The following is a 60,948-nucleotide window of genomic DNA, read 5'->3' as shown; positions in this document are numbered from 1 at the left end:
ATACATATTTGAGTGTTTGTGTTAGTATTTACAAGTCTCATCCTCGCCGGAGATCGCTTGATCGCCTCGGTTGTCCACCATGCTCGGAGGTATCAGATTTCCTCCAAACAATATATTATGAACACATTAAATGGTATTATGATAAACATAATGTAAATTTACAATAACTATACCAATAAATTCAATCCTAATGCTTAATACTTTTATCAGTTAACAAATCATATTTTTTTCCATCAAAAAGAAAAAACAAATGATATTTTTTAGTCATATTATCATTAGACCAATATTTTGAACACAAATTTCTATTGAAATTTAAACCCAATTTTGATATACGATGAAATGACATATTTCAATTTTGATGTACTGTAAATACAAAATAATTAATTCAATCTTATGTTTACATATTATTCAATGTCTTTTATTATGTTTAATAACAATGTTATTTTTATTTTATTTTATTTCTACACAATGAAATATCATATTTCAATTTTGATGCACTGTAAAAAAGAATTTTGACAAGTGATGCACAGTAAATGTAAAACCATTAATTCAATCTTTTGTTGACATATTATTTAATTTAATGGTTTTAATTATGTTTGATTAAATAATATACTAACACATATCATTAAATGTAAGAGTTTTTTTTTTTGTATTAATAGTGTATTAAAATAATGTACTTTTAAATTTTATAGTTAATAATATTCTAATAATCTTCTTAGTTATTAGATAAAAAGCATATTAAATATTTTTTATACTCCTAAGGCTTTTATTACCATTATTAGTTATTATTATCTATTATAATATTATAGTTATCTTAGTGGAAGAAATATTGAGTTCCAAGGCAATGTATCTTCAAAAATGTTAATTATCAATAGACATAAACAACAACAAAAATCTATTTAAATTTTGTATTAACAGTTTTTCTTTTTCTGAGTTACGTAGTTAAAATCAAAGTCGGAGGGGGCAACGCAATCAACAACTACTTAAAGATTTACATGAAGTTACTTTGGTAGTTTGGTTAATTTCAGCGATCAAATCATTTTCATTCTTTTATTATTTAGGGACAATCGTTATGTGGTGATCGGGAGGGAGAGTTCCCCATTTTCCATTTTCCTTTATTATTATCCAAATAAGTATTTGAGTGTGTTGAGAGAGAGAGAAGTCATTTATATTATAAATTTCAAAGTCAAGATTTCGTTTAAGAAAAATCAAATATATATTTCCTGAACTAACAATCCGTTTATACTTTGAATTTGGTTCTTGTCAGTAGCTCATTACAAAGATTGTGATTATCGAGCGATTATTCATTATATAAGTATTATAATCACTTATTTTTAGTGACATATTAAGACGAAAATAATGTATCACAACAATTCCATATGATTGTAAAAATCAGTAAAGTAGAATAATATGAAAGTGTTAAGAGCAAAAAAGGGGATATAGGTCCAGAATATAAAATGAGATATTTTAATTCATCCTTTCATTTGATAAAAAAATAAAAGTTAAGCAAGAATATACAAAAGAAAGGATGAAGAAGGCGCCCACTGCATCTTATCTGTCTATTAATTATAGAATATTGATGACAATAACACTTTGGTTTGTAAACTAAGGTAGATGCCGCTGAAACTATATTCTCGTGTTGTTGCTATAGTGAGGGTGGTGATGCTTATATGTGGAGGTAATTAGTTCCAGGGGTGGTTCGGAGATATAAGGTTAATTTAATAGTTGATGAAGGATGAAGGAAAAAGGGAGAGATCGCATTTTTAAATTCATCCAATTGATATTTCTAATAAAATTAACAGATTAATATTTATCGATAAAGAAAATCAGGCGTGATTCAATTTGGTTTTGTAAACTGTATATGTAGGAAGCCTAAGTTGGGAAACTCATCGGCAGGTTAGATTTTACTACCAACAAAGTGAGTTAACAATCATGTAATGCTATGGATGGTGCCTAGCACTCCTTGTGGTAGTTCCAATTCACTTGATTAATATATAAGAAAAATATTTCTTAGACAACCTTGAGTTGTTTAGAACTTGAGATAGAAAGGAAGAGAGAAAAGATAAGTAATTGATTATGTAATGTGATAAGAAAAAAAGATAAAAGAGAAAAGAGAATTGTTAAATGAGTGTTGAAAATTTTTTGTTGCCAAAACAAAATCACTCAATATATAATTCATTTTGCTGTTAAAAAGAAAGTATAGTTTCGTTTCTTTATTGTAATCTCATATATCGAACGTACAACAACATTTTCATTTTCACTTTGCTGCTTTTTCCCTAAAGGTTCTTGCTCTGTTCTATTCCCAGAATAGATCTAGTCAGATAGGGAAACAAGATGAGTAGTTCAGATACAATAAATATCTGTCATTGTAAATCCAAAAGATGGTCTATTAATTTCAGTTTTGAAAATAAGCTATGAATTAGTATGAGTCTAATTGCACACCAAAATTTATCTATTTCGTATACAAGAGTCGCATACTTGCTGATCTTTATAGGCAAGATATACCCATCCCCACATAACAACTGAAATAAACCAATGGTGGACCCTGGTGTGTCTTTTTCCAGTTCACCCCTACCTACACCAAGTCAGCACTGTTTCTGATATGAGACACATCATTTATTCTTTTGGTGCCCATAAAGAAAAGAGAACGAAAGCAAGCATACATTTTGCAATGCCATTTCTCTCTAATGGTTGCTGCAGATGCCCTATGCCCCTATCACATTCACATCTATTCATCTAACTAATTCTGTGGTGCGTCAAAAGACTCCTTGCTGTATATCAAACAAACAAACCAAAATCTCCTGGATGAGGAATGCACCTGCTATGTATAACTGATTGGAGGAATTAATTCTGCCTTGCAGTAAGTATTCGATGTTGATAAGAATGCCACCATGGCGTCATTAAACCTTCTATCAAATGTTACACCTTCAAAATGGGATATGGTTAACAAAAGTTACAAGATAATGATGCTGTTAGCTTTCTCATATCATTGTTTTTATTAAGAATATTACTTTTCTTACTGGCATTTGCTTTAGGGGGGAAACAGGCACACATTAAGTTATTCCAGATTATTAGCGAAATGAAGAATTACCAATGAAGTTCCAATTGATGAGCTAAAACAATGGGTTGTGTCATCATCAAGAGAACGTGGTGGGGACAGAATTAAGATGACTAGGTCATGTGTCTCCATCGAATACAATGGCGGAACAATTTATCAATATACTGAATTCATTTTAAAATACAAGTAAAAAATGAAAGAGATTGAAAAATAAAATAAAAAATGAAGGCAAACAACCATACTCGGAGAAATATGAAGGAGATAGCCCATTGCATCAAGAACTAATGAGACCTTTAGGCTTTGCATCAAATAATCTTTCCATTTCCAGTAGTCAAGTATAAATGTCCATAAGATTACTCCAAAATTTTGAGGCCGATCATGAATCATCCAAAAGTTAGCATTTAAGTTGCGGTCTCGCCAATCTTAATTTATTTGGCATCAATTATCAGTCTCTTCAAAAATCCCATTGCTTGGTAAACATTATTAAGTGTAGAATCTGCTATATCTGCTGCATTTCTAGCACCTTGTGCCAAAACTCCATCTAAATAACCTGAATCGGACATGATTTCCTCGTAGCGAACCTGCCAAAGTTGGGAAGAAAATAGAGTGATAATGAAGATCCCATGCTCACTAAGAAAAAAATATCAAGGACCAACCTTTATAAGAGACAAACAAAAATATCTATTTAGAAGCCTAGGATATAAGATGGATTCCAGCAGTAAACAAGGAGGAAAATGTAAATCTATACAGACTAGACAGTCATTATTGCTGAGTCATAAAATCTTACAGAAGGTAACATTTAGTGGGTGAAACCTGAATGGGATGCAAATGATCAATCAAGGCATCTGTTAAAAGAGGTTTGAAAGCGCCCCAATTCATGTTTTGGCATTCCTGCACAACTTCCTGCATATAAAAATGGGTATCAAGTAGAATCATAATTGCAATACACACACACACACATATAATATAGCATTTCTGACCTCTTTTGTCTTTCCTGAAATAAGCTGGTATATGGAAAGAAGATTGTTACATTCAGGCCTCTCAGAGTTGTCAAATTCCAAACTGTAAGATTTGTCATAAAGTGCACAAGTAATTTGAGAACTTACCAAACACCAAAAAGAAAGATTTATAGAAAACAAGAAAATTATGAAAAATGGAAGCATTTATAGACTAAACCTCTGAGGACTAAGATCATCAATCATACAGTAATATCACAAATACTAACCCTGGAAATGAATCAGTTTTGCATCGTTTGATCTTGTTTGCTATAAGCTACAAAACAAAATAAGCAAACTCAGCAAGAGCAAGCAAAGGAAAACGATCACAAAAGCATTGCAAATTAACCACACGTAGTAGAGCAGACTAGTGGATCACATTTTCAGTCCTCTAGTATATATGGTTATCTTTTCCCAATTTATTTATTTATTTATAAAACAAAAATGAGAGGAAATTGTAAAATTAGAGTAATAATTGTCAAAGAATTAGGGACTACAGTAGTATTCACATCCAGTGGGATATGAGGAGGATAGATACAGACTTTTCCCCCACAAGTTACAGGATTTGAATGCATGTCCTCTAGGTCACAAAGCAACAACTTCATTATCACGCCAAGGTTCATCCTCACAAATTAAATGTGTAATCATATAAAATGGAAGTCATGTCTGTAAGTGTAACTTCAAGTATGATAAACCTCTCGATTCTTCCCAAATCCCAACATATGCTAGTGTGCTAAAAATATGTCACTATCTCCATTTCTTTTTATCTGTCTTACAAGTGACCACGTTCATATTAAAATTAATTTTTCCTATTATGCTTAATCTTTTCTATTGCTATCTCTGTAATTAATTAATTCCTCTATCATTTATTTCTCTAACACTACCTCCATTTATTCTCTCATATATGATAAATACGTAAAATATTTAAAAATTAGGTGAAAACAAAGGCACAATAGATAGGATAGTAATTAATGTTATTTTGAACTTTTAAATGAACAGATAAATAAGAACAAAAAAGTTCTACTAAAAGGACAAAAAAAAAAAAAAGGGAGTAACAACATCTTGTTATGCAGACTAGCAGTTCAAATTTCTTCAAATGATGCACAATGCAAATTATGTTGTTAGACTTTGTAATTTCTTCAAATGATGCACATACAATTGCTGCCTCTAACATCATCCACATGAAATTCCCACATAGAATCATAGATTGCATGTAAACAGTTCAGAAAACAACCATACATATGCACTATGCAGTAAGGCCTACAAAAAATGAATTCTTTTTACTTACATCTTTAGGATCAAGAATATTGATTCTGGATTGATCAGAAGGTGCAGACTTTGACATCTACAAAATTGAATCCATAATAAATGTAAAAATAAATTTATAAGTTCAAACCAATAAATACTGTTCTTCAGTCCAGTTCCTAAAAAATGCCACTGATTGCAGATAACCTCCTTTAATTTCTATCATCTAACATTCTGCATTCTTTGATGGTAAAACACTAACATACCAGCTGAATTTTCAAGAGTTGATGATTTATAGAGCAAAATAACAGGCAGATTGTTAACACTTAAGAATAATTTCTGGCTTCGAGGGCCAGTACCTCCAGAAGAAATTAAGAGGAAGAAGAACTGTAATAGGTAATTTCTCATTCCTCTGCCTTATTACAACATGCCTACATTTATACTGATATTTGGAATAACAGAATTTGTAATTCTGTGCTACCAAATCCTAACGAAATGGAAAAGCAACAAGGAAATGGCAGACAAGGTCACGGTGGACCCGACAAAAGGTGCCAGCTCAGCCACAATTAGTTAACGAAATCCTTGAGGTAAGCAGGGGCAGTTATTTTCCTTTTGGGCCTTGCTTCTGGTGATGCTTGCATTGTAGTGTTGCTATCACAGATAGTATTTACTAAAGAATCAGATACAGAAGTGTTGTGTTTGTGTGTAATGTATGTACATATAAACAGGAAAAAATAGAGAACCTTGGACAGGCCATCAGTTAAGGACATTATCCGGGCTCCGGCTGGAGGTATAAGGGGCTCTGGAACCTACATCCCAGAAAGCGCTGTAAGAAAAAATGCATTTCCATTGCATTATGATTTGTTATCTCTTTTTAATGGGATGAAATATAACTTGCCTTAAATATGGTACCGCCTCGGCTGTCATAAATGTACAAAATAAAAGAAAAAAGTGTCAAGCCCAATGAAAAATCTATAAAAGAAGCTAAATATTCCAACCACATCTTATGGATGGTTTTTACGTCCAGTTTACAAACAATTACTCACCCGCCTAATTTCTTCCACTTTCTTCCTCCATATAAATTATTAACCCGTTCAGCCAAGTCACGGGTCAACTCCAAATGCTGCTTTTGATCTTCACCAACGGGGACAAAATCAGACTGCAGAAGCATGCTGCAATTTATAAGAATCGTTTTTATTCAAGGTAAATTTATTATAACATCAGAATGCATTTCAAATAAATTTTTCCAAAAAAATTGAGGTTGCAAAACTAATCAAGTAAAGCCACAATCATATTAAGTAACATTAGCTTATTCATTAGGTTTTTTTTACTTTCACTACTACATACAAGGACTTATAAAATTTTCACAAGGTAGTGTGTCAAAAATCACCTGATATAGAAGTATATCAGAAGCCATCAGAACAGGATAAGTCAAAAGGGCAACCCCAACTTCTTCATCTCCCTACAGATCCAATTCCAAAAGAATCTATTATTTGGATAAATGAAAACATACAAGCCAGCATGAGGAGCACTGAAGAAAAACATGGGCCTGATTTAGCAAACCTACATTGGCCAAAGACAAGCTACATAGTACAATCCAACAGGAAGGGACAGACATTAATAGCATATACAGTGTTGTTAAAACTGCATGTTAAACCATGGAATCAAAGGATTTTAAAATTTTCCTAAGGCCTTGCAATCCAAAAATGCAAGCAGAATCATACTCTGGTGGAATCGTGGTGAAATCATCAAGTTTGAGTGTGGAATCGTGAGCTCAGAGCAACTTACACAATTCCACCAGAAAGTGGATACCAGTTTGGGTTTCTCAACCCATAATGGAAAAAAATCAGCTTTCTAAACCTAATATAATCATGTACAAACCCCATCCCAAAACAGACACAGGTCTCTGCTATCTCTTTTGACTCTCTTTTCTTCCTCAAAGATCCCAATATACCCATTGCTCTGTAACTTTTGTTCTCTCCAGTTTCACCCTTGCACTTTGGCCTATTTCTGCCTTTGTTTTTTATCTGGAAAAAATTAGCGATTTGGTGCTAGTCTAAATATCAAGAATTCTAGATTCTATAATTGCACACTTGGACTATTTTCTTTTGTTTTAGTTGTGACTTGTGATATGTTATGAAAAACTTATGTGAATAATTATATACTTATGAGTTGTAATGGATGTTATGCTTATGAAAAACTAAAGTGTAATTTTGCATTTTTAGTCACTACCTTTTACCTCCCGAATCCCAATCTTACGTAAAATCTCAATTTTTTATAACATTGAACTTAAATGTTATTAACATATTAATTTACAATAGGCTTTACTGATTATCAAGGCCTAAATATCTGAACCAAAGCTTCTACCTTCCATTATTTAAAGAGCAGTAACCAAATGGGTAATAGTTTGTATTACTGAGAATTGAAGCACAACCAAAGCTCAAAAATGGTGTGTTGTGCACTAAAGTTCTTGACATTCTAAACAAATTCTTCTTTCCATTTTTGTGTATTTATTCATGAATAACTGCTGTCATCCGCAACTTGAAATGTGAGAGAGAAAGAGATCCTTTTTATTTTCCAATTGTTCCTAAAATTAAAGAATTCAACCAACTTAGAATTCAATTCAGTGATCACTGTTTGAATTCAAAATATAAAAAGATAAAGTCAGTCCAAAGTAAATCTTCCGTTTGAATCCTATTCTCAATGTTTGTTTAATTAAAGAATCAAATTAAACTATCTTACTTCGAGAAGACCACTGTCAAGAAGGAAACGTACAGATAGGAATTATGAAATTAAGAAATAATAAAATAAAACTTAAGAAATCAAATTATATCCATAAAACCAGAAAAATAATAAATAATTTTATAAAATAGAAATTAGGAATTCATACAGCAATGAACGCACCGCCTTGCGAGATTTCTCTTTAAACTGTATCATTTTGTTCAGCCAACCAATTGGTGTTGTGGAACTTAGCAGCCACATCAATTCTACATGTGCCCGAACATGAGACTGTACAAATACTGAAGCCTGTATGCACAAAACAAATGTCATTTATCCACGGTGATCTTGACATTTCCACCACAAATACTATTTTCCCAAAAAGGTTTGGAGCAAAATTTGCAAAGAACCTTTGAAGGATCCACTCCACATGCTAGGTAAATAGCAGCAGTTGACCTTGTAGCCTTAGATAACTGTTGGGTGTCATATGGTAATGTGATCTGTAAGATAAAATCTGAAGGGATGAAAAATGGGACAGTATCATTCAACATCAAGAAAACAGAAAAGTGTTATATTGTCTGTGTCCATGTGATTTCCAATGTCCATGCTTCATAGCCTGTACATCTTTGACCTAGAAAATCTGGCCAGTCCTTATACTATCAAAAAGGATAATTTGTGAGGATTCCAGTTGAAATCTCAACTCTAAATAAAAATGAACACCTAAACTATCTGAAAGGTCAAGTTAAAATATCCTAAAAATTTGGATCTTTATCCTTGGTTTTAAGTAAATGTGCGAATTTTCTTGGACAGAGCTGTTCAGCCTCATTGATAAGAAGCCTCAAATGAATTGAACTATTTGTGAATTGGTCGCAGAAATAGTAAATGGTACAATAAACTAAAGTCCACACTTGAGCCTAATAGTAAACTCACTACAGATCAAAAGCAGAACAAATAAAAGGAAAATCATGAATTTGAAGATCCTTTCTTTTTCACATGATAACATATACAAAAAAAAAAAAAAATAGTCATATGAACTCAGACCTGTAGCTCAAAAGAAAAAGAAAAAGAAAAAAAAGAAGCATAATTGGGCACATCATGAATCTAGGTAGTAGAAGGAACACAGACATACCGCGTGCAGGTCCACAATGAAGAAAAGTGTATCATACACATTCTGCAAAACGAAAATATCGTGTCTTAAAAAATCAAGCAAATTCGTGCACCAAGACAATCAAGTATTTCGTATGTTGAATCCAATTAACTCAAGTATATAAGCAAACTACACTCATTTTTCCAATTCACATTATGCCGCACCCAATGCCAATTAAATTAGTTGTGCAATCCAAAACACCACACTGGTTCAAAATCCCAATTTAAATGCAAACATAAAATGTATGGAAGAAAAAGAAAGAAGCACAAGTGAATAATAAACCTGAAGGGCAACCCAATTCTTGATGGCGCCAAAATAGTTTCCGAGGTGAATTGAACCCGTGGGCTGAACTCCCGACACTACTCGTTTCCTGGGGAGAAGAAGAAGCTGAATTAAGCGACATCAAATGCTACTACTTAATTTACGCGAAAATTAAGAAATGCGATGATTAGTATTACTTCACGGAGGTAGGAGTGGGAGTCTCTGAAGAAGTAGAAGTGAGAGTAGTACAACACCGGATGCGAGAACGGAGGGCTGAAGCACGCGACCTGCTGGATTCAACTTGTAATTAATTAAAACCTAAATGTGAAGAACAAAAACAAGGAGAGAGAAAGTGGAGTACAAAGAAGGGGCGAAGCGTGGACGACAACACGACGATAGAACCGCGAAATGTGAAACGCTCATCTTCCTCTGCTCAACAACGCCGTTCCTTACCTTTTAGCTTTATCTGTCAAGTGTCAACTACGCGCTCGTGGTTTAAGGCGGGTGCAGCTTTGTATCTTCGTTGTGTGTGAACTAAAACAACATCAACGGCTGTCATTCCAAGAATCAAAATGCTAAACCCAAATTCCTATTCTATTTTGTAAAAATTAATGACTAATCAAACCAAAAAATGTTAGTAAGATATTATTTTTAGAGATAAATATGTCATCTATTTTTTGTTGAATAAAAATTTTAATATTTTTTTTATTAGAGAAAAATATCCGTAATTCTTTTTATCTAAATATTAATACATTTAATTAGACTAAAATGTTAATAAGTTATTATTATTGGACAAAAATATCAGTCATTTTTTATTGAACCTAACTATAAAAATGTTGACTAATTTATTAGACCCAAAGTTTTGTTTTATCTAAAGATAAAATATAATTTTAGGATAAACTTTTGTCATTTTTATATTACAAATATAATATTATAATAATCACTTAAAAAAATATATTAACAAACATAACTTAAAGCAAACATAATAATAACGATAATATTAAATTATTGATTATCGTCTATCACAATATAAATTATCTAAAATAAACATTGTAATTATGTATTAATCATTACATATTTTTCCAAATTATAATAATTAGTCACAATCTATTATAAATAAAAGATAAATATATCACATATTTTACTTCTTTAAATATTGATTATTTTATTAATGGTGCTAAATTTTGTATTTTCATATTTTAGGAATGTATTTATCAGCGAATTAAAGATTAAAAATAAGTATTTATCTTATTCCTATTTTTAGGTAAAGAAACGAAAATCCAATAAAATATTATATGATAAATTTATCTCTATATTAATAATTGGAGATGGTCATATTAACAACCATTAAATTAACGTTTAGATATATTTTTTATATTTTCGAGAACTAAATTAAAAATAATCTTGTATTATAAATTTATTGAGTTTTATAGTATTTACCTTTAAAGTCATACTAATAAAAGTATAGTTGCAAATGGATAGAAGCAACCCGGCAGAACGAGCCAAATGGTGAAAGCAGTCTTGTCGGACCAAACCACCAAGGGTGTGTCAAATGCCCAAAAAAACGTAAAGGCTGGTTAATATTGCGTGAGAGCATGACGCGCGTCTAATTTTGAGGACTTGCAACCAAACAGAGTGTAAGTTGAAGTGAGCAAGTGCAACGATAGAGAGAGGAATATAAACTACTATTAGTAGTACCCTTCTGATGCGATACAGTGCCAACCTGGGGCACAATCTTCCCTTTCCCCTTCTTCTTCCTCTACAAATATCCAATAGCAGACTAAACCCTAGCATAGCAGTAGCAGTGGAAAATGGATGACGAGGAGAGAGAGAGGCTTCTGGAGAGGGAGAGATTGCAAATCCAGGTCATTCGCCAGCTCGATCTCGAGGACCTCGTAGTCGAAGAAGTCGACCACTCCGACGAAGAAGACATCGACGGCGATCCCGACGAGGAGTATGCGCTTTTCCTTTCGCAATACCATTTGGATGCTTCTCTTCCTCCTCCCTCATCTGCCGAATTCAATTTCGATACCTATATCGCGCCTTTGCATACCTATCTCGGTGGTACGCAATCGCGTTTTCTATTGTAATATTCCTATGTTATGTTATTTTATGTACGTGACGCCTTTTCCTTCAACGACGCATTGCTATTGCTTCGTTGTTTGCTCGCAGATGTCGAAGCATGTTCCATGTGTGACGCATCTGGACGGTGGCGCCATATTGAACCTTCCCCTCTTTTGTCTCGGAGGTATTTAAATGTGTGTTTGGGTGAATGCTTGTAAAATTGATTTTCAATCATTTTAATTTTGAAGTGAAGTGATTTATGTAAGTTAGTACTAAATCTTGATATAATCTTTTTTATTAAGCACAAAAGCAACTGTACTTACCAAACATGCGAACATTGACCTAGAATCATGTTAGCTTGTTAGCTGGTAGTGGTATTTCAATGTGATTTTGGATAGTTCTATGATATCCAAAATGTATTATAGCTTCTGCTTTCTTGGACGGCGCTTTGTTCGTGGATGAGACAAACAATGAAGTAATAGTGAACAATTTTGGGAAACTCGTGCTCCTACAGGATGGAAAACGGGTAGACAAATAGGCATTGTATTTTCAGGACCATATTTGCGTTCTACTCTCTTTGAGAAACAGAATTTTCATTTTTAGAATATGTTTCATTCTAGTTTTTGCTTTTTAAGGGTTGCTTATGCGTCTGGACTGGATGGGATTTGAGCTTCACTGAGCCTTTTCATCCATCTGCACTGTCTCATGGTGTTTTTGGCAATTTCATATTTTCCCTTTATTGTATGAAACTTATGTGGAATATGTTCTTGAAAAGTGGTGTATAAGTTATTTCTTCCTGTCTTAGAAGGTGGCGAAGTGTTGTTTTCTCATATGGCTTGCCTTCTTATCCTTCTTAGGTTCAATTTATTATTTTTAACTTATGAGTTTAACTACTCTTTGCAATATTCAGGAGTTGTACTTTTTCCTGGGGCTACTCTTCCCCTTAGAGTTATTGAACCTCATTTGGTGGCTGCTGTTGAGAGAGCTTTAACTCAAGATGATATTCCTTGTACCATTGGTGTGGTAGGTTAACTCTTTGTGGTTTATTCATGCTTGGAATTCTGTTTTAATTTTTCTATACAACATGAATGCGGTGTGGACATGCATTCGCCTTTCAGATTCGAATTCACAGGGATACTGCAACTCGGAGGACGAAATCAGCTAGCATTGGGACAACTGCAGAGGTATTACATCTCAACCGATGTACTATTTATACATGATGAATAATTTACATTGATACATATCTGTGCCTGCAGTTACCTTTTAAATATAAAACACATTCCATCTTTTTAATATACGAAATTTATGAATAGCACCTTCCTGGTGCCTGCGAATGTGTCCTTAAGAGACATGATAAAGCAGAAGCAAATCACTTTGCTTCATAAATTTAATGTTGGCACAGCCGCATGGGTATATATCACTCTTCATGTGTATTTGTGCAAAAACCATTCTGATGCAACTATGGATGTTGGGAGAAGCAGAACTGAATTACTTACATAACATCCTGTTCATCAATACAAAACCTGATTTTTCAATGTGGCAGTCATCAATCCCATATCTCTTAAAGGAGGAAAAAGAGACCATCTCTAGTTACAAGTTATAGTCTTCTTAGTTCTTACTACAGTTAGACATCACTGTCAATATGTATGTTGGTTAATATTACTTTCTAAACTCATATCTACAGATTCGACAATTTGGGCGCCTGGGGGATGGTTCTCTGAATGTGGTTACCCGTGGACAACAACGATTTCGCCTAAGACGGTCCTGGACTGATGTGGAAGGAGTGGTTAGCAAAAAAATATTTTCTTACCTGCTTGTTATTTTTATCTACTTGGGCATAGCTATGTAACTAAAGGCTGATGAATCCCTTGTTCTTTGTTTGGTTCTGGTGCCGCTTTTTAGCCTTATGGAGAGATTCAAGTTATTGAGGAAGATCTGCCACTCAGAATTCCAAGGGATGCTTTTGGCAAATCAGCACCATTGAGTAATATGCCCTGTAGCCAAGGTGTCTCACATAATTTGTCTCCAAAGTATTCCCATGTTAACATGCAAAGGTCAAAAAATGAGGAAAATGATTCAGAACCAAATTCAGAAGAGAGTTTTGAGAGTGAGCTCTCACTGATGGAAAGGAAAATCCATCTATCAGTTGTTGGCTCCAGTTATGTGCATGATACTATGGATGAATCAGCAAATGATAATGATGTTAAATTTATGCATAACTCAGATCAGGAAATTAGATCCAATTTGGATTCAAGAACTGGGAAATGTTCCACTTCTGGAAAGCAGTCATCAAAAGAAGAGCTTAGTAGATGTAAAAATATCTGTGCCTACCCGTCTTATAAGATTTCCAAAGCATTCTGGCCCCACTGGGCGTATCAGATGTTTGACTCTTATTCGCTTGCACAAAGGGCTGCAGGTAGCTTTGCTTTGCTTCTTCTGACTCTTGATTAGATATTTCTTTCATATTTCCCCATTCATTGTTATGGCATAACTATTATTGGCTAAATAAAAATTTTGTTTAGCTTTTCTACTTGCTGGTCTGTTAGTATTGATTTTAAAATTCAAAAAAGGACTTCAACGGAAAATTCATGAGCAAGTTATGTATATTTCTAGAATGTTCAGAAATGGTTTTGCAATGTACAATACTATATTGATCTATGCTTTTGTCCATTTATTTATGGTTTAAATATGTTTTTGGTCCCTATAAGTTAGCGCCTTTTCATTTTTGGTCCCTGTAAGTTCATTTTTCTAATTTTAGTCTCTGTAAGTTGGCATTTTTCCAATTTTGGTTACTGTAAGTTTTTTTGTTCATTTTTAGTTCTTATAAGTTTGTGCCTTTTCAATTTTAGTCCCTTTAAGATTCCAATTTTTTCCATTATAGTCCCCATAAGTTTGCGCTTACAAGGATCAAAATTGGAAAAATGCAAACTTACAGGGACTAAAAATGAGCAAAATATCTTACAAGGATCAAAATTGCAAAAGCACTAACTTACAGGAACTAAAATTAGATAAATGAACTTACAGGGATCAAAAATGAAAAAATGCTAACTTATAAGGACCAAAAACATATTTAAGTCTTTATTTATTATTATTATATTTGTAATTGACTGAAATTTAGATGATACAAGTCTTCATTTACTTTTTTTTAATGAAAAATTATTAGTCTCTGAATTTTTGCTATTTATTGTGAAATAAATATGCTATTCTTAGAATAATGATTGAAGGTTGTGTTGATAATCTGTAGATATGTGGAAGCGAATAGTTGGGATGCCTGACATGGATAGTCTCATTAAGAAGCCTGATATTTTATCATTTCACATAGCCAGTAAAATACCTGTGTCTGAGTCTACAAGGCAGGAGCTTTTGGATATTGATGGCATTGCATATAGGCTGCGCAGGGAAATTGAATTACTAGAGAGCATTGATCTTATCCGGTGTAAAAGCTGCGAGGTAATCATTGTCTAACCAAAGCTCCACAGTTTTGCCCTTCATATTGCTTGTGAATAAATATAGAGACAATTTGGGATGTACAATTCTGTTTCAACTTTCATCATATGCAGAAAGTAATGTTCTTCTCTTTTTTTAACATCTTAAAATTTGCAGACTATAATTGCAAAAAGAAGTGATATGTTGGTGATGTCAAGTGAGGGTCCTCTTAGTGCATATGTGAATCCAGGTGGTTATGTGCATGAGATAATGACTCTTTACAAGGCAAATGGTTTAGCTCTCGTTGGATCAGCAGCAACAGATTACAGTTGGTTTCCTGGGTAAGTGTCAGTCCATTTCCAAATTCTGTGATGTTATGAACAATTGAACATAACAAGTTATTTATTTTTCTTTAGAGTTTAGATGAATAAGGTATGTCAAAGATCAAATTATTGTATGCTATGAATTTGTATGATGCTTCATGTGATGGTGATGACTGATGACCCATGTACATTTACATTTCTTCTCACTTAGTTTGCTGCCATTTGAATGTGGTTTGGCTGGATTCTATTTTCCATTGTGGCATTGGACTTGTCCTCTCAGCCACAACATGGGCATTCTTCTTAGCAAGAATTATTGCAGTAGGATAATAGCTAGGAGGATTTGAAAATCATTATGGCATTAAGATTTTCGAGGTATTTTTCAGAGACATTCTCTACCTGTTATCTGGGTTTTGAGAGAAGAAAATAGGTGAAAGTGCTGTCAGTTATGCACTCTTTTTGGGCATGCAGTCCATTTTGTTACTTGTGCACGCGGTTGTTTTGAAGGGGGCTTTTGTTAGATATATACAGAGGAATTGGAGAGCTCTGGTTCTTTTCAGTTAACTTTTTAATTTCACTTGTTTGTGTTAGATGTGTGCATTTATTATATAGAAAGATGAAAGTATGTAAGGAAAGATGAAAACATTCCATCACTACAAATTAGTGATTTCATTGATTCTTTTGCAACCTCAATTGTTTCCTTATTTGATTTGGTTTGATTATTATAGAAAGCATGTCTGTGGGTACAACACAACAATCAGTAAATCCTTTCTACAATTTGTTTGCTGCGCTTTTGGGAAGATACCTATTCTATATTTCTCTTTAATTAATTTTTCTTACTAGAAAAGTTGTTTTGTAGTTTAGATAATTGCTAGAGTAATAGAATAATAAAAAATATCTTGTCCTTGTCTATTTTAATGCCTTTTATAATGAACTGAGTATATATATGCGTGGAGATATTTAATCAACCTTTTGTTTCATTATGTTGAGGTTTTTCACTTGGCTTGTATTTACTTAACCAGATGCCCTTTTGATTTATATTATCATAAATATAAATTTATAGTTATAATTGATATGCTTTTGATTTATCCGTGTAAATTTTTCTTATTTTTTTATAGTTTTTGGTCTAGACAGTGTTTTATTGCTGAGACTCTAGACCCTTCTACCCATGTACTTCTCAATCGGTAAATAAAGCACATTTGTATAGATTTAGCAAACATGTCAGCCATTGAGCTTAAAAGAGTGTCTTTGCTGATATGGAGAGAGAGTGAAAAAGTCTCCATTAGCCTTCTTTTTCTTGTATTTTCCTTGTGCTCTATGGAAAGTTCTATTATAAACCATTCAGAAATAATTGTCTTGGCAACTTTTTTGCCGACCCTTGTCTCAATGGCTTTCCACCCTTAAAGTGATGTTTTGGTTCCTGAGCCAAGTATTGTTTAACGTGTATGTTATACCCCAGCAATAAAAATGGAAGGATGAGCTAGTGCCCTATAATGTGGACCTACAGTACAACTCATCTTTTTCGTGAGATTTGTGCTGTGAATGCTACATAATGTCTGACTTGTATTTGGTTGTTTAATGAGAACAGAGATCTGAGAAGCTTATGTGCCAATGTGCTACTTTTGGCAGGTATGCATGGACAATCGCAACTTGTGCAACATGTAAAACACAAATGGGATGGCTTTTTACAGCCAGGAACAAACAACTGAAACCCAGCTATTTCTGGGGGATTCGGAGCTGTCAACTTGCAGAGGAAATACGCCAAAACCTTTAGTTTGATATGTATGCAGTCATCTATCCAAAGCTTAGTGAAAGCCATGTTCAAGTAACACTGCATGGTTATGTATATAATGCAACTTTCTTGTAGCACTTCGCATGTTGGTATACTTATATTAGTAAAATATGTTGCAACAGCTTGGAAGAAATAAAGTCACACCTGAAGATATTTTTAGATGCGAATTTTTGCGAACTCTTGTAGCGGTGTTGTTTTCACAGTTCGATGAAGAAGCTGCCTATTTCGTTTAAAAGAGCTAGATGCCTTGTTAAGAGTTTTTTGGTCTGGTCTGGTCTGCCTACACCGCTAGCTAAAATTGGTTTGGGGGAATAATGTAAATGTACGAATTAACTAAACTATTATATTTTTTATATTTTTTTGGTCTGCCTAAACTACTGCTATTACAAATATTTTTACACTATTAATTAAAAATTACCTTTACATTATTTTAACTGATTATTATCCATGTTTGGTAAAAAGCCAAGTTTTACATTGGATGTTTTAAGTGATTATTACAGAAGTTAATAGTTATACTATACATAATCATTTATTATTGGATGATTGTGTAAAATTTACACTATCAATATGTTCTACTATCAATATGTTCTAATTGGATCTGTATTTTTATTTACAACATTTGAATTTTGGAACCTGAAACTTCAAAATTCAAACTCTTTATTTAGATCAACAGATTACATATTTTTTAAGAATATATTATATTAACTTTATATATATATATATATATATATATATATATATATATATATATATATATATATATATATATATATATATATATTCACAGAGAGGGAAAGGGACAATGAACCATTAGAAATTATCTTTTGCTTTTTTTTTCATCATATTTTATTATAAATCTGTTTTCTTCCTACTGCAGTTATGAGATATTCGGTGCAAAGGGCCCTCAATGACAAGCTCATGCTACTACAAAAATCATTTCGTTCGGAATAAATTGGAATTGGAATAGTAATAATAATATTCCTCCTAAATACAAATAAAAACCTTGAAAGAATAGCAACTTTTCAAAGTTTATATGGCAATGCCTTATACCACAAAGCTAACATGCAATAAAATAAATCTGTTCCTAAGAAGAAGCTCTTTGTGTATCACTGTAGGGTGTAGACCTCATAATGTTCAAAAAACTCAACGGTAGCTACGGTAGCCTGGGCTGTACATGCAACTTTCTGCATATTTGACAAGATCCTTAGGTCGAGGCAGATGAGAAGCCAGACCTGTCCACCAAACATAGAAGTCAGGATTAAGTATGTAAAAAAATAAAATGACTAAAACAGTGTTGCTTGAAATGAACACATTTTCAAAAAACTCACCTAGATCATATGCCTTAGTTGCGACTTTAGCAGCAATGTGGGCTGATATCTTTCTGATGTTTGAGAATGGAGGGTAAATCAGCCCCTTATCATAGTTCTCCTGTGATACTTGTGCAGCCAAAGCTTCAGCTGTTGCAAAAGATGAAAGGGTCAGTCAATCTATCCATATATGCTACCCTTAGAAGTCACTAGTATGTGTTGTCTTGTTGGGGTTTTATCAAATGGACATGCAATTTTTTCATCATTTTTTTCTTATACATTTTTGCACGCACGTAATTTAGTCCCAAGTTTGTGCTTCCTTCACTACTAACAAGCATTAATATCAATTCAAGCAATTCTTTCGTGCAATATCTATTATCATGCTCGAATGATCTAATCTCTCTAGTTTGCATGTACTCACAGGCTGCCAAGAGCATCTCATCACGCACGCGGATTGCACCAGAAATGATCAAACCCAAGCCAAAACCAGGAAATATGTAAGCATTGTTGGCCTGAATTGCATAGTAGGAAAACAATATAAAAAAAGTCAGCCTATACTTTGGGAATGTGAGTCTGCTGAATAAGAAAATACTTAGCAAGTATTAAATTTAACCTGTCCAGGAACAAAAACTTTTCCTTCATATTCAACAGGATCAAATGGGCTTCCACTAGCAAAGATTGCTTTACCCTGCAAATACAGGAGTTTTGATTGTTTATCTGCTTTAACATTTACCTCGCGATATGATGTTTCTGGTGCTAAGCATTATGATATAATGAAAATTTACCTTGCTCCATGTATAAGCTTCTTCAGCCGTGCACTCAGATTGTGAAGTTGGGTTGGAGAGAGCAAGAATGAGTGGTTTCTACATGCCAAGAAATATCACAAATGTTAGAGACAGAATCTTCTCAATTTTCATGAGGTAGCAAAAGTATTATTAGAGAAAACAAGAAAGAACCTCATTCAGGGATGCCATGGTTTCAACCACCTCCTTGGTAAATGTCTTCCCTGCTCCAGATGATCCAATCAAAACGGTTGGCTTGATTGCCTGATGGAGCGAATTGTAAGATATTGTGTACAAGAATCAAGGATAATAAATATTAAATATTTTACAAACTAAGACAAAATCTGAGACACTTTCTTTACCTTGACGGCATCTAGAAGAGTCTTAACAGGTTCATGCTCATGGGCCCAAGGCTTTTTGAAGTGCTGAAGTGATTCCAATCGAGAGCTAACAATAAGTCCCTGGAACAGAACAAGTTTGTTATAAGAGGTTAGGGAAGAAGAAACAGTAAAAGGTAAAGAAGATTATTCTCTTTCCTATTTTCCAATAACCTGCGGCATTTTTACCTTTGAGTCCACGAGCCATATCTTCTTGCGGGTCTTTTCCACTGGAGCTTTAGTCTGGTCAACGAAAGAGTAATTAGATACTTCATAAAATGAATGTTATCAAATAAAGAAGCATACAAATAACAAGTTATACCTGCTTTGAAATCTCAAGAGCTATCAGCTCAGCTATACCAGTTCCAGCCTTCAACAACCAAAATATACAATTAAGAAAATTCCTCTCAATGAAAAAACAGATATAAGTTCACTTCATATGTATATTCATGATTCTCATAAATCATGTATTACTAAAAGGAAAAAAGAATATAGGCCTACAGAGAAGATACTAAAGCATAATAAAGACTAAGGCAATAGCACATCTAGACTTAATGGCGAATGCAAACCAGTCTCCCTCAGACTCGTACCTCTCCAGCACCCAGGAATAAGAAGGTATGGTCAGCTAAGGTCCCCCCAACTAATTTCAGGGATGCAAGCAATCCTGCTAATACCACAGATGCTGTACCCTGCATTAAACCAAAGAAGGGCAGAATCAGTAACCTGAAATAAAAATAAGGAACTGTGCACAAGTCAAAAAGCTTTAAAGCATGCTACCTGTATATCATCGTTGAAAACAAGATGAGATGAGCTGTATTTTTCCAGCAGATCAAATGCATTATGATTGGCAAAATCCTCAAACTGAAAAGGAATAACGGAATTTAGGAAAACAATAATTTCAAGCATGCCAAAGCCACTGTAGGTGTTGAATCTGATATATAACCTGTACGAGAACTTTCTCCCCATAATTCTGCTTAACTGCGCGCATGAACTCCTCTAGAAGCTCCGCATATTCCTGAACCGCAACAAACAATTATCACATTAACGGAATAGAAACATCACACTCAAATTATTTTCTTAAAAAAATGTGCATTAATTTGTATGTCTGTGAGGGCCAAGGATGATCAGACCTGCCCAGCTGCCCGCTTTTGTTTAAGTCCAATGTAAAACTCATCATTCAGCAACTTCTCATTGTTTGTGCCAACATCAATGGTTATTGGCAAGCACTGAAATCAGAGAAGATCCAGATAGCAATTTATTATTTGATAAACTATGAGGGAGGGAAGGGAAAAGGAATAGAGAAAACAGCATTTAGTAGTTCTTACAGATGAAGGGCGGACACCTCCTAAAGCCGTATAGAGAGAAAGTTTCCCAACAGGAATTCCCATACCCTAACAAAATTTTAGAAAAATTATGTTACTATAATTGTCTTTATGTGTAATGCAGATTTAAGAGACTAACAATATATTTTACCTGGCAACCAAGATCTCCAAGTCCTAATATACGCTCACCATCAGTCACAACAATAACTTGAATACTCTTTTCTGGCCAGTTTTTCAGTACTTCAAGGATCTTGCCTCTGAAGAATTCAAATACTTAGTATTTTCTCAAAGCCAAGAGAAAAAACAAAAAGAGCAATGCCATGAAAAAAGCTTACTTCTCCTTCAAACTGATATATAGACCCTGAGGACGCCTAAAAATACTTCCGTATTTCTGGCATGCTTCTCCAACAGTTGGAGTGTAAACAACAGGAAGCAGTTCCTCAACATTATCGATCAGAAGCTTGTAAAACAGCCTTTCATTCCTCTCCTAACAATAGAGAAATGTCACAGACAGTGAGAAACTCCATAGCAGTAGTTCTTGGTTATATTATCTTTACACCAGCATATTGTACACATATATGTAGTAGCAAAATTCATTTTCTCAAAAGAGTTTGCTACATGATATATGCACTTTACAAGGGAAAATTGTAAGTGAGTGAGAAAGTACCTGAAGATCCATCATGGCCATGTACCTATGTAGAGGAACCTCATACTGGCGAAGATTGTGCATCAACCTCTTTTCCTGAAAACCAAAATAACAAGGAAGTTTAGCCAAAAATCCTCAGACTGCACTGCATCTAACATATCATTTATATAAAGGATAAAAGTTAAATGCAATTTCAAGTGTTTTGGTGTTGCTCTCTAATCAAAATAGGAGTTTCACCTTGATAATAAATTTCTTATTACATAGATTATCAAGATGAAAATCTCATTCTAATTATAGAGCAATACTAAAACACTTAAGAATTTGAGTCCAAGTTTTGTCCTTATGTTAAATAAGTAATCGAATGTGACAGTAAGTAACCTGAAGTTCTTGATTGAAGACAGCTGGAGGCAAAAGGCCACGCAAGTAATGGGCATCTCTCTCTCCCTCAGTAAAGGCCAGTCCTTTGTTGTAGCGTGGATCTCTCAGCAAACTGCATCCACTGTAACACAAAAATGCTTGATTACCACACAAACTCCAAGCAAGTAATTCAAACATATCATTACAACACACAAACCACTCCTTATGCAGATCGCATCATAACAAGTCAATAGAATAGCCTCTAAAGCATATTAGCTTCAAATAACTCCACTATCTGGTGATCTACCAAACCCAGTACTCCAAACCACATAAAACCCAAGAATGCCATGAAATAAAAGATTTTTTTTTCTCCAAAAAAAAGTTACAAAAGATCAGAAAACAAGTCTAGCATAGCCAAAACTTAAAACTCCCACATGAACAAGATCATAAAGACAAATGAAACACAGATCCAAACATGGAAATGAATACAAAAAGACAAGTTTCTTATTGTCTTTTTTGGCATGTAGTGATACCTGGCCACAGAGAAAGTCCATGGGGTGATAAGCTGGTCCTCTGTGGCACAATCCTCTCCATACAAGTCCCTTACACCACCACCATGACCATTGCTATAATCCTCACCACCGTTCCTCATCTCCTTCAACGAAGTGCTCGACATGGTCACTGCCAACAACTTTTGTACTAGTCCCTGCTAATGCAACTCATTAATTAACAATGAGAATTAAAGACATGTTCATGGAATCATGCATGTGGCTACATTAATACATACAATGAATGCAACAACAACAGCAAGCAATGATTTTCACCTCTTTTACTTTGTAGCTACGCAGGCACAAACAAGCAGCGGAAAACAGAATGCGAGTTTGGTATGTGTCCGAAACAACTTTGCTATCTACCTATATATATAAGCTCTTAAGAGGTAAGAAATGCTTCTTTTTTTTTTTTTTGCTTTGGTTTGGTTACATATGTGATCAAAATGGAGTCAGATTTCAACGTGGCTAGGGAACACGGTGGACTAGTAGCACGCGTAATAATCAAATATAGGAAATATATTTGTAGTCCTTGGTTGTCTCGTTGTACTAACCAGCATTTGAATGCACATTTGAATATTTCATTTCACACCGTGCCATATTAAAAAATACTATAAGAAATTAAGAATAATAATAATAATGGGAATTACTTTTGTAGGTGGTAGCAGAATATTAATGTTGTGCCTGTGCCTATTGAGCCACATCATATTGACTTGGCGGAAGATGTAAGTGAAGGTTTTGAAAAAGAAGCTTTGCAGATTCTCCGCGTTTTGTTGAAGAGTCAATATTTCCCTGCTATTCTAACTGCTGCCAGGACAGAACCAAAACCAAAATAGTTTAAGGAAGAGAAACAAAGGCTCATTCTTCATTCATGTATATTCTATATTCTAGTCCACACATCCCATCTAGCTTTCTCCCAAAATAGAATAGTGATTTGTATTTTCTTTTACAAAATTGATTTTATTTGATAATGATATTTGAAATATGCAGTTAACGAAAATAAAAAATATTTATTATAGGTTTTGCTAGTAAATGTTTTGAGATATTAAGTAAGGGTCATTTAATATTTGTACCAAAAAAATGAGTATTTAATATATAATTAAATAATTTATCATACCATTTAGGATGTAAATCAATCAATTGAAAGAATACGATTTTCTTTAATAAGAAGTCTTAAGTACTAATTTCTTTATCACTTTGTGTATTTGGAGGGATAATTTTGTTGCTTTAACGACTTCACCTAACTTAATTCAAGTTAGTTGGATGTCAAACGTGATGTTAAGATACCAATAGTTTTAAGTAAAAATAGAATAGTTTAATATATTAATTAATACTTGTAATTTTTTTAAGGTAAATAGTGAAATGATAAATTTAAAAACATGAGATGGGAAATTAAATTGTATTTTGTAAATTTAAAATACTTTTAAAAAAATCAATAACTTTTACATGAAATTTTAAAAATACTTTTCTCGACAATGAAAAAGTACATTAATGTCGATATTATTCAGTTAATAGTTGAAACCTCTCTGTCCCCATGTTACCATGTATACATGATGTATTCGATTATACTCCTACTATCTTATCTTGTATTCAAACTGGTCGGAATTGGAGGATTTTTCAAACAGTTTTTGGTTTTCAACTTTGTAGTCCTTATTCAAGAATCAGACATTTTTGACGTTCTGGCTTTTACAATTCTTTGGTTTTCTTATGTTCTCTTCCGCAGCCGCACCGGCACCGCATGCCATTCAATTTCATATCACATACTTAATTAGCCCAAATATAATAATGGATATATATTTTAATAGAGAAATGTAATTTCATTCTCTCTCTCTCTCTCTCTCTCTCTCTCTCTCTCTCTCTCTCTCTCTCTCTCTCTCTCTCTCTCTCTCTCTCTCTATATATATATATATATATATATATATATATATATTATACTATTATAAAAAGCATAAAATGTAATAAATGATACAATAAAAAAAAAACACAGCAAATGTTATTGTACACAATATTATACGAGTTGTTATATGAATAACACAACTCAATTTAACATGCCTTCATGATCGTGAGCATTATACTGTGCACTGCTGGATTGTGTTGGGAATTATAAAGTGTATTGCTTGGAATCATAAAATTTAAAAAACAGACCATGTAATTTTTCTAAAACCTTCGATTATAAAAGTTATAAAATAACGAGTGTTTTCATTTTAAACTCTTATCTAAACTACGAACATTTAAAAAAACAATCGAATAAATCTATTATAAGTGGATTAGAGGTAACAGATACAGGTATTTTTTTAACAAGTTCACCAGAGATTCTAAAAAAAAAAAAAAACAATTTCACTAGAGTTAACCTTCACATTAGTTTGACGTACAGTAGAGATTTATTTTCATATTTTACTTCATTTTCTTTAATTAGTTACAATGGGGGAAAACTCAAAATTGTAAGGGAAAACTATCCATTTTAACAATTAAAATAAAACCAAATAAATTAAATTTAAGTAAAATTTACATGTACACAACTAAGATAAATAAATAATAATTTAAAAAATTATAAATTTCTAAATAGTTATTTTCATATATAAATTTTAAAAAGTACCAAATTTAGCTTCAAACATACTATTGTATTTTACTACTATATGTTGACGTTGTGCTATAGTTGACCTTCATTTATCCATTTTTTTCCAATAATAAAAAAAACTATATGTTGACGAGAGGGATCTGTTGATACATATGTCATTATAACACCATCAGCCATACATTCAAAAGGATAATTTAGGGAAGAATATGTTGGGAATAAGTTTATAATGTATCAAGCTTTCAATTAATATTTAAACGAAGAGTCTCTGCTTTCATATATGCAAATTATAAAGTTATTATTCTATTAAACGGTTTTGTACGAACAATATTGTAGGAAGCGTCAATTGGCATATAGATTGTTCCTCCATTATTTCATTATTTGTGTTTAATCGAGGGAAAAAAAATGGATTGAAGCTCTTATTTAGATATACCTTTTCTAAATTTCTTGAGTTTGTGATATACTGGGATTGTGTCATAATCATAAACATGTAAAATTAATTTATAATCGTAGGCGACTTTAATCTCTAACTGTAGGAGATTTCCTACTTTGACCTTTTTTCTGAATTGGTACATAAACAAGGTGGATAGTGTGAAAACTTTAAATTAACCTTTAGACAAGAAAAACTGGTAACACGGCATTGAAATCAAAAGTTCCAAACTGAAGAAATTTCCAAGTGAGACCTTTTCTTTTCTAGAAACTAGAAACAAAAAAGTAACCTTACTATATGCTATATTATTAATTTCTACATCCTACACCTTTACACTTCACATCCCCATTGGCACTATAGGTAAATTAAGAATTTGTTAACTCACTTAATATTAATTGGTTTTAAAATGAAATCTAAGATAATATTAAGGCAGACTCTGATCTTGTTCACACATCAAGTTCAAGAATATTAGAGGTTAAGTTAGATCTTTCACATTATACACTATAAGATGATATTTTTAAGAGAATTAATAGTCTATGTGTAAAAATCAGACTCTTAGAATGTGAGGTGAAAAACAAAAACTTATATTTGATTTTCATATCTGTTTTTTTAATGGAGACCATAAATATTTTTTTATGGAAGACGATTTTATTTGAACCTAGTAAGACATTTTATTTCCATCTTTATCACTGTGAGAACCTCTCTGACGGATTTATTTGTAGCAAAAGTAAAAAATAACCGGATGTGGGTTTCATTCGATTCCCTTAATGAATGGACTCAGTTGGTTAAATATGAATACCTGAGTTATTATAGCCTTCATGACAATGTCTTCAATTCTTAAAAAAATAAATACTGATTCCCATGAATTCTAGCATTCCCGGGAGTCATACATGATATCCCATGAAATTTTATACTACTTGTTTATTTTATTTTCACTTTTTTGTTAAAATTGTTATTTTAAATGTTGTGACTGTGAGGTTACGTTTTCAATTGGAGGAATAAACAAAAAGACGCGTGGGTTGCAAATAACCTAAATAATTAAGTTATCGTACTTGAATAATTACGTACTGTATTTTCTATAAATAATATTTTACACGTTATTTTAGTGTTTATTAATGATCTGTTAACTTATAATTTTTTAATACCACTTATGTTTAAACATGTACCACATTAGTTGTTTAACTAATTTGGATCCAAATTTTAACATGTTATAACGTGTTCAGATTCAGGTTAAAGATACAATCACGTTAACATCACATGTTTTATTCCACATTAAGAAATTAATCAAGTCTAAAATTGATTTTAAATTGAATTAAATTTAAATATTTTTTTGTATTTGATAAAAAAATTATATTAAGTTTTATTATTAACTTTAAAATAAAAACATTTTAACATAAATTACATTATTTCAAAACTTATTTAATAAAAAAAATTATATAATAAATTGGATATGTAATTAATTTTATTCTTAAAAGTGGAAGACGTTATTTTAGTCTCTAAAAATAAAAATAAAATGACCAAAGGTCATTGAAAACGTAATTTGTCACTCTGTCAAAATTCAAAAAATCGCATAACTTAATTGGCAATATTAATATATTTTCAAATACTAAAATATTATATAATAAATAATTAAATTTAAATTAAGTGATTATATTAATATACTTTTAGATACTAAAATATTATATAATAAATAATTAAAGTTAGAGATTAAAGTGATAACATAGGATTTTTTTAGTGATCTTTTTGTCATATTATTTTCAGAAACTAAACTAAAAACACTTCACTTCTCAAAAACAAAGTTGATCTTTTTTATCCACAACAAATTGACAAATTCTATTCCAAATCAATTTTATCAACACATTTCCACGTAAACTATGAGATACACGTTAATTTATCAAACTTAGGTTCCAATGCTCACTTCCTTTGATACCGAGAAGCAAAAAATATTGCTTTTAAACGGGGAAAAACAAACAAACATGTACTTTGTGTCTTTATTTAAAGAACTGCAAATTTGTAACAATACTTGTCAGTAAATAATTATTTTGAAAGAGGTGATATCAAATTATATTATTATAACTTTCATAATTATTTTATTATTTTTATAATTTAATATAAAATGTAATTTTTATTAATCAAAACGTTAAATTATATCTACATATTATTAAAATAAAAGTGTTATGTTAAATTTTATTAAAATTAAACTATAACAAAAAAATAATAAAATTATTTATATTTTAATATATTTTAAAATATTTATATTTTATTGATTTTAATTTATATAAATGAGGTAATAAATAATTTTAAATTAATATAAATGTTTGTATATATAATTTATATAAAAGGAGTTTTGAATTCAATAATAAATTTTAAATAAATATAGTGTAGTTGAAAATTATAAAATAATATAATAATTACTGATATATAATTTAATTTCTCTTAATTTTAAAAATAATATATATTAAAGAATTACTAATTGCCTGCTCCGCACGGGACCCGCACATGAGGTTCCTTCCAAACGCCTTAAATAAAATCCTTCTGCATTGAATTTTTACCGTCAGTTCCGATGAGGATGGCATGTGATAATTTATTTATTTTTAATTATATTATTTATGTAAATTTTTTATTGATTTTTGTTAACCCTCCGAGAGAACTTGTTTCATCACTTTTAATTGAGTTTTTTTTTTACCATATTATTTAAATCTATAAACATTGAAGTTGAGATTTTACTTTTAAAAAAAATATAAATTCAAACTAATGACTTTTTATTAATTAACATATAAGCTCTCTTCTTACTTATTTTTATTTCTTATCTCTTTCCTAATTTCTTTTTCATTTTTCTTCAATCAAATATATCTACTTATCATTTTATTTTTCACTTATTTTGACCTTTTATTTTTAATTTTTATCTATTTTATTTTTCTCATCTGAACCAAATACAACCTAAAAACTGATGGCAGACTACCGGTGAATTAAAATTACTCAATTTTTAAAACATGAAAAATTATGTGTAATAAAAAAAAATAGGAACCAAATTTGCAAGTTATAAAACTACACGACCAAAAGTGAATTTAAGCGGAAAAGAAAAGAAAAAGAAAAAAGTTGCTAGGGTTTTCACTGCACTTGAGGTTCGTAGAGGAGAGAAATTCAAATTCAGTGTAAAGAAATTAGATTTTTGAACGAAAGCGACGAACTTTAAGTTCATGGACCGCTTGCGTCCTAGGAATCGAGCGGTCTTTTCTGGATTTACAAATGCCGAGGTATTTTAATTACAATTGCTGTGCCACCGGTCTGGGTTTTCAATTTTGATTCTTCAACTTTTTCTATGCCGTTCCTCTAGTATCATCGTTATCAGCTATACAATTGGGATATGTTCTTTGTGTTTGGAATTAGAAGCCTTGGGCTACAAATTATAAGTTTCTAAGTTTAATAACGTTTTACTGGTTCAACAATGTTTCACGTCATGTATTTAGTATTTGATGTTACTTCGATGATTCCAACTTTGATTGTTCATTGTTGGTCATGGTGTTTGTAAGAAGGTAGTGAGTAGTAGTGACTGATAATTTTGTGAAGGTTATGGATAAGGTTTTAAATAGCGGGTATGGTCTCTGATTCATCGCATTCCGTGATATTGCTGGAAATTGCAGACCAATGCGACTGAGTTGGCCATAATTATTGCAGTTGTGTTACAGTCATAGACATCCCCAAAACGGGTAAATCACTTTTTTGGTCACTGAAAGTGTTAAGAGCTATCATATGCATTCCTAAAACTAAGGAAATGCCCAATAAATCCCTGAAATTGTCTTTAGCTAAGTCCCTAAACTTAACCACTTATTGTCATTTTAGTCCCTATGTTAACATTATCACTTAAGTCACATCTTTCATGTAGCGGTTGAACTAATGTGCTTGACAGATTGTAGTTCTATTTCCTTAGTTTCAGGGACTAAGGTGATAGCACCTAACACTTTTAGGGATGAAATAGGTGATTTACACGGTTGTGGACTGTTTTTTAAAACCTTGGTTATAGAATATAGAGGGTGTGCTTTAGCATGTCCTGTTAATGATTTGAACTTGCTGTGCTCTGGAAAACAGATTGAGAAAATGGAGAAATTGTTGAGGGAACCTACGGGGGGGTCATTGGGCAAGGAATTTTACCAAAAACTGGCTCGAAGTTTCAAGTGAGTTTTGCTTTTGAATGGTTGTTGGTTTATTTTCTAGTAATAAATGCTGTATTGTCATTGAGGAGTGTTGGAATGTTATGTTTCTGCAGCTATTCCTCTGGCCGTGCTGGCAAGCCTATCATAAAATGGACAGAGGTTGATGTTCTTCTTACTAACTCATGTATTCTATTTTCTTAATTTTCAGTACACTATCCTTCAAAAACTGATGCTTTCTTTTTTCTGATATTGGAGAGCTTGTTTGTCTTTGTGCCTTAATTTTAAGTAGTTTTTAATTTATTCTTTTATTTTGGGGGAAATTTTAGATTGAGAGTTGGTTTCAGACTAGGCTCCAAGACTCACCACAAGTCCCTAGCAGTGAGTTGATGGTTCCTAAATGCAAGGAAGGTGAGACTTCTTGCGTGCCTTAAGGTTCTTAGCATAGTCACTACTTATGCTGTCTTCAAGTATTCAAATGGTCAACATTAGATTATTTAATATAATTGCGACATCTATCATTGCTGAGTTATGGTAGGTCGCCTATTTTATGCTTGATGTGTCTGGGGTCTGAACTCCTAATCAACTGAGTTTATCTTGTGGGATTGTGCCTGAACTGATTGCTTTGCAGGAGAAACTATGCAACACCCATCAGAGTTGGAATTTGAAGCAAGATCATCAAAAGATGGAGCATGGTAAGCACATACAGAGTATTGCAGTTAGTGTAAATTCTCTTAGTAATCAACTAATCATCAGTATTCAATGCTTATGAAGTATTTTAAATTTTACTGTCACTAAAAAGTTTTCACAAATACCTTTCCAAAGTATGAAAGGAAAACATTCTCATGTACACTTTTCCAATATTATAAAACGATTTTGTTTATCCTTATTGACACGGTTACCTTGGAGGTACTTCAATTGTTGATAGCTTCATCATATATGTGTCCCCTTGACATGCATTCCATGTTGGTAGCAAGGTTGCTTGAAGTCTTAAATCATGGATTACACCTCTTGCTCCAGTTAATGTAAGATCAGACTCGCATCCCATTCATATTGGAATGGGAAAAGTAATTTAAATATGGATGTACCAATGTCATTTCTGGCTATCTTACTATTAATTAATTATTGCCATTATTATTAACATGGAAAGGCACATTTTGTATGGCATGAATTGTGTTCATAAGTTGCTAAACTTGTTCACAATTCTCATCTATAGTACTGTATAATTGTGCTTTGTGCATTTGTTCCATTCTATGGTATGCTGAAGATGGAACTTGCATAGGAGTTCCTGTAATAGATATTCCAAAACCTCAGGAGGCTTTTGTATCTATATAATACCATTATTTTTCTTTTTTCTTTTTTCTTTTCTCATTGTTAAGCAATTTGCCTTCTCCTAATATGATTGATTTTCCTCTTTTTAAAAAGAGACAATATTTTCTTTTTCCTTGTGGATCGATGCAGATGGATTATTTAAATGGTGCTCTTTCACACACACAAAAATGGTGTTGTTGGTTCTGGTACCTGGACAGTCCTGTCTTTAATCAATTTAATTTCTATCTTGAAAAAACTAAGCTCACTGCTTTTTTATTGCTTTTAGGAAAAATATATTTAAAAAAGTTTAGGCCATCTATATGGTAATACTATAATATTCTTTCTTTCCTGCTGAAAAATTCTGGGTAGTTTATTTTTGCCTTCTGGTTTGAACTGCATTTTTCCTGCTCTTGCACTTTCTATTTTTGAAACAATAATGTCTGATTTTCATAAATTTTACAGATCTGCTATACTTAAATTTTGTACAATTTGCAGTATGTTCTAATTGCATACTTAGACATATTATATTCAACATTACTGTCCTGATCAATTATGTAATCTTCAAATATTATGTAATTGCAGGTATGATGTTGAGGCATTTCTAGCTCATAGATTTCTTAGCACAGGGGAAGCTGTAAGTTTTCACAATCCTGATATTCATAGCTTAGTGATGCAAGACTTGTAGATAGATTGATTTCCCCCTATAAAGAAGGTACAAGATTTTGCCATCTGAGACATTCTTTTGCCTTTTGTTAAAGGAAGTCCATGTCAGATTTGTTGGATTTGGAGCTGATGAAGATGAGTGGATCAATATCAAAACTTCAGTACGCCAACGCTCCATTCCTTTGGAAAGCACAGAGTGTTCCAACCTGAAAATGGGAGACCCAGTCCTGTGCTTCCAGGTGAATTAAGGCTGAATTTCCTTGCTGAAGTGTTGTTACTGGGCATTACAGTATTTAACTTAACAATTTCAATCGGATTTTAGGAGAGGAGAGATCAAGCAATTTACTATGATGCTCACATTGTAGAGATCCAAAGGAGAATGCATGATATTAGAGGTTGCAGATGTCTCATCTTAATTCGTTATGATCATGACAACAGTGAGGTGCATATCAACTTTGCATTTGGTTGCATTAACCATTTGATGCGTAATTTACAAGTTTTTAATGTTGTGTTTACTCCTTGAAGGAAAGAGTTCGCTTGAGGAGACTTTGCCGCAGATCAAGATCTTAAGCACATGTGGGATCAATTCTTTTTGACATTCAAGGTGAGCTTTCAAACAGTCAGCAAAGGACCTGGGTGCAGCAGGAAGCAACTAGCACTTGACATTGAGTATCGTGCTCGTTCATGCAAATTTCATAGCTAAAACATGTAAAGCCTTTTCCCCGTCCACTTAAGTTTTGGCTGGGAGTGCTGTAGAAGAAGAATTATGAAACTCGTGGCCCTTTTTTTGTCATCATTGGTAGATAAGGGAAGTAGATGGTAAAAGATGAGTAAGCTTCAACTATGGAATTGTTAATACACTAGGGGGAAAAGACCTCATTTTATAAAATGTTTTTCATCAAAGGCAATGGTACCTGATATGGATACCTCCCCTCATCATTCGTATGTTTCCGGAACTGAATCGAAGGAAAATATAAAGTTTTATGGTTCTATGGCGGGTAAATAAATTAAAGTATGATTTTAGTAAAGTTTATTGTTTTTTTTACCTGGATCATAAATTAATCTCATTTACTGTGTGACTGTTACCGTCCCAAGAAAATTTTGTAATAGAGAAATTAAACATGAATTTTCTAATTAAATAAATTATTCTTATGTAATGAGATTTTATACTATTGTGTTAACTCTATGGATTTTAATAAAATTGATTTAATATATGCAAGAATTATTAAACTTAAATTAATATATTTTACATCATTGTGTTAATTCTATAGATTTTAATAAAGGTGATTTAATATATGCAAAAATTATTAAACTTAAATTATCATATTTGTATATTCCTCTAATTTATAGTCTCAGTTTAAATGAATAAATGTTGCGTTGTATGTCTATAACAAACAAGTGAATTTGTGAATCGATTTTTAATTTTTATCATGATTTTTAAAATAAGTGTTACTTATTCTGAAGAACATCTTACACATCAAGTGTATGATTGCATCATAATATAATCTGAAAAAAGGAATAGAATTTAACAAGGGTAAAAATGTACAAATGTGAGGTGATTACTTTAATAGTTTGATCTTGAAGGTTCGGTCAGTACAGCCGAAAGATTTAAATATTCCTTATCCACTAGCAATCTAATTCTGCTTTGAAAACGATACCTGACATGTAATTGGGTGGATACAACTTCGATTAGGACAAGAGCTGTCTATTTAACATACGCAAGACTTTTTTTTGTTCCAAAAATATCTTTCCCACCGAATTATGATTCTGCTATATAAAAACACATAATAAAATCGTGATTACGTTACAAATCAGTTTTCGCCTCCCTTACATAATAAAATTGTGATTCCATTCAATATTTTCTAACCCCAAACATAACAACAAAATCATAATTCCGTTATTATATTTTGCGACAACTTCCCTAACAAAACAAAAGGGTTCGTTTGGGTTGGGGAGGAGGAAGGAGAATGAAGGGGAAGGGGGTGCCCGGAAAGGGAAGAGGGAAGAGGAAGGGTTGGGACATTTTGAAGTTGCAGGTAAAAGGATAATTTCATTTGAGAAGTAGGGGCCAAGAGGAATTTATGGAGGGGCCAAGAGGAATTCCCAAGTCAGAATAAGACTGTCAGCCCAACTGAAAATATAAACGAGTTATGCATGCAGTGTAATTCACCTTTTTCTTTTGACAGGAATGTAATTCACCTTTTAGGGTTAATAAAAAAAAAATAGAACAATGTACCTCAAACCCAATTTGGTGTCGTATCCTTTAAGCTTTACTCAAAAAATGCTTAATGACTTTCATATAAGAAAATAAAATAAATCATTCTTCCAGGTTAAAATTAATATATACACCTCAATTTATAGAAACAAATTGAAAATGGAGAAACTTTTAAATAAGAGAAAAAAAATACATAAAATACTTTTAACTTTAGATTGATTTATATTCACCAAAAAAGAATATAACTTTAGATTGATTTATTGTATTTTTCTCCATGTAAATATTTATTGAAAATTTAACCAAAAACTACCTGTTACCTCAGACACAATTTGGAAATTTATTTTTGACTTTTTCAAACAAATCATCGGTGTTATTTATCCCAAAAGAACCTACAGGAATTAGCACATTAAACAAAATTAAATGGTCATTTTACCTTTTCTTTTTAATCATGTGGAAGATGCTTCTTAAATTCTTGACATGAGCAAGTCAATACTCAACAGGAATATAGTATAGCTATTTGCTGGCTCGTTCTTAAAGGTGATGAATCACCTACTTTATTTTGGCTGGAGACCATGACATCGTCCATTACATACAAGATTCAACTTTGCTAAAATGGAAACTACACTATAAATAAACAAAACAGCCAAATTCCAATGCTTCACTTTGAAAGCAATAAAATAATAGATAACAGGCGATAGAACCCCCCAACTTCACACCCTCCATGCCTCAATATAATTCACCAGCTTTTCCAATATCTGAATCAAACTATTGAACAGTAGCACAAACTTAGACAAATCAATCTGGATTTTTGCCTTACAGATTGTTGAATAGCCGCGGGGCACCTAACCAAATAGATAACTCCAAAACATAAAATGACTAGACCAAATAAAAAGCATAAAAGGGACCTATGCCTAATCCATACACTTGTTGACACAAACATCGTGTATAGAGTAATGATATATTGTCAATAAACTAAGGATTTCTTTTCCCACAAGACATCCATCAATATATTCCATTAGTCACCATCGTAACCCAAGGCAAGGATGCTGACTCGGTTTACTGGGTATCATTGCATCACCCCGAATAACTTCCTTATAAACTATCTGTTAAAAGCTTCTCTCAAATCAAGGACTATCTCTTAAGCATGTTATTTATGTTGCCAACCGACAACAATGATTCGAAATCTAGATTTCCAAACATACAAAAAAATGTAATAAAACTTTAAAATGTTTCATTATGCTTTATAGTCACTTATTAGGCTTTAAAATATTGCATTTGGAAAGAGAAAAAAAGAGTAGATCTCCAAAAATAGTAGAAATTAGACATTCAAAATACGGGGCAATTTTGACAAATTATTAGAACATAAACGAAGCCATCCCCCTACATTTCCCAAGAAAATTCCAAATATGTGAAAAAAGGAGAATCACTTGGGCAAATAGTTCCAAAAATACCAGTTTCTTGAACAGCTTCTGATTTCCTTGACATATGGGTTGCTCCAGCAAAATAATTGTCAGGACCAACCAAACTCTGCAAGTTGCCACAGACACAAAAGTTAAATGTACCCTCCCAACAACCTGAATTTCTATTGAGAGCAAGAAAAATGTTAAGTAACAGCCAATGCAATCATGCCAAACGAACAAGAAATGTATCACCCATATATAGTATATCTAGATTAAGTTACATGAATATTTCAGCAGACTGCACAAGATAAGTTGAATAATAATAGCTGCAGAATTCAATACCTGCTTTGTATGTCCAAGTAACTCAGGAAATACACAAATCACTAATGAACCCAAGAAGAGCTTCCATGACAGCAAAATTCTTAAAAGAATCAAACGTGCACCTTGCAATGTTTGGTGTTAGAACAGGAATAAATACAATGAGCACCCAGTCATATAGAACGACAGACAAGGAGAACCCCATCATGTAGACTTTGAAAACAGGAAGAAGTCGTTAGAATAATAGAGGTGGACATTTCAAACTTCAAAGTCATCATTACCTACACAAATAGATGACAAATATTTGCAACTTCTAGTAACTGAGCTGATGCTTACATAGCTGGCATTCAAAATTGAAAATGTAGAGACCACAACCTTATGAATTGAAACTGTCATGGTAAAGTATTCAAAAACATCATGCTGACAGTGCAAAAACAATCTTAAAAAAAACACAAAAAAAGGGTGAGAATAATTTTTGAAAAAAAAAAAACTAAAGGATCCTCATCCTTCATTTCAATTAGAATAATCCCATTTAAATTTCATGACATGTGCCCACCAATCAAGCAGAGTTGGGAGTAAATCATCAGAAAAGGAAAGCAGAAACAATAATAATACGATATAACAATGATTAAACAACTACAAACAGCTGGCAGAATATATACAACTTTCTGTTGGTCAAATACAGACAACAAGAAGCCCAGAAATAGCTTTAAGTCAAAAGTGATAAGGATAAAGTGCGCCAAGTACAAGGGTGCACAGCTTAAATTGTCCAGTTCCTACTGGAAAATATTAGTTTTCATATTTGCAAAATAACATCAACAAACAAAAGCATAACCTGTGCATATGCCTTCAACATAGTAATTACTGTTCAGATATGTACAAACTTAACATTAAAAGACTCTTCCCAATTGACACAATCTAATTTTACTCATAACTCAAGTATTTTTGACAAAGTTGAAATACAGTGCACAGGTTCTGCTTCATGATATGTGATGGTGACCATAAAGAAAGTTTAGCATACATTAATGCTGAACTGAATTGTTCAGAAAATTGTCAGAGAGGATCTTCCGTTCCCAACTATGTAAGAGCAAGCAGGATTGTGCCAGTGGTTAAAATGTTGTCAACCAGAAATCTCAATTTGAGCAGTTTATGACACTGTTCTCCCATAACAAATAGATGCGATATAGAGGTTCTTAGCCCATTTTTCCTGCAAGAGAAAAAAAAAATCAAATGTTAGCATGTGCGATCATGGAATGACAATGAATAAAGGAAAATCAGATGCAATGTTTACCTTGACATGAGTACCAGGAAAAGCAGATGTGCGGAGTGTCTCCTGAGTTTCATCAGCTGGTTTTCTTCTTGGGACACTAAGAACAAAAGCAGCTTGGTCCCATGTTGCAGCAGTTGAGGTGATGCGATAACCACTATCCCACCTTCGATGAATGCCTTCACTGGGATACAAGAAATCAAGTTCCACAACCTGGCATTAAGTTTGGAGAGAATACATAAATCAGATGGATTTTTCAGTGCCACAAGGATAATTAATCACAATTAATTTTTGAAATACAAGACCTGGTCTGAAAAACCAGCCCCACGGGACATAACAATTGCCCATCTAGAGCCGGCAGTGGCCATAGCAGTGACATAAAATCCTTCTCTCCACTTTTTGTTGATCCATTTAAATGGAAACGAATCACTGACTTTATAGGATTGCTGTAAGTACTGGGTACCTAAAAGGATCAATCCAAATACAAGTAAGAAGACAATTTAAACATAACCAGTCAAAATACGTATATTATTGCCACCCCAAATACAATACATGAAGAATAAAAACTTCAGGGGTATTAACCTTTAGACATTACAACCAATGAGGATCCATTATTAACCCCAGCTATGGCACTAATGTAATAATTCTTCTCCCACTGTTCCATAATCCATTCCTATTAAACAGAAACGTGAGTTTGTTAGCCTACGTTAAGTTAAAAACAAAATTAGTAAAATACAGTACAGATAAAACGATAATAGTTCCAAAGATGATAATATGATATCACCAACACCACATGCATAATGCCACCACTAAAACATAAACTAGCAAACCTTGTGAAGGAAGTGGGGAGACAGTTCATAAACTTGTGCGGTGAAACCAGTGCCAGCATCCATAATGAGTGCCCAAAGATTAGAACAAGAAGCCACACTGCTGATAAATAAACCATCTTCATTTCCTTTATCAATGTGTTGGGCCAGCCGCACATCAGCAACATTATAATGATACCTACACAAAATGATAATACCTTTAGGCTCTGACATTTTAAAATCTCTTGCAAAAACTTATTTAATATCAGAAGAAAACCTTTGCTTCATTGGTCGACGAGCATTGTAAACACTAATCCATTGTGTAGCAGGCATTCCCATTCGAACCTTCTTATTTGGTTGTTCATCATCATCTTCTTCTATGGTCAATCGCCCCCTCTTATGTCCAACCTGACATATAAGCTACAGAATAATAACCCAAAAAAAGGGCAGTCACAGTCAGACTTTAAATATGTAAGCAATAAAAGCAAATTTTAAAATAATAATAGAATTAAGTACCTTCTGAGCACCTTCAGTGTTTATTGGCCTGATATCTGGATTTGGGCCCACAATTCCATCGAAAAGGGATATATATTTTGCATAATTTGGTTCTTCATCAAACTTCAAATTCACCACATATTCAACAAATTGTCGAAATGGTTGAGGACAAAAGCAACACAAAGTTTCTGGAGAAGTGGCCATCTTTTTCTTGCAGACAAGAAACCCTTTATTTTCTCCCTGTAACAAAAAAAATCATAAGAATCATATTTTCATTTACCATTAGTACTAAAATGACTATTTGAAGGAATAATAACCTGGTATCCTTGCCAAGGTAGCCGACCACGAAGAAGAAAGACAAGAGTGTAAGCAAGAGATTCCAAGTCATCTCTCCTGCTACCTGTTCTACCAAGATGGGCATGCACGCTAGCATAACGAACTGTGCCCCTGTGGCAAGAATATAGTTTATAAAATCACTCATAACCTGGACATTGACTACAGTTTATAGATATTTAGCAAATAATTTACCTAAAAACATCTGGACGTTGATCATAGTCAACATGAAGGCCAGTCGAACTATCACGCCACCGAGTTGCTGGATAGATAAATTGGGAGTGCGATGAATAGCCAGATTACGAGAAATTAGGCTTATGTTCATTGACCATGGCAATATCAAAGATTCAAGTGTAATGTAATGTACCTACCTAATCCAAGATCAACCAGAAACAACTTCTTTTCATCAAGAGTTCCAGGGAGTCCAAGCAAAAAGTTCTCAGGTTTTACATCACCGTGTACATATCTGCAATAATGACACCATTCTAACTTGAAATATATATATATATATATATATGTGTGTGTGTGTGTGTGTGTGTGTGCGATCAATATACCAACAATCCATCCTAACTTATATATATATATATATATATATATATATATTCTAATGACACCATTCTAACATGACATGGTATGATAAAGCAATAACTGCTATGTATTACAATTGAGGAATGTGAGAAAATTAAGTACAAACTCTGAAATTAGTTACAGTCTCCCCTGTTAATCTTCTAATCAACAGTTATTAGTTAGGAAGCATTCTGAACTGTAACCAATCTGTCAAAGAAAATAAAATCCAGAAATAAATCATAAGCATAATCAGGAAAATGGGCATCACCCTCTAGAATGCATCTTCTCTAATATGGAGATAGCCTCGATTGCAATACATGCAACCATTTCAGTAGACATCCTGAAACCCAAAAGGAAAAAGAAATAAAAGTTAGCTATTCAATATTCTCTATAACATTAAGAAAAATAAGATGCATTACATTTCAATATCATTTCAGATAGATACTCACATGTGAGGATTGTTGTTATTCCAAACGTCCCACAGACTAGGGCCAAGTATATCCATGACCTGTATGCAACATTTCATTAGAAAAACATTCAGAGACAACCACGAGCCTCTGTCCATCTATTAAAAATTTCACGAGCACATACCATAATATAGTAGTCACCTTGCTGTCCCTTATAATGAGCTTGCGGAACACCATGACTACCACCTAGTGCACTACAAGATATAATCATCGCAAAGTTAACACTTAATAGTTAATATCCATGATAAAGTAAAACCCCAGCAGAGCAACGGGAAGAAAAAATAGTGAACTCACTTGTAAACCTGCCACTCATATGGAGGTCCATAATTGCACCCTTTGCTGCTTCTATGCTCAAATTTTAAGGCTACCTACAATCAATAGAGCAATACGTCAATAATGACAAATCCAATATGCATCAATCAAACACACTCTTTAACCAAATATCAACACGCTAACACCATACCTCAACAGCCCCAGCACCAGTTCGTTCACTAGAATTCGCAGCTCCGAGCAGCCGACCAACATAAACCTGCCCAAATCCTCCTTTCCCAAGTTTTCTCTCAACTCTGTACAATGGGGAACCACCAACCTGAACCTGTCCGTAAAAAAAACAAACAATAGATTAATATTCACAAAAATCATTTCACATAATCAAACCAGACAGAGAAAATGCAAGAATGAGAAAGTGGCGACTTGTGAAACAGAATGCACCTTCTCTGGAATAGGAGGTGTGGTGCCTTCGTCTTCAGCTCCGGGAGCCTTATCGGCACTGCGGCTACCACTATCGTACTCATCCATGCCTTCCACTTCCAAAACCCTAACTGAAACCTTCTTATTTTTAATATTCTCCTTCACTCCTTGATCTTGTTTCAGCTTCCTCGCTCTGGTTCCACGAACGGCACCACCTTCGTCTTCGGCGTTCAGGATTTGATCGGCGGCGACGGCAATCGCGTTGTTCAGCCTGCGATTCCTCCCGGTCGGAGCGGCGGCGACGGCTGGCTTCCTTCGACAGGCTCCGGCGGCCGGCGGCGAGGCTGGCTGAGTGGTCGGATTGGCGTTTGCGCTGTCTACAAGGCGGCTTATGTGTGGCCGGGAACGCAGCTCAGGCATCGTAAGGGTGGCGCAGGCCCATGAAGAAGAGGGAGACTCGCGAAGGTTCCAGGATCATCAATGAGTGAAGATTATGGAGTTTGAATAAACAACAGAAATTGGGAAAAAAAAAATGGCTTCGGAGATGGATAGTTAACGAAGCCGATAGGATCAACCCGGACTTAGGGTTTGATGGGATGGAATTTCAGAGATCTGTGGAGGGAAACGAAAAAAGAGACAGACACAGAGAAAGATAGACAGAGATTAGAACGAGAGAGATAGAGAGAGCTTTGTTTTTTCATTTTTCCTATTTTTTTAAAAATAAGCATTTTATACACATTGCATTGCATTAGTTTTTTTTTTTATTAAGGTGTAGGAAAGCATTAGATAGGTTACAATTTATTATAATAATAATAAAAGACAAAATAATAAACATAATATTAATGCATTAAAAAATAATAATATTATTATTGTTTTGCCTGCATTGATATTATTTGTATCTTTTATCTATTGTTTTTTTTAGGATTATTCTTTTTATTGTTATTATTATTATATACATATATAATTATTTTATCAATAAAAATTAGTTGTTAGTTTTAATGAGTGAAAAGAATGAATACACAACTCCTCCATCATATTTTAAATTTTGTCCAACAAGGTATGAATAAAAGGAAATGAATTTATTTGATATAAAAAAATATCAAATTATTTTTAAAACATCAAAAGAATCATTGCAAGAAAATTGTATTTTGATGTAATTCATGATTATCCTTATTGATTCACAACCATTACACTTTTATTTTCATATATTATAATATTACAATTTTTTTACTTTCATACTTATATATATATATATATGCTGGTAATAAAAAAAACCTTCATTTGATGTACATATTTCACTAGACTATTTTACCTTTTGTTAATTTTTAAATTTTTATTATTTCTCTCCTAATAACAACCCACTACTCTCATATTATTGATATTTTTTTAACTTCTAATTTCTTATTTTTAATTAAAATAGGTAAAGAGGCACACTCCACTGGTATATTATAATGTCAAAATAAATTACATCAAAATCAATCGGAATTTATTAATGCTTGCAGTATTTGTTGAGAAAATCTTAGTATGCCTTGGTAATATTGCACCGTGGTCTTTTCTTCTTAAGAAGTTCAAAGCCCAAGCTCTCTCTCTCTTCTCATGCTCACTTTATTTGCTTTAATTAGTGTAAGCAAATATATGGTTTCTTCTTCTTGTATATCCTATTAGATCAGATATATAATGAAGCTGATATGGATTATTAGGAAAATCAGATAATCCTAAAATTTCAAAATGTTTCTTAGGTTCGGGAATGACTTGTGCATGGGAAAAGGTTAAAGTCAAATCCCACAACAATCCTAAAACGCATGTTATAAAATAATCGCCCCAAATTGATTGTGCAAATAATTTATTTTACTAGCATCTTTCGATGATAAATAAGGGAAAAGAAAAGAAAAGAAAAGAAAAAAAAATAAGAATATTTTATTTTGACGTGGTGAGTGAAACATGCTCGTATGCATTTCTCAATGCATTAAAAACTCTAAAGTCATGTAGTATTATAGAAAATAATTGTGAGTTGATTAATATTTTTTTTAAAAAAAAATTGTCAAACAATTTTGTTTATAAATAAAACAATTTCCTAACTTAAAAAGAAAAAAAAAACACAAATATTCTAACAATCTAAACTTCAAAACTATAAAAAAAAAAAAAGAGTTATGTTAACCTTGAAGGCAATAACTATCGATGGTGATAACTCTCAACGATGACATCTCTTAATGTCATGAGTAAATCCCTTTTCTCCATATCTCAACATTTAGTAAATCACTGCATATATAATATTAAGAGTTTAAAAAAAAAAAAAAAAACTCATGTGGAACATTGGATATAATAGTGAAATAAAAGTTTTACTTTTATGTTTATTCCTTTTCGATTTGAAACATCAGAGACATGTAGTACTTCATAGCCAACACAGAGTAGAATTCCTTGATCTAGTTTACCTTTCAAATAATGCACAATACATAGAAAAACGTTCCAATGATATTGTTGTGGTCTTTGCATGAATTGTGCAAGCTTATGTGCATATATGACAAAAAAAGTTTAGGTCTAGTGACTGAGAGATAAATTAATCGATCAACCAACTTGCGAAGGGAATCAAGATGATGGTTCAAATTAAAGGAAAACCAACGAGTTTGGCTCCCGACAAACCCACTTCAGAAATGATATCTAATGCATATTTCCGTTGTTACAAGAAAATGCTAGTTAGACTTTGAGCTACCTCAATCTCCCAAAAATATTTTATACGTCTAAGATCCTTCATATGAAAATATACACAAAAATAGGTTTTGAAGGCCTTAATGGCATCACCATTACTGCCCAAAATAATGAGATAACCAACGTGGACCAATACATTAAGTTGCAGATTGTCATGTTGCATAGCAAAAAGATAGTAGTTAGAGTATGATTGCTTGAAACCATATTGTTTCAAAGCACGGACCAACTTTGCTAACTAATACTGGGATGCTTGTTTTAAATCATGTAATGACTTTTGTGGGCGACAAACTTTTCCATGTGAGAATGAAATCCCGAAGACATCTTATACATTTCCTCATCTAGATCATCATATAAGAAAGCATTATGAACATCCATATGATGTAGTTCACATTTTTTTAGTTGCTGAAATACTACTAGTAAGGATAGTATGTGCATACAATCAGGAAGTCCATGTCATATTTGTTGAATTTAGAGTTGAGGAAGATGAGTGGATCAATACCAAAACGTCAGTACTCCAACCTGAAAATTGGAGGCCCAGTCCTGTGCTTCCAGGTCTATTAAGGCTGAATTTCCTCGCTGAAGTTTTGTCACAGTACATCACAGTATCAACAATTTCAATTGGATTTTAGGATAGGAGAGACCAAGCAATTTACTATGATGCTCACATTCTAGAGACACAAAGGATAATGCAAGATATTAGAGGTTGCAGAAAACATCTTAATTCGTTATGGTCACGACAACAGTGAGGTGCATATTACTTCTGCATCTGCTTGCGTTTCCCATTTCATGCGTAATTTACAAGTTTTTAATGTTATGTTTACCGTTTCCAGGAAAGAGTTCGCTTGAGGAGACTTTGCCACAGATCAATCTTAGGCGTATTTGGGATCAATTCTTCTTGACATTCAAGGTGAGCTTTCAAACAGTCAGCAAACGACCTGGGTGCAAGCAACTAGCACTTGACATTGAGAATCGTGCTCGTTCATCCACATTTCATAGCTGAAACATGTAAAGCCCTTTCCCTGTCCAGTGTCCACTTAAGTTTTGGTTGGGAGTGCTGTACAAGTTGAATTAGTTTTAGTTTCATATAATATCACAATCAAAAGAAAATTATATATATAAATAATTAACTAGCAGGATTGTTTCAGATGCTATTTCTATTGTCAGATATTTAACCATTGGTAGAGTAAATTTGGAGGAACTACTCAACACTTATATAAGAAAATAAAATAAATCAAATTTCTCTTCCAGGTTAAAATTAATTTATACACCTCAATTTATGGAAAAGAATTGAAAACGGAGAAACTTGAAAAATTATTGTATTTTTTCTCCATCTATATATTTATTGAAAATTTAAGCAAAAACTACAAGTTACCTTAGACACAATTTGGAATTTTATTTCTGACTTTCAAAAAAATCATAGGTGTTATTTATCCCAAAAGAACCTACAGGTATTAGCACATTAAACAAAATTAAACACCTTTTCTTTTTAATCATGTGGAAGATGCTTCTTAAATTCTTGACATGAGCAAGTCAATACTCAACAGGAAGCTAGTATAGCTATTAGCTGGCTCGCTATTAAAGGCGATGAATTACCTACTTTATTTTGGCTGAAACCATGACATCGTCCATTACATACAAGCTTCAACTTTGCTAAAATTGAAACTACACTATAACAAAACAACACACACCATTACTCAATTAAAAATAATAATAATAATAATAATAATAATAATAATAATAATTGTAACTAACTTTAATTTATTATACCCTATTTATATCATTATCACAATCTTAACTATTAGTACACCCTCCATGCCTCACTAAAAATAATTCACCCGCTTTTCCAATGTCTGAATCAAAGTATTGAATAGTAGCATAAACTTACACATATCAATCTGGACTTTTGCCCTTCAGATTGTTGAATAGCCGCGGGTCACCTAACCAAACAGATAACTCAAAAACATAAAATGACTTGACCAAATAAAGAGCATAAAATGCCTTTAGTCCATACACTTGTTGACACAAACATCGCGTATAATTAACATATTGTCATTAAACTAAGGATTTTCTTTCCCGCAGGACCCCCATCAATATATTCCATTAGTCGCCATCGTAACCCAAGGCAAGGATGCTGACGGTTAAGTGGGTATCATTGCATCACCCCGAATAACTTCCCTTATAAACTCTGTTAAAAGCTTCTCTTAAATCAAGGACATCTCTTAAGCATGTTATCATTGCATCACCGACAACAATGATTCGAAATCTAGATTTCCAAACATACAAAAAAAAAAAATGTAATAAAACTTGAAAATGTTTCATTCTGTTTTAGTCACTTATTGCGTCTTTAAAATATTGCATTTGGAAAAAAAAAATAGAGAGTAGATCTCCAATAATTGTAGTAACTTGACATTGAAAGTACGGCAATTTGACAATAGAACATAAAATGAAGCCATCCCCCTACGTTTGCCAAGAAAATTCCAAATATGAGAAAAAAGGAGATTCACTTGGGCAAATAGTTCCAAAAATACCAGTTCCTTGAACAGCTTCTGATTTCCATGACATATGGGTTGCTCCAGCAACATAATAGTTGCCAGGACCAACCAAACTCTGCAAGCACAGAAGTTAAATGTATCATCCCAAACAACCAGAATTTCTATTGAGAGCAAGAAAAATGTGAAGTAACAGCGAATGCAATCATGCCAAATGAACATGCAATCATGCCAAATGAACATGAAACGTTTCATCCATATATAGCATATCTAGATTAAATTACATGAATATTTCAGCTGGCTGCACAAGATAAGTTGAATAACAATAGCTGCAGAATTAAATACCTGCTTTGTATGTCCTAGTAACTCTCAGGAAATACACAAATCACTAATGAAGAGGTACACTAGTTATCTCCCAAGAAGAGCTTCCAACGCCAAAATTCTCAAAAGAATCAAACGTGCACCTTGCAATATTTGGTGTAAGGAATAAATACAATGAGCATCCAGTCATGTAGAACGACTGACCAGGAGAACCCCATCATGTAGACTTCGAAAACCGGAAGTAAGAAGTCGTTAGAATAATAGAGGTGTACATTTAAAACTTCAAAGTCATCATTACCTACACAAATAATGGCAAATATTTGCAACAACTAGTAAACTGAGCTGATGCTTACATAGCTCCCATTCAAAAGCAATCAAATAAATTGAAAATGTAGAAACCACAACCTTATGAATTGAAATAGTCAAGATAAAGTATTCAAAAACATCATGCTGACAGTGCAAAAACAATCTTCAAAAGTAAAACAAAAAAGGGTGAGCATAACTTTTGAAAAAAAAAATGAAATAAAAGCATCCTCATCCTTCATTTCAGTTAGAATAACCCCATTTAAATTTCATGAGATGTGTTCACTCATCAAACAGAGTTGATCGTAAATTATCAGAAAAGGAGAGCAACAGAAATAATAGTAAGAGATAAAAATGATTAGACAATTACAAACAGCTGCCAGAATTTACCACTTTCTGTTGGTCAAATTCAGACATCAAGAAGCCCAGAAATAGCTTTAAGTCAAAAGTGACAACGATAAAGAGGCCCAAGTACAAGGGTGCACAGCTTAAATTGTCCAGTTCCTACTGGAAAATATTAGTTTCATATTTGCAAAATACCATCAATAAACAAAAGCATAACCTGTCCACATGCATTCAACATAGTAATTACTGTTCAGATATGTACAAAATTAACATCAAAGAATCTTCCCAATTGACACAATCCCTAATTTTACTCAACTCAAGTATTTTTGACAAAGTTGAAATACAGTGCACAGGTTTTAGCATACATTAATGCTGAACTGCATTGTTCAGAAAATTGTCAAAGAGGATCTTCAGTTCCCAACTATGTAAGAGCAAGCAGGATAGTGTCAGCGGTCAAAATGATGTCAGCCAGAAATCTCAATTTGATCAGTTTAAGACACTGTTCTCCCATAACAAATAGATGCAATATAGAGGTTCTTTGCCCATTTTTCCTGCAAGAGAAAAAAAAATCAAATGTTAGCATGTGTGATCAAGGAATGGCAATGAATAAAGGAAAATCAGATGCAATGTTTACCTTGACATGAGTACCAGGAAAAGCAGATGTGCGGAGTGTCTCCTGAGTTTCATCAGCTGGTTTTCTTCTTGGGACACTAAGAACAAAAGCAGCTTGGTCCCATGTTGCAGCAGTTGAGGTGATGCGATAACCACTATCCCACCTTCGATGAATACCTTCACTGGGATACAAGAAATCAAGTTCCACAACCTGGCATTAAGTTTGGAGAGAATACATAAATCAGATGGATTTTTCAGTGCCACAAGGATATTTAATCACAATTAATTTTTTAAAATACAAGACCTGGTCCGAAAAACCAGCCCCACGGGACATAACAATTGCCCATCTTGAGCCGGCAGTGGCCATAGCAGTGACATAAAATCCTTCTCTCCATTTTTTGTTGATCCACTTAAATGGAAACGAATCACTGACTTTATAGGATTGCTGTAAGTACTGGGTACCTAAAAGGATCAATCCAAATACAAGTAAGAAGACAATTTAAACATAACCAGTCAAAATATGTATATTATTGCCACCCCAAATACACAATACATGAAGAATAAAAACTTCAGGGGTATTAACCTTTAGACATTACAACCAATGAGGATCCATTATTAGCCCCGGCTATGGCACTAATGTAATAATTCTTCTCCCACTGTTCCATAATCCATTCCTATTAAACAGAAACGTGAGTTTGTTAGCCTACGTTAAGTTAAAAACAAAATTAGTAAAATACAGTACAGATAAAACGATAATAGTTACAAAGATGATAATAGGATATCACCAACACCACACGCATAATGCCACCGCTAAAACATAAACTAGCCAACCTTGTGAAGGAAGTGGGGAGAGAGTTCATAAACTTGTGCGGTGAAACCAGTGCCAGCATCCATAATGAGTGCCCAAAGATTAGAACAAGAAGCCACACTGCCGATAAATAAACCATCTTCATTTCCTTTATCAATGTGTTGGGCCAGCCGCACATCAGCAACATTATAATGATACCTACACAAAATGATAATACCTTTAGGCTCTGACATTTTAAAATCTCTTGCAAAAACTTATTTAATATCAGAAGAAAACCTTTGCTTCATTGGTCGACGAGCATTGTAAACACTAATCCATTGTGTAGCAGGCATTCCCATTCGAACCTTCTTATTTGGTTGTTCATCATCATCTTCTTCTATGGTCAATCGCCCCCTCTTATGTCCAACCTGACATATAAGCTACAGAATAATAACCCAAAAAAAGGGCAGTAACAGTCAGACTTTAAATATGTAAGCAATAAAAGCAAATTTTAAAATAATAATAGAATTAAGTACCTTCTGAGCACCTTCAGTGTTTATTGGCCTGATATCTGGATTTGGGCCCACAATTCCATCGAAAAGGGATATATATCTTGCATAATTTGGTTCTTCATCAAACTTCAAATTCACTACATATTCAACAAATTGCCGAAATGGTTGAGGACACAAGCAACACAAAGTTTCAGGAGAAGTGGCCATCTTTTTCTTGCAGACAAGAAATCCTTTATTTTCTCCCTGTAACAAAAAATCTCATAAGAATCATATTTTTGACTTACCATTAGTACTCAAATGACTATTTGAGACAATAATAACCTGATATCCTTGCCAAGGTAGCCTACCCCGAAGAAGAAAGACAAGAGTGTAAGCAAGAGATTCTAAGTCATCTCTCCTACTACCTGTTCTACCAAGATGAGCATGCACGCTAGCATAACGAACTGTGCCCCTGTGGCAAGTATATAGTTTACAAAATCATTCAAAACCTGGACGTTTACTACAGTTTATAGATATTAAGCAAATAATTTACCTAAAAACATCTGGACGTTGATCATATTCAACATGAAGGCCAGTTGAACTATCACGCCACCGAGTTGCTGGATAGATAAATTGGGAGTGCAATAAGTAGCCAGATTACAATAAATTAGGCATATGTTCATTGACAATGGACATATCAAAGTTTCAAGGCTAATGTACTTACCTAATCCAAGATCAACCAGAAACAACTTCTTTTCATTAGGAGTTCCAGGGGGTCCAAGCAAAAAGTTCTCAGGTTTTACATCACCGTGCACATATCTGTAATAATGACAGCATAAAGATGAAATGTTCTTGCAACGAAATGTGATCATACCAAAAATGAACAATCCATGTAGCTGCTGCTGATACCATGCTAACTCTTACATTGGTGCGGAATGATAAAGCATTTAAAAGCACTAGTTGCTACTCAAGTATTAAATAATTTGAAATATATATATATATATAGAGGACGTATCATATGAGAATCACCCTCTTATGAGAGAATGAGAACGGTCATTCTTATCCGTCAGATTAGAATGAAAGGTCAAAATTAAAACATTTTAAATTCAAATTAAAGTCTTATTTAATCATAAAATCTCTATAAGATTTACCAAATAGAAAATTAAATATTTTAAAGATTTAATTTACGTCAAAATCGTCACCACAACCACCACCATCGCTGCGGCAATGGCGATCATAGCAGCGATCATGGCGGTGGTGGCAGCGACGGTTATGTTGGTGGCGATGACGGTGGTTATGGCAGCGATCATGGAGGTGGTGGCAGCAGCAGCAATGGCGGCAATGACGATCATGTTGGTAGCAATGATGGTGGTGATGGCTGCGATGATGGTGGTGGTGGTGGTTGCGATGAGGTGATGATCTTGACGTAATCTTTAAAATATTTGATTTTTTGTTTGGTAAATCTTATAGAGATTTTATGGTTAAATGAGGTTTTAATTTGAATTTAAAATGTTTTAATCTTGACCTTTCATTTTAATTTAACGAATGAGAATGATCATTCTCATTCTCACATATCATTTCCATATGATATGTCCTATATATATATATATATATATTCTAATGACACCATTCTAATTTAGCATGGTATGATGAAGCAATAACTGCTATGCATTGCTATTGAGGAATGTGAGAAAATTAAGCACATGTATAATAAGCTCTTAAATTAGTTACAGTCTCCACTAATAATTTTCTAATCAACGGTTATTAGTCGGGAAGCATTCTGAACTGTAACCAATCTGTCAAGGAAAATAAAATCCAGAAATAAATCATAAACATAATCAGGAAAATGGGCATCACCCTCTAGAATGCATCTTCTCTAATATGGAGATAGCCTCGATTGCAATACATGCAACCATTTCAGTAGACATCCTGAAACCCAAAAGGAAAAAGAAATAAAAGTTAGCTATTCAATATTCTCTATAACATTAAGAAAAATAAGATGCATTACATTTCAATATCATTTCAGATAGATACTCACATGTGAGGATTGTTGTTATTCCAAACGTCCCACAGACTAGGGCCAAGTATATCCATGACCTGTATGCAACATTTCATTAGAAAAACATTCAGAGACAACCACGAGCCTCTGTCCATCTATTAAAAATTTCACGAGCACATACCATAATATAGTAGTCACCTTGCCGTCCCTTATAATGAACTCGCGGAACACCATGACTACCACCTAATGCACTACAAGATATAATCATCGCAAAGTTAGAACTTAATATCCACAATAAAGTAAAACAACCCCTGCAGAGCAACTCCGTCCTGCGGGAAGAAAAAATAGTGAACTCACTTGTAAACCTGCCACTCATGTGGGGGTCCATAATTGCACCCTTTGCTGCTTCTATGCTCAAATTTTAAGGCTATCTACAATCAATAGAACAATACGTACCAATGACATATCCAATATGCATCAGTCAAACACACTCTTTAACCAAATATCAATCAACACCCTAACTAACACCATACCTCAACAGCACCGGCACCAGCTCGTTCATTAGAATTCGCAGCTCCTAGCCGCCGACCAACATAAACCTGCCCAAATCCTCCTTTCCCAAGTTTTCTCTCAACTCTGTACAATGGGGAACCACCAACTTGAACCTGTCCGTAAAGAAAACAAACAATAGATTAATATTCACAAAAATCATTTCACATAATCAAACCAGACAGAGAAAATGCAAGAATGAGAAAGTGGCGAAATGTGAAACAGAATGCACCTTCTCTGGAATAGGAGGTGTGGTGCCTTCGTCTTCAGCTTCGGGAGCCTTATCAGCACTGCGGCCACCACTATCGTACTCATTCATGCCTTCCACTTCCAAAACCCTACCAGAAACCTTCTTCTTATTAATATTCTCCTTCACTCCTTGATCGTCTTTCAGCTTCCTCGCTCTGGTTCCACGAACGCTCACGATTTCATCGGCGTTTGCGTTATCTACAAGGCGGTTTCTGCGTGGCCGGGAACGCAGCTCAGGCATCGTAAGGGCGGCATTGGCCCATGAAGAAGAGGGAGACTCGTGAAGGTTCCAGAATCATCGATGAGTACAGATTATGGAGTTTGAATAAACATTATTAACAACAGAAATTGGAGAAAAAAATTTGCTTCGGCGATGGATAAAAAACGAGGCCGATAGGATCAACCAGGAATTAGGGTTTGATGAGAGGGAATTTTAGGGACCTGCGGAGGGAAACGAAAAAGAGAGGGATTCTTTGTAGTTCTAGATTTCCAGTACATACACAGAAAGATAAACAGAGATTAGAATGGGAGAGAAAGAGAGCTTTGTTATTTCATTTTTCCTAATTTTTAAAAATAAGAATTTTATACGCATTGCATTAGATTTTTTTTTTAAAGGAAAACATTAGATTGGTTACAATTTATTATTGTAAAATAATCATTGTTATTACTAATATTTGACTCATTATTATTGTTATTTTCACAATAATACTAACAATAATAAACAATAATAACAGATAAATGAATAAAAATAATATTAATGAGGTAAAAAATAATAATATTATTATTTTTTTACTAAATTAATACTATTTTAATTCTGGTATTAATAATTATTTTTTTATTATTATTATATATAAATATTTTTATCAATAAATATTAATTATTAATTTTTATTAATGGAGAAATTAGAACTCACAATTTCCTCTATCGATCCTTCCTTTTTTACTACGAAACTCCAACTTTTATTTGTTTTTATATTCATATATATAATATTTATTATTATTTTGACTTATATTATTATTACGTTGACAATAATAGATAAAACAATAATAATAACAATATTAGTGACTAAAAAAATAATAGTAATAATAATATTTTTATTTAATATTATCTTTTTAGACGGCATTAATATTGCTGTTATTATTTCATCTTTTTTTACTGTAATTATTATTATTATTATTATTAGTGTAAAATGCTTATTTTAAAAGCCGTCACAAATTTTATTAAAATTTGGAAAATCAGATAACGCTAAAATTTCAAAATGTTTGTTAGGTTCGAGAATGGCTTTTGCACGGGGAAAGGTTAAAGTCAAATATCACAATACCCCTACAACATATGTTATAAATAATCGCCCCAAATTAATCGTGCGAATATTTATTTTACTAGCATTTTTAGTTGATAAATAAGAGAAAAGAAAAGATAAGGTAAAAAACTAACAATATTTTATTTTGATGTGGTTCTTAAAGCATTAGAAACTCTAAAGATGCGTAGTCTTATAGAAAATAATTGTGAGTATATTTTTTAAAAAAAATTATCAAACCAAATCAAATAATTTCGTTTTTAATTAAAAAAAATTCCTAACTTAAAAAAAATTAACACACAAATATTCTAACAATCTAAAGTTAAAAATTAAAAAATAAAAAGACAAAAAAAATCATACTAACTTTGAAATTTTCTCTATGTCTCCATATTTAATAAATTATTGTATATATAAGATCAAAAAGAACTAAAAGAGAATTAATTTTTTATTATGAAACTTTGGATATAATAGTGAAATATATTTTTTTTATGTTATTTATTTTCGATGTAAAACTTTAAAGGTATGTAACACTTTACAGTCAACACATAATAAAATTCATTGGCTTGAATTATCTTTCAAATAATACATAATACATAAATTTAGTTATTGCTGATATTTTGTTTTCAGTCCCTTCTTTCACAAGCTTAGCTCGAAAAAGCAAGAGATAAGAAAGGTCATATAGAAAATGTGGTAAGAAATCCATAACAGAACCCGACTATAACTATCGAATTAATTATTTTCATGCATAAGAATACTAGATTATCCAGTATAAAAGATTGAAAAATCATCTCTAACCTCTCTTTTTCTTTTCTATTGTAATTTCTGGATTATATTTCTATTACAATTTTTGGATTATTATATAATGATTTTTCAACTTTCCATTTTTCAGAATTTTTGATTTATAGAAATAGATAGACCAGAAACAACATCTCTTGTCTCAGTAACACCAAAGATAAGGATATTAAATAAATGAAATTAGTATATGAATGTAATATAATGAAATAGAGTCATTTTGGGGTCCCCTATGAAATGAGGCATGAAAGGAATCACCATGGAAAAGTTTTACGAGTTATGAAGGAAACTTCGAGCTCATAGAGCAGGTTCCAATAATCTTAATGTGGTCTTTGCATGAATTGTGCAACCATATGCATAGGGCAAGAAAATGGTGGTTTGGATTTAAAAGAAAACCAATGAGTTTGACCCCCAACAAACTACTTCAGTAATGATGTCCAATGCATATTTTTCACTGGCACAAAAAAATGCTAGTTGGAATTCGAGCTATCTCAATCTCCCAAAAATATTTTAGAGTTCTAAGATCCTTCATATGAAAACATGCACAAAAATAGGTTTTGAAGGCCTTAATGGCATCACCATTACTACCCAAAATATTGAGATAACCAACATGAACCAATACATTAAGTTGCATATCAAAAAGACATTAGTTAGATTATGATTGCTTGAAACCATATTGTTTCAAAGCACAAACCAACATTGTATACTAACATCAGGGTGCTCGTTTTAATGTAATGACTTTTGGAGACAACAAAGTTTTTCATGCGAAAATGAAATCCCTGAATGCACCTTCTTATACATTTTCTTGTCTCGATCACCATACAAGAAAGCATTATAAACATTCATTCGATGTAGTTTCCATTTTTTAGTTGTTTATGCTACTAGTAAGGATAGTACATACAATCACCATTATTGTTACTATTTCTTTTTATCTATTTTCACTTATCTATTATAAATTTATAGGAATTATTGTACTATTTATCATCTATTTTCACTTGTTTTTCTGTCTTTTTTCTTGTCTCTTCTTATTTTTCTTCAATCAAATAATTTTTATTTTTATTTTACTTCTCATCTATTTTCACTCATCCATTTTTTTCAATTCACTTTATTTTTCTCATCTCTATCAAATAGGATATTGTTTGTTAGGTGGAGAATAAATTGGGGGGAGGAGGGATGAAACGGGGTTGTTTGGTGAAGAATATTTAGAGAAAAAATCATTTTAATTTAAAAATAGTTTGATCCACTATATTATTTTCATTATTTTTACTCATTCATCTCTATCCTCATCTATTCTCTATTTTTTTCCAATCAAACACATTTAAGCTTTACTTTTTTTTTTTCTCACATATTCTAACTCATCCTTTTTTATTTTCATGTACTTTATTTCTCTTTAATACTAAACAAGACATTAGTCACCATTCCGCATGACATTCTTTCTCTCTTTATATATATATATATATTCTAAACAAGTTACTATTCATTCTTACTTTTCATTTTTTTAAAAATTAATTATTTTAATTAATAATTAACTAATATTATGGTGCTACACTGCTACTTCTTTGTGACAGAGTTCGGTGGGATATCATACCTGTAAAAAAATATTACGATGTTCAAACAATTTACACTCTAGCACAGTTACAGCATATAGGTAGTAATACATACATGTGATATGAATGTGAGATTTTAATTTTTTTTAACCTCTGGATGAAAGTGAGTCTCACCCTCAAATTAAATATCACTTCTTTAGATAACTTGCCAAAATTCTCGGAAGCACGTACTTCAACACCAAGATTAAGACCATGGAAGCCAGTGTAGATCCAACTTAGGGAATCCCAATCATCAAAATTATTATTTTTTTAATAAAAATAAAAAAATGGTATAAATATGTCGGCCATTAAATATATACATAAAGTTATAATTCATTTTGCAACTGTCCAGATATTATGTGCCACCCGTGCCAGGTTTTGCATTCGCTGCTCAACCCAACCTAATACTACCCGACTAACCCAACTTTGGTCCTTATTAAAAAGGCTAATTAAACTGTTCTCCAGTGCATAACGTTGTCAAGTTGCAATGAAGTCAAGATTATAATCTTGGATGTGAAAAAGAACAATGATTACAAAATTTTATTTATATTATTATTACTGAAAAATGTAACTTCATCATATCAACTTTATTAAGTGTGTGCCATTCATGTTTCTAGTTCTACCATGTACGCGACCTTTCCTTGCTTTTTGTCTCTTCCATAAAGTTTGGCTGTATCACCTTTGAGGACTTGTGGCAGCTGATTGATTAATTGGAGCATTTTTTCAAAAATAAATACCAAAATAAGATTATTTATACTATATACATACGAAAACAATTTTTTTTTAAAAAAAAATTATATGTGACTTCCTCATGAGTTCTACACAATAATTTCATTTAAAATAAATATGAAAAGCTACACATAAAATATATTTCATTTCTCATTCATTATTCCATTAAACCTTTTAATAATTCGACAAAATATTTTACTTATGAGACAACAATCATTTATTTTAATTCAAACAACTTATTGTTATATAGGTGATTTAAGTAATATAACATTATCACAAAATTAATGATCCTTACATCCTTATATATAAATTCAATGATGATTTATTTAATAAATAAATTTCCTGCCAAAACCAATAAATAAATAAGATTATAATCATTAATTTGGTTTTGAAATGACAATATTTCTATTGATATTTATAATTGATTGATAGAAATCAAATTTTTAATAATTGTCTGCTTTTTTCAAATAATTTAGAATATTTTCACTAAAATCGATGTTACAATTAAATCAATTTATAAATATATCGTAATAGTGGGTCATATAATTGAAGCCACGCGAATGTTAAACTATAACATTTTCAATTAAATCTCACTTTAGATTGATTGAATAATTTCAAAATAATTCTTTAAATTACTTTCTTAACTAACACATAATTAATTTTAATTTTTCTCATTTATTATATTTTAAAAACCATAGTCCATTAGATATACAATCAACTATATATCTATAATGGATAATTAATAATTAAAAATATTATAGTTTATAATTTATAATAAAATAAATAAAAATATTTTTATTATAAATAGTTTCTAACATAAAACTAATAAAATATTTATATATTTAATATATTTTATAACAATATTCATGAATATTTATCCTTCAGGGCATGGGTCTATGTATTATCAACATATAGGACTATTTTGACTGTTGATTAAATCAATTTGCTAGTCAAATAAACGAGATTAGTGCTACATAAGCATCTTTAATACTATTGTTTATTTTGAAAATTAGACTATATGCTACATTAGCATTTTTAATATTGTTTATTTTTTTAAGATTAGACTGTAACTGTGGCATGTCACATTGGACTTGTTAATCAAACTAATAAATATGCTCCAAAAAAAGTTATACTGCATTTACATGTGACATCATCAAAGTATTGACAATCACGAGTTTACGGGGATGTAACTAATTATTATGCATGGTTTGTTAGAGTAAAAGAAAATCCCTGACTTGAATAGGCAAAGTTTGAACCTTATTAGTGACCAAATTTAAGTCCAACATGCTTTGAGCAATTTCAAAGTATTCTTTGTATAAAACTACTAAACAAGTTACTTGTTAATTAGTTATTCGGTGTAGGATTAAAGTTGAACTCTTATATTCCCTATAGATATAAAGTGTTTATTATAATTGAACCACTAAACATAATTCCTTACTAAGTTATTCAATGTAGGACTAAAAGATAATTTTTTATACTCCCAACTCCTAATATAAAGAGTTCATTATATAGAACCACTAAGCATAGTCCCACACCGAATAGCTTAGCAAACAACAATGCTTAGTGTTTTTATATGATGAATCATTTCCACTTGTTTAAAATATGAGTTGTAGTTCCATATTATTAAATAGCTTAACAAGTAACTTGTTTAGTGGTACTATATAATGAACTAGTACTCTTTGCACCTATTTAGAGTGTATAAAAGATGAGTTATAGTCCCACATCAAATAGCTTAGACCTATGCATAGAATTATATTGAGAGTATAAAAGTTAAGCTTTAATTGTATATTGAATAAGTTAACAAGCCATTGTGCTTAGTGGTTCTATAGAATTGAACATTTTGTAGCTATTAGAAGTATAAAAGATCAGTTTCTTTTTTGCACCTGTTGAAAGTACAAAAGTCACAAGCTGTAGTCCTGCATTGAATAGTTTTTGATCCTTTTGAATGTCTGGGAGTATATAAGCTAAGCTTTAGTCCTACATCGAGTAGCTTGATTAGCGATTCTAGATAAAGAAACTCTTTTAGTTGTTCAAAGCATCTTGGGCTCTTTACAACTATTGGGAGTATAAAAGTCAAATTGTAGTCCCATAAAATAGCTTTTAGTAAGTAGCTATGCTTTTAATTACACATTAAATAGTTTAGCAAATAATTGTTTAATGATTCTACATAGTAAACTCTGTGTAAAAGTTGAGTATATAAAATAGCTTTTAGTAAGTAGCTATGCTTTTAATTACACATTAAATAGTTTAGCAAATAATTGTTTAGTGATTCTACATAGTGAACTCTGTGTAAAAGTTGAGTATAGTCCCACATAGTATAAAAGTCGAATTGTAGTCCCATAAAATAACTTCTAGTGAGTAGCTATGTTTAGTCGCACATTGAACAATTTAGCAAATAATTATGCTTGGTAATTCTATACAGTGCACTTTGTGTATAAGTTGAGTTTAGTCCCACATTGAATAGTTGAACAAGTAATTATGTTTAGTGATTCTATAAAAGTTGAGTTTAGTCCCACATTGAATAGTTCAATAAGTAATCATGTTTAGTGATTCTATATAATGAACCTTTTGTATTGCTGGGAATATAAAAGTAGAGCTTTAGTCCCATATTGAATAACTTAGCCAATAGATTGCTTAGCTATTCTATATAAACAATCCTTTGTGTTTGTTCAAAGCATCTTGGACTTAATGGTTCTATATAATGTTCTTTGGGTTTCAATTGTAAAAAGTTGAGCTTTGTTCCATCTTGGATGAATAACTTAACAAGAGTTTTTTTGCAGTTGTTCAAAGTATGTTGGGCTAGCTTGAAGTTTGGGCATTAAATAAGTTTAAGCTTTGCCCATTTTACTCTAAGATTCTTTTGGTTGTAGTATTTTTTAAACCAATATTAAGCTTAATATGTATTTTATTCTAATATGTGCAACTTCATATGTTGATTTTTGAGGATGCATAAGAATACTATACTGTGTTTTCATATGAAAGACCTTGAAGTGATCATGAGGCTCTATCGTGATAATTAGACTGCTCTCCACATTGATGCTAATCTTGTTCTCTCTGAGTTCATCAAAAGCATTGAAGTGGTCTGCCACTTTGTACATGGTGAACTACTCTTACAAAAAGAACAATTAATGCATGTCATCATGTGTGGTAAGAATTTCATCACAAATTCTTCCATATAGATTAGGTTTATATATATACACGACTCAACTAATAGACAGCTAGCGAATATCCAATTGACTGGTAATTCATTTAATGAAGGTGGATATATGATTTCGGACAATGATACGCGTACAAAACGATAAGAGCTTTTAAACATTCGAGCCTGCAGTAGCCTATAGATTTCTAACGCATCTCGTGTTATTAATTGGGGAGGAGAGACACGTTGTGCTTGTCCACACTATAATTACTTCTGAGAGAAACACACCAATGCATAGAATTTTTTACACAAAACGTGATGCAGCCCAAGAACACTTCAGCTTATAATTAACGTAAATAAAGTTGAAGAAGCAAACGTAAAGAAGCTAGCCACGGTTTAATTTGTTCGTAACATACTAAGAACATCCATTGCAGTAATTAACATTAACAGTAACATACATAGAAGACTATTAATTAATTAATTAACTACATTTTTTACACGTCAGCAATAGTGATCCAGCCATTTCTGCAACCTCAAATCTCTGTAAAACCTCGCTATGAACTCCTCCGCGGCCTCGTCCACGTGAAAATCCTTCTCCGCGGTGTCGTTGAACATGGAAGCAACGGAGTCCGTGATCTTCACGCGCCTCTCTATCGTGCCGTCGGCGGCACCACCGCCACGGCACATCCTCACTGCACGGTGCCCCGGAGATCGGCGAACAGCGGCGGAGGCCGGAGAGAGCTTCCTCCGGCCGGCATGCGAAGTGCGCGGCGGACTCCCGCTGCAGCTGAACTGGTACTCCAGAGGCGACACGAAGGCCACGTGCGCGTCGCGTGGGCGACACGTCAGCGCCTGGTGGTGGCGAGCCACGATGTCGTTCAGCGCCTTCCCTATGTTCTTCCCACGCTTCATCACGTCCTGCACATCATGAAACACCTTGCTCTTCGAAACGCCGTTTTGTAGGAAGAAGCCTATGAAACGCACCGTTTTGAAGACCTTCTCCGCCACGAGTGGTGGCCGGTTCGGGTCCATGCACGTTATGTCTGTCACATGTTGTGGCAGAGGGAAGTGCGTGTCTCTGCTTTGTTTCATCATGTCATGTAACGGCAAAGTGTACGAGAAACTATAGAGTGAGTGGTCCTAATATAGAGAGACAAAGTGATGGAAATGGTGAAGGAGGGGTTGGTTTGTGGGGGAGAGAGTCGAATTTATAGTAATGAAAAAAAGGTGGGAGATCAATAAGGGCAGAGAGAAAACGAAGTTGGTTGGTTTAACGTTGCTGTTACGGATAGTGAACCCTAATCATTACAGTTTTATTGTGCATATCCTTTTTTTCCCCTTTCTTCTCTTGTTATTGGATGTTCTTATGCAATTATTGTGTCATTATTATAACTCTTTAACTATATCCCTTTTCCTTTTTGCACTCTTGTTTTTAATGTGTGAAAATCTATTGAATCACATTTTAATCTTATTTGTGGTGTATAATTCTTGTTAATCTAAGAAGATTTATCGACGATGGAAATAAAAAATGAGTTTTTTTTCTTCTAATTAAGTAGATAATTTTTCACAAATTGATGTAATAAGATCTTACATTAATATATTAATCTTAAAGTTTTTGTAAACACTTTTATTTTATTAATTAAGTTTTATACAATTAAATAAAACAAGTCTCTTGCGACCCAGAGAACTCGAGCATCAAATAAGAGAAAGCCTCATGGTTAGATGGGAATTGATTATAAGTGGAACAACCCAAAGTCCCTAAACTGGTGGCGACTTTGAGACCTTTGAGTGACCATTGTCTTTGTGTTGTGGACCCATTGGCGTGTGTTGATACGCACCTTTAGTGCAGTAGGATATATATAGTAGAATACTTGAGTGAGATTTTTCTTTTTTGTATTTTATTATAGTAATGGATATATAATTATAAACCGTGGAAAAGCAATAGTACTGACTCACGGATTACGCACTTGATTTGAATTATGAATATGGAGGGGTCTCCAAATGACAACTTTTGTTTAGGCGTAAGTTTTCCTTTAGCCCTACAGTATCCATATTTAATTTCCAACTTACATGTAAAGCCTATATATATTGCAGACTTTGTTTATTTTATTTCCTCATATGGCCTACCGTCATGATGATAGTATCAATTATCAGGAATCCTATAGAGCTTTTGTTTAGTCGGTGATCGAATTGTGTATTATATAGGTATCTGACAATTCAATTATTTAAGCTAAAAATCCTCTATTTGTTCTTATCGAAAGTAGTCATATATATATATAAAAAAAATTGTTGAGATATTCCACAACTTTGTACTTAATGTTTGTATTTTAACATTTCGAATTATCTTTTCTAGCCTTTCTTTCAGCGATGATCGAGGATGTTCACCTATCGTGAATATGTTGTTTGAGTATAGGAAATTTTTGGGTCATCCCACTTCAAACGGCACACTAATATATCCCATGAACTTAAGGCTAGAATTAATGAAGTATTTTTGTTGTCGTACA

At 32.8% G+C, this 60,948-nt stretch overlaps 7 protein-coding genes across 36 annotated transcripts; 2 read left to right on the top strand and 5 right to left on the bottom strand.

Annotated features, from left to right (window-relative positions):
- Window positions 1-3,151: 3,151 nt before the first annotated feature.
- Window positions 3,152-9,945, bottom strand: LOC100780447 (tryptophan--tRNA ligase, chloroplastic/mitochondrial). 5 transcript variants are annotated; one of them, XM_003523705.5, is made up of 15 exons: window positions 9,786-9,945; window positions 9,622-9,711; window positions 9,446-9,533; window positions 9,146-9,187; window positions 8,427-8,516; window positions 8,203-8,325; window positions 6,689-6,760; window positions 6,345-6,457; window positions 6,197-6,218; window positions 6,042-6,107; window positions 5,342-5,398; window positions 4,284-4,330; window positions 4,039-4,120; window positions 3,872-3,961; window positions 3,152-3,639 (listed from the first exon to the last, which is right to left on the bottom strand). In XM_003523705.5, exons 1-15 carry the CDS (start codon window positions 9,845-9,847, stop codon window positions 3,487-3,489), a joined length of 1,197 nt encoding a protein of 398 aa, XP_003523753.1. In that variant the 5' UTR covers window positions 9,848-9,945; the 3' UTR covers window positions 3,152-3,486. The 5 variants fall into 5 exon arrangements, with proteins under 5 accessions (XP_003523753.1, XP_040870809.1, XP_040870808.1 ...); XM_041014875.1 differs by having other exon boundaries at window positions 8,427-8,489; XM_041014874.1 differs by having other exon boundaries at window positions 8,427-8,489; window positions 9,622-9,714; window positions 9,786-9,921.
- A 1,029-nt stretch (window positions 9,946-10,974) lies between these two features.
- Window positions 10,975-17,193, top strand: LOC100779918 (uncharacterized). The gene is made up of 9 exons (XM_014774547.3): window positions 10,975-11,488; window positions 11,597-11,672; window positions 12,399-12,511; window positions 12,607-12,672; window positions 13,173-13,274; window positions 13,391-13,904; window positions 14,733-14,938; window positions 15,092-15,255; window positions 16,864-17,193. Exons 1-9 carry the CDS (start codon window positions 11,381-11,383, stop codon window positions 17,006-17,008), a joined length of 1,494 nt encoding a protein of 497 aa, XP_014630033.1. The 5' UTR covers window positions 10,975-11,380; the 3' UTR covers window positions 17,009-17,193.
- Window positions 17,194-17,962: 769 nt separating this feature from the next.
- LOC100818219 (NADP-dependent malic enzyme) lies at window positions 17,963-23,148 on the bottom strand. Of its 4 annotated transcripts, none has more exons than XM_006578177.3 (20): window positions 23,016-23,148; window positions 22,351-22,523; window positions 21,839-21,959; window positions 21,482-21,556; window positions 21,150-21,301; window positions 20,966-21,071; window positions 20,818-20,883; window positions 20,623-20,718; window positions 20,436-20,507; window positions 20,270-20,353; window positions 20,083-20,181; window positions 19,815-19,862; window positions 19,682-19,735; window positions 19,478-19,576; window positions 19,290-19,379; window positions 19,119-19,196; window positions 18,947-19,021; window positions 18,755-18,845; window positions 18,355-18,483; window positions 17,963-18,258 (listed from the first exon to the last, which is right to left on the bottom strand). In XM_006578177.3, the coding sequence occupies exons 1-20, from the start codon at window positions 23,070-23,072 to the stop codon at window positions 18,170-18,172; spliced, it is 1,854 nt and encodes a 617-aa protein (XP_006578240.1). In that variant the 5' UTR covers window positions 23,073-23,148; the 3' UTR covers window positions 17,963-18,169. The 4 variants fall into 4 exon arrangements, with proteins under 4 accessions (XP_006578240.1, XP_040870806.1, XP_003522719.1 ...); XM_041014872.1 differs by having other exon boundaries at window positions 22,351-22,526; window positions 23,016-23,143; XM_003522671.5 differs by lacking the exon at window positions 23,016-23,148 and adding an exon at window positions 22,642-22,803.
- A 4,784-nt stretch (window positions 23,149-27,932) lies between these two features.
- Window positions 27,933-32,398, top strand: LOC100817690 (protein SAWADEE HOMEODOMAIN HOMOLOG 1). Of its 2 annotated transcripts, XM_014774546.3 has the most exons (10): window positions 28,493-28,627; window positions 29,015-29,080; window positions 29,460-29,545; window positions 29,638-29,683; window positions 29,851-29,932; window positions 30,153-30,216; window positions 31,415-31,466; window positions 31,591-31,734; window positions 31,818-31,937; window positions 32,021-32,398. In XM_014774546.3, the coding sequence occupies exons 3-10, from the start codon at window positions 29,469-29,471 to the stop codon at window positions 32,063-32,065; spliced, it is 630 nt and encodes a 209-aa protein (XP_014630032.1). In that variant the 5' UTR covers window positions 28,493-28,627; window positions 29,015-29,080; window positions 29,460-29,468; the 3' UTR covers window positions 32,066-32,398. The 2 variants fall into 2 exon arrangements, with proteins under 2 accessions (XP_003522718.1, XP_014630032.1); XM_003522670.5 differs by lacking the exon at window positions 29,015-29,080 and having other exon boundaries at window positions 27,933-28,627.
- Window positions 32,399-34,238: 1,840 nt separating this feature from the next.
- LOC100779382 (casein kinase 1-like protein HD16) lies at window positions 34,239-40,763 on the bottom strand. 6 transcript variants are annotated; one of them, XR_005891136.1, is made up of 19 exons: window positions 40,075-40,763; window positions 39,827-39,958; window positions 39,658-39,731; window positions 39,488-39,557; window positions 39,346-39,404; window positions 39,165-39,236; window positions 38,701-38,795; window positions 38,525-38,591; window positions 38,314-38,443; window positions 38,018-38,236; window positions 37,779-37,921; window positions 37,526-37,700; window positions 37,278-37,368; window positions 37,001-37,158; window positions 36,720-36,908; window positions 36,450-36,635; window positions 35,453-35,553; window positions 35,162-35,237; window positions 34,239-34,552 (listed from the first exon to the last, which is right to left on the bottom strand). XR_005891136.1 is itself a non-coding variant. In XM_041014871.1 (16 exons), exons 1-16 carry the CDS (start codon window positions 40,471-40,473, stop codon window positions 36,576-36,578), a joined length of 2,133 nt encoding a protein of 710 aa, XP_040870805.1. In that variant the 5' UTR covers window positions 40,474-40,763; the 3' UTR covers window positions 34,239-36,575. The 6 variants fall into 6 exon arrangements, 1 of the variants encoding a protein (XP_040870805.1); XR_005891134.1 differs by having other exon boundaries at window positions 34,239-35,237; window positions 35,453-35,709; XR_005891135.1 differs by having other exon boundaries at window positions 34,239-35,237.
- Window positions 40,764-43,057: 2,294 nt separating this feature from the next.
- LOC100778855 (casein kinase 1-like protein HD16) lies at window positions 43,058-51,481 on the bottom strand. Of its 17 annotated transcripts, none has more exons than XR_005891143.1 (21): window positions 50,888-51,481; window positions 50,640-50,771; window positions 50,464-50,537; window positions 50,288-50,357; window positions 50,146-50,204; window positions 49,965-50,036; window positions 48,832-48,926; window positions 48,661-48,727; window positions 48,450-48,579; window positions 48,153-48,371; window positions 47,914-48,056; window positions 47,661-47,835; window positions 47,413-47,503; window positions 47,134-47,291; window positions 46,852-47,040; window positions 46,583-46,768; window positions 45,594-45,795; window positions 44,645-45,366; window positions 44,353-44,426; window positions 43,197-43,813; window positions 43,058-43,097 (listed from the first exon to the last, which is right to left on the bottom strand). XR_005891143.1 is itself a non-coding variant. In XM_003523702.5 (16 exons), the coding sequence occupies exons 1-16, from the start codon at window positions 51,143-51,145 to the stop codon at window positions 46,709-46,711; spliced, it is 1,992 nt and encodes a 663-aa protein (XP_003523750.1). In that variant the 5' UTR covers window positions 51,146-51,481; the 3' UTR covers window positions 46,419-46,708. The 17 variants fall into 17 exon arrangements, 1 of the variants encoding a protein (XP_003523750.1); XR_005891142.1 differs by adding an exon at window positions 44,132-44,201 and having other exon boundaries at window positions 43,085-43,813; XR_005891140.1 differs by having other exon boundaries at window positions 43,085-43,427; window positions 43,581-43,813.
- Window positions 51,482-58,945: 7,464 nt separating this feature from the next.
- LOC102661306 (uncharacterized) lies at window positions 58,946-59,476 on the bottom strand. Its single transcript, XM_006579002.1, has one exon. The coding sequence runs from the start codon at window positions 59,474-59,476 to the stop codon at window positions 58,946-58,948; it is 531 nt and encodes a 176-aa protein (XP_006579065.1).
- Window positions 59,477-60,948: the final 1,472 nt, after the last annotated feature.

The sequence above is a fragment of the Glycine max genome, chromosome 4 (assembly GCF_000004515.6).
Source record: "Glycine max cultivar Williams 82 chromosome 4, Glycine_max_v4.0, whole genome shotgun sequence".
Taxonomy (NCBI): domain Eukaryota; kingdom Viridiplantae; phylum Streptophyta; class Magnoliopsida; order Fabales; family Fabaceae; genus Glycine; species Glycine max.
Note: the sequence above shows the minus strand (reverse complement) of the source record. Positions and strands in the feature narration are given on the sequence as shown.

Bases quoted from the DNA above. Each gene is read 5' to 3' on its own strand.
- LOC100780447 (XM_006578178.4), bottom strand. From the start codon at position 9,847: ATGAGCGTTTCACATTTCGCGGTTCTATCGTCGTGTTGTCGTCCACGC. The intron at 6,219-6,344 runs GTGAGTAATTGT...CATTTATGACAG, and splicing joins AAGTGGAAGAAATTAGGCGG to CCGAGGCGGTACCATATTTA. The intron at 4,331-5,341 runs GTAAGTAAAAAG...TTTGTTTTGTAG, and splicing joins ATATTCTTGATCCTAAAGAT to CTTATAGCAAACAAGATCAA.
- LOC100779918 (XM_014774547.3), top strand. From the start codon at position 11,381: ATGCGCTTTTCCTTTCGCAATACCATTTGGATGCTTCTCTTCCTCCTC. The intron at 12,673-13,172 runs GTATTACATCTC...TCATATCTACAG, and splicing joins GCATTGGGACAACTGCAGAG to ATTCGACAATTTGGGCGCCT. The intron at 14,939-15,091 runs GTAATCATTGTC...TAAAATTTGCAG, and splicing joins TCCGGTGTAAAAGCTGCGAG to ACTATAATTGCAAAAAGAAG.
- LOC100818219 (XM_041014872.1), bottom strand. From the start codon at position 23,072: ATGATGTGGCTCAATAGGCACAGGCACAACATTAATATTCTGCTACCA. The intron at 19,863-20,082 runs GTACGAGTCTGA...TGGTTGTTGAAG, and splicing joins TATTCCTGGGTGCTGGAGAG to GCTGGAACTGGTATAGCTGA. The intron at 18,846-18,946 runs GTTAAATTTAAT...TATGCAATTCAG, and splicing joins AAGTTTTTGTTCCTGGACAG to GCCAACAATGCTTACATATT.
- LOC100817690 (XM_003522670.5), top strand. From the start codon at position 28,571: ATGGACCGCTTGCGTCCTAGGAATCGAGCGGTCTTTTCTGGATTTACA. The intron at 29,546-29,637 runs GTGAGTTTTGCT...ATGTTTCTGCAG, and splicing joins AAACTGGCTCGAAGTTTCAA to CTATTCCTCTGGCCGTGCTG. The intron at 31,938-32,020 runs GTGCATATCAAC...TACTCCTTGAAG, and splicing joins ATGATCATGACAACAGTGAG to GAAAGAGTTCGCTTGAGGAG.
- LOC100779382 (XM_041014871.1), bottom strand. From the start codon at position 40,473: ATGCCTGAGCTGCGTTCCCGGCCACACATAAGCCGCCTTGTAGACAGC. The intron at 38,444-38,524 runs GTAAATTATTTG...TTCTTGCCACAG, and splicing joins CAACGTCCAGATGTTTTTAG to GGGCACAGTTCGTTATGCTA. The intron at 36,909-37,000 runs GTCTTGTATTTC...ACTTAATGCCAG, and splicing joins GGGCTGGTTTTTCAGACCAG to GTTGTGGAACTTGATTTCTT.
- LOC100778855 (XM_003523702.5), bottom strand. From the start codon at position 51,145: ATGCCTGAGCTGCGTTCCCGGCCACGCAGAAACCGCCTTGTAGATAAC. The intron at 47,836-47,913 runs GTTTTCTTCTGA...CATTTTGTGTAG, and splicing joins CGTCGACCAATGAAGCAAAG to GTATCATTATAATGTTGCTG. The intron at 46,769-46,851 runs GTAAACATTGCA...TTTCTCTTGCAG, and splicing joins TTCCTGGTACTCATGTCAAG to GAAAAATGGGCAAAGAACCT.
- LOC102661306 (XM_006579002.1), bottom strand. From the start codon at position 59,476: ATGGACCCGAACCGGCCACCACTCGTGGCGGAGAAGGTCTTCAAAACG.